This window comes from Ranitomeya variabilis, chromosome 2 (assembly GCF_051348905.1).
Source record: "Ranitomeya variabilis isolate aRanVar5 chromosome 2, aRanVar5.hap1, whole genome shotgun sequence".
Lineage (NCBI taxonomy): Eukaryota > Metazoa > Chordata > Amphibia > Anura > Dendrobatidae > Ranitomeya > Ranitomeya variabilis.
The window spans coordinates 251,270,503-251,342,591 of record NC_135233.1 but is presented as its reverse complement, the minus strand read 5'-3'; the positions used below and the strand labels follow the sequence as shown (position 1 = coordinate 251,342,591).

General features: G+C 46.6%; 1 long non-coding RNA gene across 1 annotated transcript; it reads right to left on the bottom strand.

The window, feature by feature from the left end:
* Positions 1-51,251: 51,251 nt before the first annotated feature.
* On the bottom strand, positions 51,252-68,545 carry LOC143809311 (uncharacterized). Its single transcript, XR_013222210.1, has 3 exons — positions 68,451-68,545; positions 64,467-64,854; positions 51,252-51,615 (listed from the first exon to the last, which is right to left on the bottom strand). It is a non-coding gene; the product is annotated as an uncharacterized LOC143809311 (long non-coding RNA).
* Between the last annotated feature and the right edge of the window lie 3,544 nt (positions 68,546-72,089).

Here is a 72,089-nt window from a genome sequence, read left to right as displayed (position 1 = left end):
GCTAGCTATTTAGGTCTTAGGCCAGAGCTGGGCATCTAGCGATAAATAGGAAATGCTACCTGGCTATTTCTAGTTGCGCGGCAGGCTTAGTTCATGGTCAGTATAGTTCCATCTTCCGAGAGCTTGTCCCTCTATAGGCTTGCTATGATCTCTGCCTGCAGAGATCATGACAGTTTGACCGGCCACTAAAGTGTTAAAGACCCAGGTTGAGAAAGGAGAGTTATAAGAAGTCTGCTGGAATTTTTTTTTTTTTTTTTTTTTTTTTTTTTCCTCCAGTCTGCCTTGCTGCAGTCTTTTTTCTCTCTCTCCTCCTAATCTCTGTATGCTCTGTGTGCACCTGACAATAATGGATCTCCAGAGTGTAACTGCGGGTTTGAATAATCTCATCACGAAAGTACAAAATTTACAAGATTTTGTGGTACATGCTCCGGTATCTGAGCCGAGAATTCCTTTGCCGGAGTTCTTCACAGGGAATAGAGCTAGCTTCCAGAATTTCCGAAATAATTGTAAGCTTTATTTGTCCCTGAAGTCTCGTTCAGCTGGAGACCCTGCTCAGCAGGTTAGGATTGTGATTTCCTTGCTCAGGGGTGACCCTCAAGATTGGGCCTTCTCATTGCCAGCAGGGGATCCTGCGTTACGCGATGTGGATGCGTTTTTTCTGGCCTTGGGCTTGCTTTATGAGGAACCTCATTTGGAACTTCAGGCAGAAAAAACTTTGATGGCACTATCTCAGGGGCAAGACGAAGCTGAAGTTTTCTGCCAAAAATTCCGTAAATGGTCTGTGCTTACTCAGTGGAATGAGTGCGCCTTGGCGGCAACTTTCAGAGAAGGTCTCTCTGATGCCGTTAAGGATGTTATGGTGGGGTTCCCTTTGCCTGCAGGTCTGAATGAGTCCATGACAATGGCTATTCAGATTGATAGGCGTCTGCGGGAGCGCAAACCGGTGCACCATCTGGCGGTGTCTATGGAAAAGACGCCAGAAAGTATGCAGTGTGATAGAATTCTGTCCAGGAGCGAGCGACAGAATTTTAGACGGAAGAATGGATTGTGTTTCTATTGTGGGGATTCTACTCATGTTATATCAGCATGCTCTAGGCGTACAAAGAAGCTTGATAAGTCTGTTTCCATTGGCACCATTCAGTCTAAGTTTATTTTGTCTGTAACCCTGATTTGCTCTTTGTCATCCATTGCCACGGACGCCTATGTTGACTCTGGCGCCGCTCTGAGTCTTATGGATTGGTCCTTTGCCAATCGTTGTGGTTTTGATTTAGAGCCTTTGGAGACTCTTATTCCTCTGAAGGGGATTGACTCCACCCCATTGGCTAATAATAAACCACAATACTGGACACAAGTAACCATGCGTATCAATCCGGATCACCAGGAGATTATTCGTTTCCTGGTGCTGTATAATTTACATGACGATTTGGTACTGGGATTGCCATGGTTGCAGTCTCACAACCCAGTCTTGGACTGGAGAGCAATGTCTGTGTTGAGCTGGGGATGTAAGGGTATTCATGGGGACGTACCTTTGGTTTCTATTTCGTCGTCCATTCCCTCTGAAGTCCCTGAGTTCCTCTCTGATTATCAAGACGTCTTTGACGAACCCAAGCTTGGGTCGTTACCTCCGCACCGTGAGTGCGATTGTGCCATAGATTTGATACCGGGTTGTAAATATCCAAAGGGTCGTTTGTTTAATTTGTCTGTGCCGGAACATGCTGCTATGCGGGAATATATAAAGGAGTCTTTGGAAAAGGGACATATTCGTCCATCTTCTTCTCCCTTGGGAGCTGGGTTTTTCTTTGTCTCAAAAAAAGACGGCTCTTTGAGACCATGTATTGATTATCGGCTTCTGAATAAGATTACTGTTAAGTATCAATACCCATTGCCATTGCTTACTGATTTGTTTGCTCGTATAGAGGGTGCTAAGTGGTTCTCTAAAATTGATCTTCGTGGGGCGTATAATTTGGTGCGGATCAGGCAGGGGGATGAGTGGAAGACCGCATTTAATACGCCCGAGGGCCACTTTGAGTATTTGGTCATGCCTTTTGGTCTTTCTAATGCCCCTTCAGTTTTCCAGTCTTTTATGCATGATATTTTCCGCGATTTTCTGGATAAATTTATGATAATATATCTGGATGATATTCTGATTTTTTCTGATGACTGGGACTCTCATGTCCAGCAGGTCAGGAGAGTTTTTCAGGTTCTGCGGTCTAATTCTTTATGTGTGAAGGGGTCTAAGTGCGTTTTTGGGGTCCAGAAAATTTCCTTTTTGGGGTATATTTTTTCTCCCTCTTCCATTGAGATGGATCCCGTCAAGGTGCAAGCTATTTGTGACTGGACTCAGCCCTCCTCTCTTAAGGGTCTTCAGAGATTTTTGGGCTTTGCCAACTTTTACCGCCGATTTATTGCTGGTTTTTCGGATGTCGTTAAACCACTGACTGATTTGACCAGACAAGGCGCTGATGTTGCTAATTGGTCCCCTCATGCTGTAGAGGCCTTTCAGGAGCTTAAGCGCCGTTTTGCCTCTGCCCCTGTGTTGCGTCAGCCTGATGTGAATCTGCCTTTTCAGGTTGAGGTTGACGCTTCGGAGATCGGAGCTGGGGCAGTGTTGTCGCAGAAAGGTTCCGACTGCTCCGTCATTAGGCCTTGTGCCTTCTTTTCTCGCAAATTTTCGCCCGCAGAGCGGAATTATGATGTTGGGAATCGGGAGCTTTTGGCCATGAAGTGGGCGTTTGAGGAGTGGCGCCATTGGCTCGAGGGGGCTAGGCATCAGGTGGTGGTATTGACTGACCACAAAAATTTGATTTATCTTGAGACTGCCAGACGCCTGAATCCTAGACAGGCGCGCTGGTCTTTATTTTTTTCTCGCTTTAATTTTGTGGTGTCATACCTACCGGGTTCTAAGAATGTTAAGGCAGATGCCCTTTCTAGGAGTTTTGACCCGGACTCTCCTGGTAATTCTGAACCCACAGGTATCCTTAGGGAGGGAGTAATTTTGTCGGCCGTTTCTCCTGATCTGCGGCGGTCCTTGCAAGAGTTTCAGGCGGATAGACCGGATCGTTGTCCGCCTGATAGACTGTTTGTTCCGGATGATTGGACCAGCAGAGTCATCTCTGAGGTACATTCTTCTGCATTGGCAGGTCATCCCGGAATTTTTGGTACCAGGGATTTGGTGGCAAGATCCTTCTGGTGGCCTTCCCTGTCACGAGATGTGCGAGTCTTTGTGCAGTCATGTGACGTTTGTGCTCGGGCCAAGTCTTGTAGTTCTCGGGCTAGCGGACTGCTGTTGCCCTTGCCTATTCCTAAGAGGCCTTGGACACACATCTCGATGGATTTTATTTCAGATCTGCCTGTTTCCCAGAAGATGTCTGTCATCTGGGTGGTCTGTGACCGTTTCTCTAAAATGGTCCATTTGGTTCCTCTGCCCAAGTTGCCTTCTTCTTCTGAGTTGGTTCCTCTGTTTTTTCAGAATGTTGTCCGATTGCACGGTATTCCTGAGAATATTGTTTCTGACAGAGGTACCCAATTTGTGTCTAGATTTTGGCGGGCATTCTGTGCTAGGATGGGCATAGATTTGTCTTTTTCATCTGCTTTTCACCCTCAGACTAATGGCCAGACCGAGCGGACTAATCAGACCCTTGAGACATATCTGAGGTGTTTTGTCTCTGCTGACCAGGATGATTGGGTTGCTTTTTTGCCATTGGCAGAGTTCGCCCTCAATAATCGGGCCAGTTCTTCCACCTTGGTGTCCCCGTTTTTCTGTAATTCGGGGTTTCACCCTCGATTTTCCTCCGGTCAGGTGGAATCCTCGGATTGCCCTGGAGTGGATGCGGTGGTGGAGAGATTGCATCACATCTGGGGGCAGGTTATGGACAATTTGAAGTTGTCCCAGGAGAAGACTCAGCGTTTTGCCAACCGTCATCGTCGTGTTGGTTCTCGGCTTTGTGTTGGAGATTTAGTGTGGTTGTCTTCTCGTTTTGTCCCTATGAGGGTCTCTTCTCCTAAGTTTAAACCTCGGTTCATCGGCCCTTATAGAATATTGGAGATTCTTAATCCTGTTTCTTTCCGTTTGGACCTCCCTGCGTCCTTTTCCATTCATAACGTTTTTCATCGGTCGTTATTGCGCAGGTATGAGGTACCTGTTGTACCTTCAGTTGAGCCTCCTGCTCCGGTGTTGGTTGAGGGTGAGTTGGAGTACGTTGTGGAGAAAATTTTGGACTCTCGTGTTTCCAGACGGAAACTCCAGTATCTGGTCAACTGGAAGGGTTACGGCCAGGAGGATAATTCTTGGGTCAATGCATCTGATGTTCATGCTTCTGATCTTGTTCGTGCCTTCCATAGGGCTCATCCTGGTCGCCCTGGTGGATCTGGTGAGGGTTCGGTGCCCCCTCCTTGAGGGGGGGGTACTGTTGTGAATTTGGATTCTGGGCTCCCCCGGTGGCCGCTTGTGGAATTGGACTTGTCATCCTCTTTCCTGTTTCACCTGGTTCCATCAGTAGTGGGTGTCGCTATTTAAGCTCATTTCTCTGGTGGTTTCTTGCCGGTCAACAATGTTATCTGATGCCTCTCAGTGCTTGTTCCTGCTTCTAGACAACTACTAGATAAGTTGGACTTTTGTCCATGTTTTGTTTTGCCTATTTGTTCCAGTTCACAGCTGAAGTTTTGTTACTGTGTCTGGAAAGCTCTCGTTGATCAGGGATTGCTACTCTGGCGTTATGAGTTAATGCCAGAGTTTAAGGTAATCTCTGGATGGTGTTTTGTTAGTGTTTTTCTGCTGACCATGAAAGTATACTATCTGTCTTCTGCTATCTAGTAAGCGGACCTCAAATTTGCTAAGACTATTTTCCTGCTGCGTTTGTTGTTTCATCTGAACTCACCGTCATTATATGTGGGGGGCTACTGTCTTCTTTGGAATATTTCTCTAGAGGTGAGCCAGGTCTTATATTTCCCTCTGCTAGCTATTTAGGTCTTAGGCCAGAGCTGGGCATCTAGCGATAAATAGGAAATGCTACCTGGCTATTTCTAGTTGCGCGGCAGGCTTAGTTCATGGTCAGTATAGTTCCATCTTCCGAGAGCTTGTCCCTCTATAGGCTTGCTATGATCTCTGCCTGCAGAGATCATGACACCAATCATCCTGATCAGCAGACACAAAGCATCTCAAATAAGTTTCCAAAGTCTGATTAGTTCGCTCGGTCTGGCCATTTGTCTGAGGATGAAATGCGGAAGAAAAAGACAAATCAATGCCCAGCCTAGCACAGAAGGCCCGCCAAAACCTAGAAACAAACTGGGAACCTCTGTCGGACACAATATTCTCCGGAATACTATGCAAACGAACCACATGCTGAAAAAACAACGGAACCAAATCAGAAGAGGAAGGCAATTTAGGCAAAGGCACCAAATGAACCATCTTAGAGAACCGGTCACAAACAACCCAGATAACCGACATCCTCTGGGAAACCGGAAGATCAGAAATAAAATCCATAGAAATATGCGTCCAGGGCCTCTCAGGGACCGGCAAAGGCAAAAGCAACCCACTAGCACGGGAACAACAGGGCTTGGCCCGCGCGCAAGTCCCACAGGACTGCACAAAAGAACGCACATCACGTGACAAAGAAGGCCACCAAAAAGGACCTACCAACCAAATCTCTGGTACCAAAAATACCAGGATGGCCAGCCAACACAGAACAATGAACCTCAGAAATCACTCTACTAGTCCATCTATCAGGAACAAACAGTTTCCCCACTGGACAGCGGTCAGGTTTGTCAGCCTGAAATTTCTGAAGAACCCGTCGTAAATCAGGAGAAATGGCAGAAAGGACCACCCCTTCTTTCAGATTGCCGACTGGTTCAAGGACCTCAGGAGAATCAGGCAAAAAACTCCTAGAGAGGGCATCAGCCTTAATATTCTTAGAACCCGGAAGATACGAGACCACAAAATCAAAACGGGAAAAAAACAAGGACCATCGAGCCTGTCTAGGATTCAGCCGTCTGGCAGACTCGAGGTAAATCAGATTTTTATGATCGGTCAAGACCACAATACGGTGCTTAGCTCCCTCAAGCCAATGTCGCCACTCCTCAAACGCCCACTTCATAGCCAACAACTCCCAATTGCCGACATCATAATTGCGTTCAGCAGGCGAAAACTTACGGGAAAAGAAGGCACACGGTTTCATCAAGGAACCAACAGGATCCCTCTGAGACAAAACGGCCCCTGCCCCAATCTCAGAAGCGTCAACCTCAACCTGAAAGGGAAGAGAAACATCCGGTTGACGCAACACCGGGGCAGAAGTAAATCGGCGTTTAAGCTCCTGAAAGGCAGAGACAGCCGCAGAGGACCAATTCGTCACATCAGCGCCTTTCTTCGTCAAATTGGTCAAGGGTTTAACCACACTGGAGAAGTTAGCAATGAAACGGCGATAAAAATTAGCAAAGCCCAAAAATTTCTGAAGGCTCTTCACGGATGTGGGTTGAATCCAATCATGAATGGCCTGAACCTTAACCGGATCCATCTCCATAGATGAGGGAGAAAAAATGAAGCCCAAAAAAGAAACCTTCTGCACTCCAAAGAGACATTTAGACCCCTTCACAAACAAAGCATTATCACGAAGGATCTGAAATACCATCCTGACCTGTTCCACATGAGACTCCCAATCATCGGAAAAAATTTAAATGTCATCCAAATATACAATCATGAATTTATCAAGATAAGTCCGGAAGATATCGTGCATGAAGGACTGAAAAACAGATGGAGCATTAGAGAGCCCGAATGGCATCACAAGGTATTCAAAATGGCCTTCGGGCGTATTAAACGCAGTTTTCCATTCATCACCCTGCTTAATACGAACAAGATTATATGCCCCCCGAAGGTCAATCTTCGTAAACCAACTAGCCCCCTTAATCCTAGCAAACAAATCGGAAAGCAGAGGTAAAGGGTATTGAAACTTGACCGTGATCTTATTCAAGAGGCGATAATCAATACAGGGTCTCAAGGAGCCATCCTTCTTAGCAACAAAAAAAAATCCCGCTCCCAACGGTGAAGAAGATGGCCGAATATGCCCTTTCTCCAAAGACTCCTTAACATAATTCCGCATGGCGGTATGTTCAGGCACAGACAGGTTGAAAAGTCGGCCCTTAGGAAACTTACAGCCTGGAATCAAGTCAATCGCACAATCACAGTCCCTATGCGGTGGAAGGGAACTGGACTTGGGCTCATCGAATACATCCTGAAAATCAGACAAAAACTCTGGAACTTCAGAAGAGGAAGAAGAGGATTTTGACATCAAAGGAACGTCATTATGAACCCCCTGACAACCCCAGCTAGTCACAGACATAGACTTCCAATCCAACACAGGATTGTGTACCTGCAACCACGGAAAACCCAGCACGATAGCATCATGCATATTATGCAACACCAGAAAACGACAATCTTCCTGATGGGCTGGCGCCATGCACATGGTCACCCGTGTTCAAAACTGGGGCTTATTTTTAGCCAAAGGTGTAGCATCAATGCCCCTTAAAGCAATAGGGTTCTGCAAAGACTGCAAGGGGAAACCACAACGCCTGGCAAACTCAAAGTCCATTAAGTTCAGGGCGGCGCCTGAATCCACAAACGCCATGACAGAAAATGATGACAATGAGCAAATCAAGGACACAGATAACAGAAATTTAGGTTGTACAGTACTGATGGTAAATGAACTAGCGATCCTCTTTGTACGCTTAGGGCAGACTGAAATGACATGAGAAGCATCGCCACAATAAAAACACAACCTATTCTGACGTCTGAATCCTTGTTGTTCCTTTCTAGACAGAATCCTATCACACTGCATTGGCTCAGGCATCTGCTCTGAGGACAACGCCACAGCGCGCACAGTTCTGCGCTCCCGCAAGCGCCGATCAATCTGAATGGCCAGAGACATAGAATCACTCAGACCGAAAGGCGTGGGAAACCCCACCATAACATCTTTTTTTTTTTTAAATTCGTTTATTAATTACAACATCAATCGTACATACATTTGCTTACATTCCCAGCATCCAGAAGGTACATAAAATTATTACATATAACCATATTTGGAATATTGCAAAGGCTACAAGCAATGCATGTCAATCATTTGGTCATGTCTTATACAAACTTTATCTACCTTGTCTTCTAATAAAACCTCCGAAACTAATACGCTGCCATTGAGAGGAAAGTTCTAAATAAATTCCGCCCTGTAAGCCACCACTGTTCCGTGTATTCCGACACCCTTTCCTTGCATGATTATTAAGATATGTTGATCTAAACGGTATGGGAAGAAGAGTTCCATCTCCCCCATATCTTCTCAAATTTAGCTGGATTGCCTCTATTTTGGTACAATGCCCGTTCATATGGAACAATAGAATTCACCAAATCAACCCACGTTCTAAGAGTTGGACCAGAGCCCCCCATCCATCGTAGGGCCAACACCTTACGTGCCAAAAACAAAGTCTCCCTCAGAAAAATTCCTATATAACGATCCCAAGTCTCAGTTTCCCATACTCCAAATAAACATACCAGAGGTTCAAGTGGGACAGGGACAGATATCAGTGAAGTCAGTAATGTCGTTACCTCTTTCCAGAATTGGGAAATAATAGGACATTGCCATATCATGTGGATGAAATCTGCGTTGCTGGAATGGCATCTCAGGCAGTCTGATGAGTGTAAACGACCCATTTTGAAGAGACGAATTGGGGTCAGATAGGACTGATATATGATATATAATTGTGTCATCCTATTGTTAACTGATGGGGAAACTTTAGTTGGGGATTCCAAAATGTCATCCCATTCCTCCTCCAGTGTGTCCGGGAGGAGCCGTCCCCACTTCCCCTTAATGGAGTCTAGGGTGGATCCCTCATTCATGGATAATAGATAGGTATATAGAGAAGAAATAAGTCCCTGGGGACCCTGTGAATTAAGGATACCTATTAACGGTAAATCTGAAATAGCGCGACCTGTATCCGTACTCCGCATATGTGATTGGAAGGCTGACCTTAGTTGCAGGTAACGGAAAAACTGAGATTTCGGTATATTGTATATAGTTTGTAATTGCTCGAAGGAGACAAAAATCCCTTGTTGGTGTAAATTACCCACTGTGAGGACACTATATGATATCCAGAATTTAGTGGATGGGTGACCCAGTAATATCGGGAAATAACCATTATTCCACAATGGCATTTCAGTTGCTATATCAGCAAATCCTATTAATTTTTTAATTTGCCTCCATACTGATCGGGCTAGTCGGAGTATAGGGAGTAAATGAGGAACCGCAGTTCTCTCCATTTCCAAAAAACCCAGTGGACAATCAACTTTAGCTGAGTACAAAATGTGATGTTCAGAGTTGGGAAGAATCCTCCCGGGCATCCACGTATTCAACACTCTGGCCTGGCCCGCTAGGTAATATAAGTAGAAATCTGGCAGAGCCGCCCCACCCCCTTGTTTAGGTCTCTGTAGAGTAGATAATTTAAGCTTAGGTCTAGCCTTTCCCCATATGAAGGATGTAGTAAGGGAATTTAGGGTTGCGAAGAAGGACTTAGGTATAATAGCTGCACTATGTTGAAAACAATAACTCAACTTGGGGAGTAATATCATCTTAATAAGATTGATGCGTCCAGCTACAGATAACGGTAGTTTGTCCCAGGTAGCGAATTTGGATTTAACCACGTCCAGTAACGGGAATATATTAAGATGTAAATCTAGGTGACTACTTTGGGACATATATATTCCTAAATATTTAAACTGGGAGACAATGGGTAGCAATGAGAGGGTTTCAAGGCAGGGCATTGGAGTATGGGAAAGAGGCATCAGAGCAGACTTCCCCCAGTTTATATAGAGGCCAGAAAATTTACTGAATCTATCAATCATCGTTATTACTTTTGGTAGTGTGACTTCCGTTTGATCCAGAAACACCACCATGTCATCAGCATACAGACCAATGACCTCCACCCTATCAGCAATATGTATCCCTCTAATGTCCACAGAAGACCTCATTCGTATTGCCAGAGCCTCTATCGCCAAGGCAAATAGAGCTGGGGAAAGAGGGCACCCCTGCCGAGTACCCCTATGCAAAGAGAACGATGCAGACATTAAGCCGTTCACTACTATACGTGCCTTGGGTTTTGCATATAGCGTATCTATCCCTCTCAAAAATTTATTCCCGAATCCATATTTCCGCAAACATGCAACCAAGAAGGGCCATTCGAGGGAGTCAAAAGCCTTGGCTGCGTCTAGTGAAGCCAATGCCCATTTGTTATCTGTTTCCAGAGAACTATATTGTATGACTGACTGTACCCTCCTGATATTTATGGAAGTGTTTTTCCCTGGCATAAAGCCGGTTTGATCCGGGTGTATGAGATCTAATATGATCTTGTTCAGTCTAGTGGCTAAAATCTTAGTGAAGATTTTATAATTTACATTTACCAAAGAAATTGGTCTATATGATCCACAATCTAAGGGGTCCTTCCCCTCCTTCTTAAGTACTATAATATTAGCATCGTAAAACGTTTCAGGAATAGATTCCCCCTCCCATATTCCTTTGAGTACCTTTAGCAATATGGGGGCTAGCTTGTCCCGGTATTTCCTATAGAATTCTATGGGAAACCCATCAGGTCCTGGGGCCTTCCCAGTTGCCATGTCAGCCATAGCTTGCTCTACCTCTTCCAGAGTAAATTCAGCTTCCATAAGGGCTTGTTGCGATGAATTTAGTGAGGGAAATGTAACATCTGATAAATAATCTAAGCACTCATCAACATCAGAGTTGTTACTAGATTTATATAACAAAGTATAATAGTCATAGAAACACCGAAGTATTTCATCAGAAGAGGATACTAAAGATCCATCAGACACCCGGATCTGCAAAATTGTATTGGAAGTATTGTGTTGACGTACCAAGAAGGCTAGCAGTGTACTGGCCTGATTTCCTAACTCAAAATAAGATTGGCGAGTGAAAAACAATTTACGTTTCGATTTAACCTCTGTATGTTGGGTATAAAGCCTTTGGGAGGTGAGCCATTCAATTCTGTTACTGCTGGACTGATTAGCTATATAGGCAGCCTCTGAATCCTTTAATTTTTGTTCTATCTCCTCATCCTCTTTCGCTGTTGCCCTCTTTATATAGGAGATAGTGGAGGACAGACATCCCCTTAAATATGCCTTCAGGGTGTCCCAAAGTAAACCAAGATTTTGAAGTTCCGAGTGTATCAGAATGAAAGTATCTAACTGAGCAACCGTCCTGTCACTCGAGTCTATTAATTTTAACCAGAAGGGGCTCAATTTCCAGGACCCGTTGTGAGAGTCGGACCGTCCATATTTAAGTTTAAGGATAATTGGTGAATGATCCGAGATCCCTCGGCTACCATGCTCAATACTATCCACCCATAGTGCCAATCCACTGGACCCAAATATATAATCTATCCGAGATAATGACTGTCTAGTGGATGAGTGGCAGGTATACCCCTTGATCCCCGGGTGATTTATTCTCCACAAATCTAGCCAACCACTACCATCCATAAATAATGCTAGTTGAGAGGGAGGCTGAGGTATAGTGTCTCCTGACGTTGCGTCATCTAATCTCAGTCTATCTATGGATGGATTCATAGTCAAATTGAAGTCTCCCATGCAGATAACATTGGCTTCCGGGTACTTTAAAGAGAAGCCTAGGGCCAGACGGAGAACTGATATATTGGCAGGGGGGGGGTTATAGATACATAGCAGTACGTATTCTCGTGAGTTAATGAGTGCATGTACAAAAACAAAACGACCCTCTGGATCACGTCTCGCCTCCTTCGCCTCCCATCTGACCTCTTTGTGCACTAGTAAAGAGACCCCTCTTGAATAACTGGTGTGGAAGGCATGTAAGGACCACTGCACCCACGACTTTTGCATACATCGAACTGTATCTCTTGTCAAATGTGTTTCTACCAGTGCTACAATGTGGGGATGGCATCTTTTTATCTGTGAAAATACTTTGATTTTCTTTTTAGGGGTCTTTATACCTCGGATATTCCAGGTCATGCATATAAGTTCAGTTCCCATATTTACTCTTAAGGGAATAATTAATACATATCATTAGTATTTGGGTGTATTTCAACAGCAGCATACTGGGCATAAAGTTAGTATCAGCGGCAGCTTTACCTAATAAACAACCAAAACAAAACCATAAAACCAAATTGAACAAGAAAACCTGAACGATAGGGGAGAGTATTTCCATCCTCCCACAGTCAGATTGAAAAGGGGATACCCTCACTGAGTTCAGTGTCCGGTATTGTTGATTTCCCCGCACCTATACGGAAAGCTCAATTCTTATTGCCAACTTCCAAGGAACCCAGGTTAGGGGACTTCCACAGTTGATCCTCCGCTAGATCGCAGCCATTCAAACGCCTCCGCTGGGTCCGTAAAGAATAATGAGGAGCCATTGTGGACGATACGGAGCCGAGCTGGGTAAAGCATAGAATAAACAATGTTCTTTTCTCTAAGTTGCTTCTTAACATCCACAAACCTTGCACGTTGTTTTTGAAGATCCGCGGAAAAGTCTGGAAAGATTGATATGGTGGCATTGCCAAGTTTGATGAGGCCCTTCTGTCGCGCCAAACGAAGAATAGTATCCCTGTCTCTGCAATTAAGAAGACGTGCCAGGAGAGGCCTCGGCGGAGCTCCAGGAGGCAGAGGCCTTGTTGGTACTCTATGGGCTCTTTCCACCGAGAATGTTGAGGAGAATTCATCTCCCAGTGTGGATTTCAGCCAGCCCTCCAAAAATTGCTCAGGCTGCTGACCCTCTGAACGTTCCGGGAGACCTATGATTCGGACATTGTTCCGGCGCAGTCTATTTTCCAGGTCATCTGCTTTTTGTCTCCAAGCATTTACAGATCCAGTGGCTTTGGTCAATTTGGCTTCCATAGGAGTAATAGTGTCTTCTATAGTAGATACCCTCGTTTCAACCTCTGATATACGCCCCCTCATAGTTTGCATATCATGTCGCAGGCGGCCCACCTCAGTATGCACATCCTCTATTTTCTCCGTAAGAGATGCCCTAGTGAGGGATATGGCCTGCATTAACTGCTCCGATGCCTGTTTGAGAGTCAGTTCTTCCTCCTCTCCTTCCCCAGTGCCATCAGAGGGGCGACCTCTGCGTTGAGAGGATGTGGGGTTATTTCTAAGATTGCGCAAATTTTCGTGGGGGTCATCCTTAGCAAATTTTTTAAGTTTTTCAGCAGCCGTTGCTCCTCTAGGATGCTGCATGGCGGGTATACACAAAAGGACCTCACAAATTAATGCTGAAAGTAGTTATAGGCAGACCGTGCTCCAATTCTATGGATATAAATGAAACAAGTTCTATATAGTATTAGATGATGTTCCAAGGTTCCATAAATTTTGTGTTAGCAAGTGGTGATAGGGAGGACCGCAGGGGAGTAGTCCAAATGTTGATTCATGTAGTTAGGCCTTATATGTTGGACAGGCGCCCAGCTCTTGCTGACAGGGAGGGCAGCAGGGAGGGGGTTAATTCCCACTATTATAATGCCACAAGTGCAGCGATAGATTAACAGAGGAGGTGCAGGGCCCAATATCTCAGGGCATACATACACCGCACCACCTCACTAGTTTCTCAAGCACAGGAATGTTTCACCTGCAGCACTGTAAATGTATAAAGCGACACTGCCTGTGCTGTTAGACAGCGTGCTACAGTAATGGCCGCCTCTCCCCCTGAGCCTCTCCGTCTCCCTCAGGCCCCGCAGCTGTCGTATATTAAAGTGAGTCTCACCGCTGCGTTCCTGCCCCTCTCAGCTCCGTTATACAGAAGGTCCGGTACCAGCTGGAGATGATGACGCCCTGTGTCCCAGGGCGCGCATGCAGAAGATGGCCGCTGCTCCACGTGTGTCCATCCAGCACCCTCGACTCCCGCAGGCACCGCCGCCCACCCAGACCCTCCGGCTTCTGTGCGCCGGTGTCCCCAGCGATCTCCGCCGATGTCTGCCGAGCCGCCGGGCCCAGCAAGGAGAACCCGACACTAAAGGGAGCCGGCACTTGCGCTCTGCCCAGCCAGGGCGCGCGCAGGTAATATGGCCGCCGCCACACAAGAAGTCCTCACCAGCCCGGTCCACCGCAGTTTTCGGCACTCCAGGACCTCACTGCGTCAATCCGGGGGGGTCCTCAGATTCCTGGGGGTCCCAGGACATCAGCGCCAGACTGAGTTTTGTATGAATGGTGAGTTGTAATGGCAGAATAGAATCAGGATGATAGGAGCTTACACAGGCACGTCTTCCTTCCTCTGCTACATAGCCACGCCCCACCATAACATCTTTAACGGATTCAGAAAGACCCTTTCTGAAAATTGCCGCCAAAGCATCATCATTCCATTTAGTCAACATAGACCATTTTCTAAATTTCTGACAATACAATTCTGCCGCTTCTTGACCCTGAGACAGGGCCAACAAGGTCTTCTCCGCTTGATCCACAGAATTTGGTTCATCAAATAATAATCCTAAAGCCTGAAAAAAGGCGTCTACATTAAGCAAGGCCGGATTCCCAGATTCCAGGGAAAATGCCCAATCCTGAGGATCGCCACGCAGCAGGGAGATGACAATTTTAACCTGCTGAATGGAATCACCAGAGGATCGAGGTTTCAGAGAAAAAAACAGTTTACAGTTGTTTTTAAAACTCAAAAATTTGGACCTGTCCCCAAAAAACAAATCAGGAGTAGGAATTTTAGGCTCTAAAACTGGAGTCTGAACAATATAATCAGAAATATCCTGTACCCTAGCAGCAAGCTGGTCTACACGAGAAGCTAATCCCTGAACATCCATGCTAGCACAAGACTCCTCAGCCACCCAGAGAAAAAGAGGGAAGGAAAGACAAAACAGGCTACAGAAAAAAAAAAATGGCTCAACACCTTTCTTCCCTTCTTCTGAGATGCATTTAACTCATTATTGGCCAGTTGTACTGTTATGATCCGGTGACCTTGGAGCCGCATGAGACTTTCTCTGGAGTAGGTGGAACCTGTACTGACCGCAAACCCTAAACTGACACTGCAACTAGAAGTAGCCGTGGGGTGTACCTAACACATCCTAGACACCTCGACACAGCCGGAGAACTAAATACCCCTATAGATGGAAATGGGAATTCTATCTTGCCTCAGAGCAGAACCCCAAAGGATAGGTAGCCCCCCACAAATATTGACTGTGAGTATTAGAGGAAAGACACACGCAGGCAGAAAACAGGATTTAGCAAAAGAGGCCACTCTAGCTAAATAGAAAAAGATAGGATAGGATACTAAGCGGTCAGTATTAAAACCCTAAAAATATCCACAGCAGATAATACAAAAATTCCACATCTAACTAAAGACATGGAATGTATATCTGCATCTCCTGAGAATCCAACATGACTGAAAAAATCCAAACACAGTCTAAGCCTGACAAGAAAAAACAATGAATAGTACTGAATAGTAAAGCACACAGCATGTGTGCTGCAGAAACAAAACCCAGACACTTATCTTGGCTGATTTGGCAGCAGGGCAGGAGGAACCAGACAGAGATGTAAGACCTCCAAGAACAATGGACAACTGGCAAGGGCTAATGGATCCTGCAAACCTAAATACCCAGAGAGAGCTGCAATCAGCAGGAACACCTGCTCAGGATTGCAACCCAGGGACAACTGTATTACCGCCAACAACCACCGGAGGGAACCCAAGAGCAGAATTCACAACAGCAGGCACAGCCCGATGGGACTTGTAGTCAGACCCACGGCAGCCCCGCAGACCCCCGACAGCTCCACTGACAGCCCGCAGACCCCCGCACAGCCACACAGACACAACAGCAGACCCACTGATGGCCCGCAGACCCCGCCAGCACACACGCACAGTCACCGCCCACACACTCCCCCTCCCGATCAGCAGCGTTTCATCCACAGCTAAACCGCCGATCTTTTTTACATCTGCGGTTTTGCTGCGGATGTGCCCGACTCAATACAAGTCAATGGGTGCAGAAACGCTGCAGATCCGCACAAAGAATTGACATGCTGCGGAAAAAACGCTGCGTTTTAGCGAATTTTTTTCCGCAGCATGTGCACAGCGGATTGGGTTTTCTATAGGTTAACATGGTACTGTAAACCGCATGGGAAACTGCTGCAGATCAGTAGCGTCCAGAACGCTGCGGATCCGAGGTAAAATCCGCAACGTGTGAACATGGCCTTACAGTTCTCTCTGATGCTCCAGATCACAGACATGCCCCATGCACACTACAAGCCCCAGCATGGCCGCCCTGTCACTGCCCGTGCTGCTGACTTACCTGTCCCCGCTGCTATGAGGACAATCACCGAGGAGACTGACAGGAGCCTGGTGCCGCTGCAGGACATGGTACCGGCAGTGCTGACAAGAACACACTGTATTATTCAGAGGTGGCTCAATGACGTCATTCAGATTCGCCCCCACAGAAGTCATCGGTGACAATGACAACTGCAGACAGGTGAGCGCCACCGCTCGGTGATCGCTCACTCACACAGTGCCGGAAGCTGGCTGAGGCCCGGGTCATGTGACTTCCAATCCCAGGCAGCATGGGGGAAGAGAAGATACCGTCTAACAACTGTGAACTCATCAGCTGTTATAAAACTACAACTCCCAAGACAAGGAGCCCCAGGCATGCTGGGAGCTGCAGTGTCTCAATAGCCGGACGTAGCACATATTGGGGACCGCTGCTCTACATGACCCTGAGGCGCGCAGTGCTGTGTCACTACAGCTCCCAGCAGGCCCTGTCCGCCTGCAGCTAGAGAGCCCCAGGGACCCTCACAGATCCTGCCGACATCTCCCCCTGCATCAGTTTCCTTCCACACTGCAGTCACTGTTGCATACCTCAGCTGCTGCAGAACCTCTCCCCGTGCTGTAGGGTGTGTGTGTGTGTGTGTATACCGTACAGTTGCTAAGGTGGGGCCCCGATATGGGATACTCACCACACACGGGGATATGAACACACACAAAACGCGCCACAGGGAGTATATGGTTTGTTTAATATTTTAATATTTTTTACAGGTGAGCAATGGCTTCGGGGATCAAGGTGATGGTGAGTATGTACTGTATGTTGTACTGTATGTCATATGTTGTATCTACTGTATGTTGTATGTCATATGTTGTATCTACTGTATGTTGTATGCTGTATGTACTGTATGTTGTATGTACTGTATGTGTTTGGGTTTTTTTTACATTCAACACATTAGCCGGATGATGGGACTACTACTGTCCCATCACTGGCTAATGTGTCAATCACTGTCACTGTAGCAGGCATAGCCCGATGGGACTTGTAGTCAGACCCACGACAGCCCTGCAGACCCCCAACAGCCCCACTGACAGCCCGCAGACCCCCGCACAGCCACGCAGACACAACGGCAGACCCACTGACGGCCCGCAGACCCCGCCAGCACACACGCACAGTCACCGCCCAAACACTCCCCCTCCCGATCTGCAGCGTTTCATCCACAGCTAAACGGACGATCTTTTTTACATCTGCGGTTTTGCTGCGGATGTGCCCGACTCAATACAAGTCAATGGGTGCAGAAACGCTGCAGATCCGCACAAAGAATTGACATGCTGCGGAAAAAACGCTGCGTTTTAGCAAATTTTTTTCCGCAGCATGTGCACAGCGGATTGGGTTTTCTATAGGTTTACATGGTACTGTAAACCGCATGGGAAACTGCTGCAGATCAGTAGCGTCCAGAACGCTGCGGATCCGAGGTAAAATCCGCAACGTGTGAACATGGCCTTACAGTTCTCTCTGATGCTCCAGAACACAGACATGCCCCATGCACACTACAAGCCCCAGCATGGCCGCCCTGTCACTGCCCATGCTGCTGACTTACCTGTCCCCACAGCTATGAGGACAATCACCGAAGAGACTGACAGGAGCCTGGCGCCGCTGCAGGACATGGTACCGGCAGTGCTGACAAGAACACGCTGTATTATTCAGAGGCGGCTCAATGACGTCATTCAGATTCGCCCCCACAGAAGTCATTGGTGACGATGACAACTGCAGACAGGTGAGCGCCGCCGCTCGGTGATCGCTCACTCACACAGTGCCGGAAGCTGGCTGAGGCCCGGGTCATGTGACTTCCAATCCCAGGCAGCATGGGGGAAGAGAAGATACCGTCTAACAACTGTGAACTCATCAGCTGTTATAAAACTACAACTCCCAAGACAAGGAGCCCCAGGCATGCTGGGAGCTGCAGTATCTCAATAGCCGGACGTAGCACATATTGGGGACCGCTGCTCTACATGACCCTGAGGCGCGCAGTGCTTTGTCACTACAGCTCCCAGCAGGCCCTGTCCACCTGCAGCTGGAGAGCCCCAGGGACCCTCACAGATCCTGCCGACATCTCCCCCTGCATCAGTTTCCTTCCACACTGCAGTCACTGTTGCACACCTCAGCTGCTGCAGAACCTCTCCCCGTGCTGTAGGGTGTGTGTGTGTGTGTGTACCGTACAGTTGCTAAGGTGGGGCCCCGATATGGGATACTCACCACACACGGGGATATGAACACACACACAAAACGCTCCACACACTACCACGTGCTTGAACACATATACCACCCTCAGCACACATTTCACCACACATACACCAACCTCGCCACATAAAAGTTGAAACACAAAAGTCGCCACTCAAAACTCGCCACGCGCAAAATTCACCACATGCAAAACTAGGCTCACGCAAAACTAGCCACACGTGCAAAATTCACCTCATGGAAAACATGCCACATGCAAAACTTGCACACGTGGAAAAATTGCCACATGCACAAAAGTTGCAACACATGCAAAAGTTGCCTCACACAAAACTTGCACCTACTCAAAACGCACTACACATAAAACTCGCCATGCGCAAAACTCGCCATGCGCAAAACTTGCTGCACACAACTTGCTAGACTAACCTGTCACATGCAACTCGACACACAAAAAGTTGCTACACGCATGTCGCCACACAAAACTCATCTCACAAAAGTCGCTACATGCATGTCGCCACACGCAACTCAACACACACAACGTGACACATGAAATTCGCCCTAAAACACACACAAGTCTGGTATTATCCTTCAAAAATAAAAATCTGATTAATAGCAGACAAACTACAAGAGCAACAAATGTACCATATAGGAAATACAGCAGCTGTCAGGTCAGTCACATGACCTGTCTATTATGTGTATGTGTGAGCTAATATATACTGCCGGGGGGAGGGCTTCCTGTTATGACCCCAATGGCGAGGGTCTCAGAGGAACGTGGAAGTCTGCAGAATACAAAAATCCAGCTCATAGGGCAGTGGTAACTGGGTTGACCATATATCTACTCCTAACGCCAACACTAGAAGTAGCCGGGGATCATTCCTACGTTGATTCTAGATGACACGCGCCAGCCGGAGAATCTAGCTACCCCTAGTAGAGGAAAACATAGACCTTTCTTGCCTCCAGAGAAGGGGACCCCAAAGCTGGATAGAAGCCCCCCACAAATAATGACGGTGAGGTAAGAGGAAATGACAAACACAGAAATGAACCAGGTTTAGCACAGAGAGGCCTGCTTACTGATAGCAGAATAAAGAAAGGTAACTTATATGGTCAACAAAAACCCTATCAAAATCCACACTGGAAATTCAAGAACCCCCGAACCGTCTAACGGTCCGGGGGGAGAACACCAGCCCCCTTAGAGCTTCCAGCAAAGGTCAGGATATAGATTTGGAACAAGCTGGACAAAAATACAAAACCAAAACAAATAGCAAAAAGCAAAAGGCAGACTTAGCTGATATAACTGGAACCAGGATCAGTAGACAAGAGCACAGCAGACTAGCTCTGATAACTACGTTGCCAGGCATTGAACTGAAGGTCCAGGGAGCTTATATAGCAACACCCCTAACTAACGACCCAGGTGCGGATAAAAGGAATGACAGAAAAACCAGAGTCAAAAAACTAGTAACCACTAGAGGGAGCAAAAAGCAAATTCACAACAGTACCCCCCCCTTAGTGAGGGGTCACCGAACCCTCACCACGACCACCAGGGCGATCAGGACGAGCGGCATGAAAGGCATGAACTAAATCGGCCGCATGAACATCAGAGGCGACCACCCAGGAATTATCCTCCTGACCATAGCCCTTCCACTTGACCAGGTACTGAAGCCTCCGCCTGGAGAGGCGAGAATCCAAGATCTTCTCCACCACGTACTCCAACTCGCCCTCAACCAACACCGGAGCAGGAGGCTCAGCAGAAGGAACTACAGGCACAATGTACCGCCGCAACAAGGACCTATGAAATACATTGTGAATAGCAAACGACACAGGAAGATCCAGACGAAAAGATACAGGATTAAGGATTTCCAATATCTTGTAAGGCCCAATAAAACGAGGTTTAAATTTGGGAGAGGAGACCTTCATAGGAACAAAGCGGGAAGAAAGCCATACCAAATCCCCAACGCGTAGTCGGGGACCCACACCGCGGCGGCGGTTGGCAAAGCGCTGAGCCTTCTCCTGTGACAACTTCAAATTGTCCACCACATGATTCCAGATCTGCTGCAACCTATCCACCACAGAATCCACCCCAGGACAGTCAGAAGGCTCCACATGACCCGAGGAAAAACGAGGATGGAAACCAGAGTTGCAGAAAAAAGGCGAAACCAAGGTGGCGGAACTAGCCCGATTATTAAGGGCAAACTCAGCCAACGGCAAGAATGTCACCCAATCGTCCTGATCAGCAGAGACAAAACACCTCAAATAAGCCTCCAAAGTCTGATTGGTTCGCTCCGTCTGTCCATTAGTCTGAGGATGGAAAGCAGACGAAAACGACAAATCAATGCCCATCCTACTACAAAAGGATCGCCAGAACCTGGAAACGAACTGGGATCCTCTGTCTGACACAATATTCTCAGGGATGCCGTGCAAACGAACCACGTTCTGGAAAAACACAGGAACCAGATCGGAAGAGGAAGGCAGCTTAGGCAAAGGAACCAAATGGACCATCTTGGAGAAGCGATCACATATCACCCAGATAACGGACATGCCCTGAGATAGCGGAAGATCAGAAATGAAATCCATGGAGATATGTGTCCAAGGTCTCTTCGGGACAGGCAAGGGCAAGAGCAAACCGCTGGCACGAGAACAGCAAGGCTTAGCTCGAGCACAAGTCCCACAGGACTGCACAAATGACCGCACATCCCTTGACAAGGAAGGCCACCAAAAGGACCTGGCCACCAGATCTCTGGTGCCAAAGATTCCCGGGTGACCTGCCAACACCGAGGAATGAACCTCGGAAATTACTCTGCTGGTCCACTTATCCGGGACAAACAGTCTGTCAGGTGGACAAGACTCAGGCCTATCAGCCTGAAATCTCTGCAACACACGTCGCAGATCCGGAGAAATAGCTGACAAGATAACTCCATCTTTAAGAATACCAACAGGATCCGCGACTCCAGGAGCATCAGGCACAAAGCTCCTAGAAAGAGCATCGGCCTTCACATTCTTTGAACCTGGTAAATACGAGACAACAAAATCAAAGCGGGAGAAAAACAATGACCAGCGGGCCTGTCTCGGATTAAGGCGTTTAGCAGACTCGAGATACATCAGATTTTTGTGATCAGTCAAGACCACCACACGATGCTTAGCACCCTCGAGCCAATGACGCCACTCCTCAAATGCCCATTTCATGGCCAACAACTCCCGATTGCCCACATCATAATTTCGCTCGGCAGGCGAAAACTTCCTAGAGAAAAAGGCACAAGGTTTCATAACAGAGCAACCAGGGCCTCTCTGCGACAAAACGGCCCCTGCCCCAATCTCCGAAGCATCCACCTCAACCTGAAAGGGAAGTGAGACGTCAGGCTGGCACAAAACAGGCGCCGAAGTAAACCGGCGTTTCAACTCCTGGAAAGCCTCCACGGCAGCAGGAGCCCAGTTAGCTACATCGGAGCCCTTCTTGGTCATATCCGTCAAAGGTTTCACAATGCTAGAAAAATTAGCGATAAAACGACGGTAGAAGTTAGCGAAGCCCAAGAACTTCTGAAGACTCTTAACTGACGAGGGCTGAGTCCAATCAAGAATAGCTCGGACCTTGACTGGGTCCATCTCCACAGCAGAAGGGGAAAAAATGAACCCCAAAAAGGGAACCTTCTGTACACCAAAGAGACACTTTGAGCCCTTGACAAACAAAGAATTTTCACGCAAAATTTTAAAGACCAACCTGACCTGCTCCACATGCGAATCCCAATCATCAGAAAAAACCAAAATATCATCCAGATAAACAATCAAAAATTTATCCAGATACTTCCGGAAAATGTCATGCATAAAGGACTGAAAAACTGAAGGCGCATTGGAGAGCCCAAAAGGCATCACCAAGTACTCAAAATGACCTTCGGGCGTATTGAATGCGGTTTTCCATTCATCACCTTGCTTAATGCGCACAAGGTTGTACGCACCACGAAGGTCTATCTTGGTGAACCACTTGGCACCCTTAATCCGGGCAAACAAGTCAGACAACAGCGGTAAAGGATACTGAAATTTGACAGTGATCTTATTTAAAAGCCGATAATCAATACAAGGTCTCAAAGATCCGTCCTTTTTTGCCACAAAAAAGAATCCCGCACCAAGAGGGGAAGAAGACGGACGAATATGTCCTTTCTCCAGAGACTCCTTGATATATGAACGCATAGCGGTATGTTCAGGTACCGACAGATTAAACAGTCTTCCCTTAGGAAATTTACTGCCTGGGATCAAATCTATAGCACAGTCACAGTCCCTATGAGGAGGCAGTGCACTGGACTCAGACTCACTGAAGACATCCTGATAATCAGACAAATACTCCGGAACTTCCGAAGGCGTAGAAGAAGCAATAGACACAGGCAGGGAATCCCCATGAATACCACGACAGCCCCAACTTGAGACTGACATAGCCTTCCAGTCCAGGACTGGATTATGGGTCTGTAACCATGGCAGCCCTAAAACAACCAAATCATGCATTTTATGTAAAACCAGGAAACGTATCACCTCGCGGTGTTCAGGAGTCATGCACATGGTAACCTGTGTCCAATACTGCGGTTTATTTGCTGCCAATGGTGTAGCATCAATACCCCTAAGAGGAATAGGATTTTCTAATGGTTCAAGAGTAAAACCACAGCGCTTAGCAAATGAGAGATCCATGAGACTCAGGGCAGCACCTGAATCTACAAACGCCATGACAGGATAAGATGACAGTGAGCAAATCAAAGTTACAGACAGAATAAATTTAGGTTGCAAATTACCAACGGTGACAGGACTAACAACCTTAGCTATACGTTTAGAGCATGCTGAGATAACATGTGTAGAATCACCACAGTAGTAGCACAAGCCATTCCGGCGTCTATGAATTTTCCGCTCATTTCTAGTCAGGATTCTATCACATTGCATTAAATCAGGTGTCTGTTCAGACAACACCATGAGGGAATTTGCGGTTTTTCTATCACATTGCACCGAATTAGGTGTCTGTTCAGACAACACCATGAGGGAATTTGCGGTTTTGCGCTCCCGCAACCGCCGGTCAATTTGAATAGCCAGTGCCATGGTATCATTCAGACCTGTGGGAATGGGAAAACCCACCATAACATTCTTAATGGCTTCAGAAAGGCCATTTCTAAAATTAGCGGCCAGTGCACACTCGTTCCAATGTGTCAGCACGGACCATTTCCGAAATTTTTGGCAATACACTTCAGCCTCGTCCTGCCCCTGAGACATAGCCAGCAAGGCCTTTTCTGCCTGAATCTCAAGATTGGGTTCCTCATAAAGTAAACCGAGCGCCAGAAAAAACGCATCAAGATCAGCCAATGCCGGATCTCCTGGCGCCAGCGAAAAAGCCCAATCCTGAGGGTCGCCCCGTAAGAACGAAATAACAATTTTTACTTGCTGAGCAGAATCTCCAGATGAACAGGGTCTCAGGGACAAAAACAATTTACAATTATTCACGAAATTCCTAAACTTAAACCTGTCTCCGGAAAACAGTTCAGGAATCGGTATTTTAGGTTCTGACCTAGGATTTCTGATAACATAGTCTTGTATGCCCTGCACACGAGTAGGCAGCTGGTCCACACTTGTAATCAAGGTCTGGACATTCATGTCTGCAGCAAGTATAGCCACTCTGAGGTAAAGGGGAAAAAGAAAAAAAAAAAAAAAAAACTCAGAATCTTCTTTCTTATAATCCCTCTTCTGCAATGCATTAAACATTTAATACTGGCCTGGCAAACTGTTATGACCCCAATGGCGAGGGTCTCAGAGGAACGTGGAAGTCTGCAGAATACAAAAATCCAGCTCATAGGGCAGTGGTAACTGGGTTGACCATATATCTACTCCTAACGCCAACACTAGAAGTAGCCGGGGATCATTCCTACGTTGATTCTAGATGACACGCGCCAGCCGGAGAATCTAGCTACCCCTAGTAGAGGAAAACATAGACCTTTCTTGCCTCCAGAGAAGGGGACCCCAAAGCTGGATAGAAGCCCCCCACAAATAATGACGGTGAGGTAAGAGGAAATGACAAACACAGAAATGAACCAGGTTTAGCACAGAGAGGCCCGCTTACTGATAGCAGAATAAAGAAAGGTAACTTATATGGTCAACAAAAACCCTATCAAAATCCACACTGGAAATTCAAGAACCCCCGAACCGTCTAACGGTCCGGGGGGAGAACACCAGCCCCCTTAGAGCTTCCAGCAAAGGTCAGGATATAGATTTGGAACAAGCTGGACAAAAATACAAAACCAAAACAAATAGCAAAAAGCAAAAGGCAGACTTAGCTGATATAACTGGAACCAGGATCAGTAGACAAGAGCACAGCAGACTAGCTCTGATAACTACGTTGCCAGGCATTGAACTGAAGGTCCAGGGAGCTTATATAGCAACACCCCTAACTAACGACCCAGGTGCGGATAAAAGGAATGACAGAAAAACCAGAGTCAAAAAACTAGTAACCACTAGAGGGAGCAAAAAGCAAATTCACAACAGCTTCCTGTGGGCTGGGGATTTATCAGGCTGCTAATTTAGCTTAATACTGAGGTAAAAATACTGACCAAATAACGTGTGAACGAGGTCTTATACAGGAGGAGATGACATACAGGTACATACTATATACAGGGGAGATGACACACAGGTATATACTATATACAGGACCAGATGACACACAGGTACATACTATATACAGGAGGAGATGACTTACAGGTATATCTATATATATAAATGTCTAAGGGTTTTTCCGTCTGTCTGTCTGTCTGACCTGGAAATCCCGCGTATCTGATTGGTCGAGGCCGCCAGGCCTCGACCAATCAGCGACGGGCACAGCATGGCGATGATGATGTCATAAAGGTTGCCTCGACCAATCAGCGACGGGCACAGTCTGCCGCAAATTCGCCTCGACCAATCAGCGACGGGCACAGTATCGACGTAGATGTCATAATGGTTGCCATGGCGACAATGATGTCATAAAGGTTGACTCGACCAATCAGCGACGGTCACAGTCTGCCGCGAATTCTGGAATCATCATTGTCCATATACTATGGGGACATGCATATTCTAGAATCCCCGATGCGTTAGAATCGGGCCACAATCTAGTACTATATAAAAGAGATGACACATAGGTATATACAGGAGGAGATGACATACAGCAGGTATATACTATATACAGGGGAGATGACATACAGGTATATACTATATACAGGAGATGACATACAGGTATATACTATATATAGGAGGAGATGACATACAGGTATATACTATATACAGGAGGAGATGACACACAGGTATATACTATATAAAAGAGATGACACATAGGTATATACAGGAGGAGATGACATACAGCAGGTATATACTATATACAGGGTAGATGACATACAGGTATATACTATATACAGGAGATGACATACAGGTATATACTATATATAGGAGATGACATACAGGTACTGTATATACTATATACAGAAGAGATGACATACAGGTATATACTATATACAGGAGGAGATGACACAGGTATATACAATATACAGGAGATGACATACAGGTGTATACTATATATAAGGGAGATGATAAACATGTATATACTGAGGTGAAAATGAGAGGTGTGAGGTGAAAATGAAAAGGTGTGAGTGCAAAATGAGAGGAGTGAGGAAAATAGTGGAGTGATCAGAAAATGAGAGATGTGAGGTCGAAATGACAAGTGTTAGGGGTGAATGAGAGGAGTGAGGGGGGAATGAGAGGAGTGAGGGGGAAAATAAGAGGAGCGAGGGGGAAAATGAGAGGTGTGAGGGAGAAAATGAGAGAAGTGAGGTGCTAAATGAGAGGGATGATGGGAAAATAGAAGTGAGGTGCTATAACCACAGATATTTACTATGCCCAGGCAACGCCGGGCTCTTCAGCTAGTACATTTATATTGATGACATTTCTGTTTCAGAGTCTAATGTCTCTGTCATTGTGCTGTCTTGAAAGATGCAACGTGTGTCAGTATCCGCTGGTGCACAGAGTCACATAGTGGATCTCATCCCCTATGCCGTAACATCCGGACACTGCACAAGTACGCGGCGTCAAACCCGCAGCAACTCCGGATCGTGGGCACCTACCTGTACAGTAGCCAACATTTTTTATTTAGGAGAACTAATGAAAATAACAAATTAAATACAAAAACAAAGTGTTATCTTGAACCAGGAGGCCGAGGTCCAAGTGGAGGATGATGGGGAAGAGGAGGTGGACGCTGCCGAGGAGGAGGTAGTCAACCCTTTTTTTTTAAAAAAAATTTCTTTATTTTTTTGTGGGGGAGGCCCCAAAATGAAATGAATGGCAAATAGTGTTACCAGGGCTGAGTGCGGCTGGTATACTGACCCGTCCTTTGTGAGCCACGCCTGGCTCATTTTAGTGAATGTTGCCTGGTCCTCCAGCTCCTCTTCCTTCTGTGCCACCACCTTATCCATCATCTCCTGAAGGGTTTTTTCAAGCAGACATAGAAGTAGGATATTAACGCTATTGATGGTGTCATCAAGAGTCCGATATGAAACCCGAACATGTTTTGATATCCATAAAAGGGGTTGTCACCTTTCTCAAGATTCGGGGTTCAGTTGTTAAAAAATATGCATTACCCACTGTTCCTGGGTCCAGCACTGACATCACACTGACAGCACTGCAGCCAATTAGTGAGCTCATCAGCTCGGAGCGGAGTGTTCTGTCTGGTAAAGACGCTGAGCTCACTGATTGGCTGCAGCGCTGTTGGTGTGGTGTCAGCACTGCAGACAATAACACACCAGAGCAACAGCAGAGACTCGGCGCTGGACCTGATAGAACAGGGGAGGGGGAGGTTTGTTTTTTTCTTTTGTAATATCAAATTGTGCCTAAGTGACGAAATTTTCTGAAAGAAGACCGTCCCTTTAAGTAGCTAATTAAGAAATGTGAGCTTTTTTAAGCAAAAAAATCTTGTACGTCTTTCCATTGATTGTTACGCAGAAAAAATGCCTAAGGCCGGCGTCACACTCAGCGTATGAAAATATGGTCCGTTTTTTACGGCCGTAATATGCAGAAATGTTCCCAAAATAGTGATCCGTATGTCATCCGTAGGCAGGGTGTGGCAGCGTATTTTGCGCATGGCATCCTCCGTATGTAATCCGTATGGCATTCGTACTGCGATATTTTCTTGCAGGCTTGCAAAACCGACATCTAATGGATTTATGGGCTCAAATGTTCGTTAAAACATATATACAGTATCTATCTATCTATCTATCTATCTATCTATATATATATATAATGTCATTGAGACACATATATATTTATTTATATTTAATTCAGCGCTAGATAGCATATAAGCCGGTAATTCAATTGCCGGCTTTTACTATCTCCTTCCCAAACCAGACATGATATGAGGCATGGTTTACATACAGTAAACCATCTCATATCCCTTTTTTTTGCATATTCCACACTACTAATGTTAGTAGTGTGTATGTGCAAAATTTGGGCACACTAGCTATTAAATTAAAGGGTTAAATCGCGGAAAAAATTGGCGTGGGCTCCCGTGCAATTTTCTCTGCCAGAGTGGTAAAGCCAGTGACTGAGGGCAGATATTAATAGCCAGGAGAGGGTCCATGGTTATTGCCCCCCCCTGGCTAAAAACATCTGCCCCCAGCCACCCCAGCGTGGGAAAAATTCCCAGGCTCGAGTTCATATGAGGACATCCAGCAGAGGGCACATCACCGCGACTCAAGGTAACTACAGGACATTCCCCTGCACTCCACTCATTCCCCATATTTTTACAACCACGATCACAGCTGCTTTAGCAGAGCTCCTGGGTGTAAAATGATTTAACCCCTTTAGATGCATTTACATCGTGGGACGTGACAGAATGACGGAAGGTATGGGATATTGTTGATTTTTTATTTTTCCTTTTTTACAGAGGGTCTTCAGGTGGATTAAGAGAATAATAAAATATTACAACACCCTGTGTCTTTATTTCATTAAAGTACTTTGTAATAATGTGTGTGTGTTTTATTAACCATTTCATACTATTGGATTAATAATGGATAGGTGTCATAATTGACACCTCTCCATTATTAATCTGGCTTAATTTCACCTTACAATAGCAAGGTGACATTAACCCTTCATTACCCCATATCCCACCGCTACACGGGAGTGGGAAGAGAGTGGCCAAGTGCCAGAATAGGTGCATCTTCCAGATGTGCCTTTTCTGGGGTGGCTGGGGGCAGATGTTTTTAGCCAGGGGGGCCAATAACCATGGACCCTCTCCTGGCTATTAATATCTGCCCTCAGTCACTGGCTTTACCACTCTGGTGGAGAAAATTGTGCGGGAGCCCACGCCAATTTTTCCCGCGATTTAACCCTTTAATTTAATAGCTAGAGCGCACAAATTTTGCACATACACACTACTAACAGTAGTAGTGTAGAATATGCAAAAAAAAAGGGATATGAGATGGTTTACTGCATGTAAACCATGTCTCATATCATGTCGGGTTTGTGAAGGAGATAGCAAAAGCCGGCAATTGAATTACCGGCTTTTATTATATCTAGTGCTGTATGAAATATAAATATCTATATATATAATTGTCTAAGGGTTTTTCCGTCTGTCTGTCTGTCTGTCTGTCTGTCTTTCTGTCTGTCTGTTCTGGAAATCCCGCGTCTCTGATTGGTCGAGGCCGCCAGGCCTCGACCAATCAGCGACGGGCACAGTATCGACGTAGATGTCATAATGGTTGCCATGGCGACGATGATGTCATAAAGGTTGCCTCGACCAATCAGCGACGGGCACAGTCTGCCGCGAATTCTGGAATCATCATTGTCCATATACTACGGGGACATGCATATTCTAGAATACCCGATGCATTAGAATCGGGCCACAGTCTAGTCTATATATATAATTGTCTAAGGGTTTTTCTGTCTGTCTGTCTGTCCTGGAAATCCCGCGTCTCTGATTGGTCGAGGCCGCCAGGCCTCGACCAATCAGCGACGGGCACAGCATGGCGACGATGATGTCATAAAGGTTGCCTCGACCAATCAGCGACGGGCACAGTTTGCCGCGAATTCGCCTCGACCAATCAGCGACGGGCACAGTATCGACGTAGATGTCAATGGTTGCCATGGCGACGATGATGTCATAAAGGTTGCCTCGACCAATCAGCGACGGGCACAGTCTGCCGCGAATTCTGGAATCATCATTGTCCATATACTACGGGGACATGCATATTCTAGAATCCCCGATGCGTTAGAATCGGGCCACAATATAGTATATATATATATATGTGTCTCACTGACATATATATATACCTATTCTATGTGTAGACATTTATTCTACCTATTCTATTCTATTCTGTCAGTGTGATTTTACTGTACACCGCACTGAATTGCCGGCTTTTCTAGACAACACCGGTGCGTATTTCTCGCAAGTCAGATGCATGGTCCGTGTGTAATCCGTATTTTTCTCTCCCCATAGACTTTCATTGGCGATTTTTTTGCGCAATACGCTGACAAACGCAGCATGCTGCGATTTTCTACGGCCGTACAAGACAGTATAATACGGATCAGTAAAATACGGCAGATAGGAGCTGGGCCATAGAGAATCATTGTACTGTATGCAATCCGTATTTTCTGCGCCTCTCATATGTCCATAAAACTCGCTAGTGTGACGCCGGCCTAAGGAGTGGTCTGCTCACTTTTTATAACTGCTTGACATTTTTGTAAACCAGCGGAACTACCAAATTAGTCTTTTGATATTTGTAAACCAGCGAGTAATTTTTACATAGGAATGAATAGGAAGAGTATTTCAAGCATTTTTCTGAGCGATTCAATTCCGAAAGACACCAGAAGAGAGTGGGAACGTTCCCTTAGCTCACTCGCTTCAACTCCGTTGCTCCATATTTCTCACATGTCGCAGATTTGGCGCCAATTAAGACCATTTATACAGTTTCCAGTGTTAGATAAGAGCTGAAGACCGATGTGTCGCAAGTGCTGTATTTTTATGTTTTTCACAAATTGTGACTTTATCTGAAAGTTACAAATGTTTAAAAATAAATGTTTGTTCCTTGATTTCTTTTAAAGACTTTATAACAACTTTTATGCAGAAATCCCTTTTATAAATTTGTCGTACTTCACGCTTTCCGTGTTCCTTTTTCTCACCGTTTTTTACGTTTTGGCGTAGGTATGAATGGTATCTAGTTTAATAAATTGTGCCAAATGCTGATAAATTTGTTTTAGGTGTTCATGGCAATGAAATGTTGCAAATTTAGGCGCAATCGCAATGGTCAATGTCCCACAAAATGACAGAACTCTGGAGGTCCTTATTGTATTGTAGAACCCAGGTGGTCAATATAATGGATCAAGAACGCGGCACAGATATAATAAAACAGATAAATGATAAATTGTCATTGATATGGAAAGATCTGGTATATAAAAGATATTAAAACATAGTGTAATTTCACTTGGATATATTGTAATTACTATGTGGAAACTATATTGTACAAAATATATAGAATCAGGCTCGGACTGGCCCCCTGGGTAACAGGGGACTCCCCCAGTGGGCCCCTGTGTAGATTTGGGCCCCCAACCCCACTGTAACGGCAGTACTTGGCATAATTCACTTGATTCACTCTGTACAGAAAAAGCAGCATCTCTTCACTCATTATAGTGCTTTGGAACAAAGCACTATACTGTTATTCCACCGTGGTAAACTTCTTCTTATTCTTATTATTCAGTCCGCACGTAATGCGGCCCGAACCGCTAAACTCACAGACTCCAGTGAGGTGTCATTTCGAAGCCAGCGTTCCTGAGAGGTGTGCTAAGTATTTTTTGTGTCGATCGGATTTGTAGTTTTTGCGCAATTTGTGTTTGAAAAAAGTCTTTCAATGCGTTTCAATGGAGAAATTTTCCTATACGTTTATAATGGGCTGGTTTCTGAGGCAATTTCTAAAAATAACTGCCACCTGGCCGATTAGCTCATTGATATGCGCAGTCAGACACAGTTACTATGCCAACTCCTATGAAATCTACATCAGCTCACCAGGTCACAAGTTTTGTCAGATAATATCAGCTCTTAAAGTGACAGTACAGCACAATTCCAAACCACTATCCGTAGTCTTATGATTATTAGACTGTGGCCCGATTCTAACTCATCGGGTATTCTAGAATATGCATGTCCACGTAGTATATTGCACAGCCACGCAGTATACAGTGCAGAGCCGTGCAGTACACAGCGCAGAGCCGCGCAGTACACAGCGCAGAGCCGCGCAGTATAAAGCGCAGAGCCACGCAGTACACAGCGCAGAGCCGCGCAGTACACAGCGCAGAGCCGTGCAGTACACAGCGCAGAGCCGCGCAGTATAAAGCGCAGAGCCGTGCAGTACACAGCGCAGAGCCGCGCAGTACACAGCGCAGAGCCGTGCAGTACACAGCGCAGAGCCGCGCAGTATAAAGCGCAGAGCCGTGCAGTACACAGCGCAGAGCCGCGCAGTACACAGCGCAGAGCCGTGCAGTACACAGCGCAGAGCCGCGCAGTATAAAGCGCAGAGCCGTGCAGTACACAGCGCAGAGCCGCGCAGTACACAGCGCAGAGCCGCGCAGTACACAGCGCAGAGCCGCGCAGTATAAAGCGCAGAGCCGTGCAGTATAAAGCGCAGAGCCGCGCAGTACACAGCGCAGAGCCGCGCAGTACACAGCGCAGAGCCGTGCAGTACACAGCGCAGAGCCGCGCAGTATAAAGCGCAGAGCCGTGCAGTACACAGCGCAGAGCCGTGCAGTACACAGCGCAGAGCCGCGCAGTACACAGCGCAGAGCCATGCAGTACACAGCGCAAAGCCGCGCAGTATAAAGCGCAGAGCCGCGCAGTATAAAGCGGAGAGCCGCGCAGTACACAGCGCAGAGCCGAGCAGTACACAGCGCAGAGCCGCGCAGTAGACAGCGCAGAGCCGTGCAGTACAGAGCGCAGAGCCGCACAGTATAAAGCGCAGAGCCGCGCAGTATACCGCGCAGAGCCGTGCAGTACACAGCGCAGAGCCGCGCAGTACACAGCGCAGAGCCGCGCAGTACACAGCGCAGAGCCGCGCAGTACACAGCGCAGAGCCGCGCAGTACACAGCGCAGAGCCGAGCAGTACACAGCGCAGAGCCGCGCAGTACACAGCGCAGAGCCGCGCAGTACACAGCGCAGAGCCGCGCAGTATACAGCGCAGAGCTGCGCAGTACACAGCGCAGAGCCGCGCAGTACAGAGCGCAGAGCCGCACAGTATAAAGCGCAGAGCCGCGCAGTACACAGCGCAGAGCCGCGCAGTACACAGCGCAGAGCCGCGCAGTACACAGTGCAGAGCCGCACAGTACACAGCACAGAGCCGCGCAGTACACAGCACAGAGCCACCCAGTATACAGCGCAGAGCCGCGCAGTACGCAGCGTAGAGCCACGCAGTATGCAGCGCAGAGCCGCGCAGTATACAGCGCTGAGCCGCGTAGTATACAGCGCAGAGCCCCGCAGTATACAGTGCAGAGCCCCGCAGTATACAGCGCAGACACGCGCAGTACACAGCACGGACACGCGCAGTACACAGCGCAGAGCCGCGCAGTACACAGCGCAGAGCCGCGTAGTATACAGCGAAGAGCCACGCAGTATATAGCGCAGAGCTGCGCAGTACAAAGCGCAGAGCTGCGCAGAGCTGCGCAGTATACAGCGCAGAGCCGCGCAGTATACAGCGCAGAACGCGCAGTACACAGTGCAGAGCCGCGCAGTACACAGCGCAGAGCCGTGCAGTACACAGCGCAGAGCCGCGCAGTACACAGCGCAGAGCCACGCAGTATACAGCGCAGAGCCGCGTAGTATACAGCGCAGAGCCGCGTAGTATACAGCGCAGAGCCACGCAGTATACAGCACAGAGCCACGCAGTATACAGCGCAGAGCCACGTAGTTATACTGCCCAGTCACGTAGTATATTGTCCAGTCACATAGTATACTGCATATCCCTGTTAAAAAAAAAAAGAATTAAAATAAAAAAGTTACATACTCACCTCCTGGAGCGGCCGGTATCTGATGGTTGTTGCACCTCCTAGAGCGGCCGGTACACGATGCTTGTTGCACCTGGAGTGGCCGGTACCCGATGCTTGTTGCGCGCTCCGGTCCCAAGAGTGCATTGCGGTCTCACGAGATGATGACGTAGCGGTGTTGTGAGACAGAAAGACGGAAGTGCCCTTAGATAATTAGATAGTAGATTACCCCGCTCACCAATTCGGAACCCGAGAGGCCCGGCCCACCAAATCGGACCCCGAGGGGCCCGGCCCACCAAATCGGACCCAGAGTGACCCCGCCCCCTAAATCAGACCCAGAGTGACCCCGCCCACCAAATCGGACCCAGAGTGGCTCCGCCCACCAAATCGGACCCAGAGTGACCCCTTCCACCAAATCAGACCCAGAGTGACCCCTTCCACCAAATCGGACCCAGAGTGACCCCTTCCACCAAATCGGGCCCAGAGTGACCCCGCCCACCAAATCGGACCCAGAGTGACCCCACCCACTAAATCGGACCCTGAGGTGCCCAGCCCACCAAATCAGACCCTGAGGTGCCCAGCCCACCAAATCGGACCGAGTGACCCCACCCACCAAATTGGTCCCTAAGGTGCCCCGCCCACCAAATCGGACCCAGAGTGGCTCCGCCCACCGAATCGGACCCAGAGTGGCCGCGCCCACAGAATCGGACCAAAAGTGACCCCGCCCACCGAATCGGACCTAGATTTACCCCGCCCACAAAATCAGACCCAGATTGACCCAACCCACCAAATCGGACCGCCTGAGGGGCACCCAAGTGTGAAAGTCTTGCAGGGGCAGCCCGGGCACCATTCCAAAGCACTATCTGTAGTTCCTTCAGGAAATACCCATCTAGTTAACCATGCTACCCAGTTTATTATTATACTACATTGTGGCCCGATTCTAAGAGATTCTCAGAGACGCGGGATTTCTACGTTGATACTGTGCCCGTCGCCTGGCGGCCTCGACCAATCAGAGATGCGGGATTTCCAGGACAGACAGACAGACAGACAGAAACACTCTTAGACAATTATATATATACAGTAGATAGAGATATACAGTACGTAAATTTGTTGACGAAGGTAGTATAATATTTGCATGCAGGTGAAAAGTGAGCCCCCCAAAGTCAATGTTACTGGTGGGTCCTTGTCACCCCATATATACAGATATGTAATGAATGAAATATATATATATTCCATTAGAAAAATGTGCACCACACGCTGTTGCAATTCATTATTATGCAGCCACATAGAGTAACTGCAGTCTTTTCATTTCAGCTCGGACAACACCTTTAACCCCTTTCTGACATATGACGTACTACCCCGTCGAGGTGGGGTGGGCCCGTATGACCACCGACGGGATAGTACGCCATATGTGATCGGCCGCGCTCACGGGGGGGAGCGCGGCCGATCGCGGCCGGGTGTCAGCTGACTATCGCAGCTGACATCCGGCACTGTGTGCCAGGAGCGGTCACGGACCGCCCCCGGCACATTAACCCCCGGCACACTGCGATCAAACATGATCGCAATGTTCCGGCGGTATAGGGAAGCATCGCGCAGGGAGGGAGCTCCCTGCGTGCTTCCCTGAGACCCCCGGAGCAACGCGATGTGATCGCATTGCTCCGAGGGTCTCCTACCTCTTCCTTCCTGCAGGCCCCGGATCTAAAATGGCCACAGGGCTGCATCCGGGTCCTGCAGGGAGGTGGCTTACCAAGCGCCTGCTCAGTGCAGGTGCTGGTAAGCCTGCATGTTGTGAATTTGGATTCTGGGCTCCCCCGGTGGCCGCTTGTGGAATTGGACTTGTCATCCTCTTTCCTGTTTCACCTGATTCCATCAGTAGTGGGTGTCGCTATTTAAGCTCATTTCTCTGGTGGTTTCTTGCCGGTCAACAATGTTATCTGATGCCTCTCAGTGCTTGTTCCTGCTTCTAGACTACTACTAGATAAGTTGGACTTTTGTCCATGTTTTGTTTTGCCTATTTGTTCCAGTTCACAGCTGAAGTTTTGTTACTGTGTCTGGAAAGCTCTCGTTGATCAGGGATTGCTACTCTGGCGTTATGAGTTAATGCCAGAGTTTAAGGTAATCTCTGGATGGTGTTTTGTTAGTGTTTTTCTGCTGACCATGAAAGTATACTATCTGTCTTCTGCTATCTAGTAAGCGGACCTCAAATTTGCTAAGACTATTTTCCTGCTGCGTTTGTTGTTTCATCTGAACTCACCGTCATTATATGTGGGGGGCTACTGTCTTCTTTGGAATATTTCTCTAGAGGTGAGCCAGGTCTTATATTTCCCTCTGCTAGCTATTTAGGTCTTAGGCCAGAGCTGGGCATCTAGCGATAAATAGGAAATGCTACCTGGCTATTTCTAGTTGCGCGGCAGGCTTAGTTCATGGTCAGTATAGTTCCATCTTCCGAGAGCTTGTCCCTCTATAGGCTTGCTATGATCTCTGCCTGCAGAGATCATGACAGTTTGACCGGCCAATAAAGTGTTAAAGACCCAGGTTGAGAAAGGAGAGTTATAAGAAGTCTGCTGAAATTTTTTTTTTTTTTTTTTTTCCCTCCAGTCTGCCTTGCTGCAGTCTTTTCTCTCTCTCTCCTCCTAATCTCTGTATGCTCTGTGTGCACCTGACAATAATGGATCTCCAGAGTGTAACTGCGGGTTTGAATAATCTCATCACGAAAGTACAAAATTTACAAGATTTTGTGGTACATGCTCCGGTATCTGAGCCGAGAATTCCTTTGCCGGAGTTCTTCACAGGGAATAGAGCTAGCTTCCAGAATTTCCGAAATAATTGTAAGCTTTATTTGTCCCTGAAGTCTCGTTCAGCTGGAGACCCTGCTCAGCAGGTTAGGATTGTGATTTCCTTGCTCAGGGGTGACCCTCAAGATTGGGCCTTCTCATTGCCAGCAGGGGATCCTGCGTTACGCGATGTGGATGCGTTTTTTCTGGCCTTGGGCTTGCTTTATGAGGAACCTCATTTGGAACTTCAGGCAGAAAAAACTTTGATGGCACTATCTCAGGGGCAAGACGAAGCTGAAGTTTTCTGCCAAAAATTCCGTAAATGGTCTGTGCTTACTCAGTGGAATGAGTGCGCCTTGGCGGCAACTTTCAGAGAAGGTCTCTCTGATGCCGTTAAGGATGTTATGGTGGGGTTCCCTTTGCCTGCAGGTCTGAATGAGTCCATGACAATGGCTATTCAGATTGATAGGCGTCTGCGGGAGCGCAAACCGGTGCACCATCTGGCGGTGTCTATGGAAAAGACGCCAGAAAGTATGCAGTGTGATAGAATTCTGTCCAGGAGCGAGCGACAGAATTTTAGACGGAAGAATGGATTGTGTTTCTATTGTGGGGATTCTACTCATGTTATATCGGCATGCTCTAGGCGTACAAAGAAGCTTGATAAGTCTGTTTCCATTAGCACCATTCAGTCTAAGTTTATTTTGTCTGTAACCCTGATTTGCTCTTTGTCATCCATTGCCACGGACGCCTATGTTGACTCTGGCGCCGCTCTGAGTCTTATGGATTGGTCCTTTGCCAATCGTTGTGGTTTTGATTTAGAGCCTTTGGAGACTCTTATTCCTCTGAAGGGGATTGACTCCACCCCATTGGCTAATAATAAACCACAATACTGGACACAAGTAACCATGCGTATCAATCCGGATCACCAGGAGATTATTCGTTTCCTGGTGCTGTATAATTTACATGACGATTTGGTACTGGGATTGCCATGGTTGCAGTCTCACAACCCAGTCTTGGACTGGAGAGCAATGTCTGTGTTGAGCTGGGGATGTAAGGGTATTCATGGGGACGTACCTTTGGTTTCTATTTCGTCGTCCATTCCCTCTGAAGTCCCTGAGTTCCTCTCTGATTATCAAGACGTCTTTGACGAACCCAAGCTTGGGTCGTTACCTCCGCACCGTGAGTGCGATTGTGCCATAGATTTGATACCGGGTTGTAAATATCCAAAGGGTCGTTTGTTTAATTTGTCTGTGCCGGAACATGCTGCTATGCGGGAATATATAAAGGAGTCTTTGGAAAAGGGACATATTCGTCCATCTTCTTCTCCCTTGGGAGCTGGGTTTTTCTTTGTCTCAAAAAAAGACGGCTCTTTGAGACCATGTATTGATTATCGGCTTCTGAATAAGATCACTGTTAAGTATCAATACCCATTGCCATTGCTTACTGATTTGTTTGCTCGTATAGAGGGTGCTAAGTGGTTCTCTAAAATTGATCTTCGTGGGGCGTATAATTTGGTGCGGATCAGGCAGGGGGATGAGTGGAAGACCGCATTTAATACGCCCGAGGGCCACTTTGAGTATTTGGTCATGCCTTTTGGTCTTTCTAATGCCCCTTCAGTTTTCCAGTCTTTTATGCATGATATTTTCCGCGATTTTCTGGATAAATTTATGATAATATATCTGGATGATATTCTGATTTTTTCTGATGACTGGGACTCTCATGTCCAGCAGGTCAGGAGAGTTTTTCAGGTTCTGCGGTCTAATTCTTTATGTGTGAAGGGGTCTAAGTGCGTTTTTGGGGTCCAGAAAATTTCCTTTTTGGGGTATATTTTTTCTCCCTCTTCCATTGAGATGGATCCCGTCAAGGTGCAAGCTATTTGTGACTGGACTCAGCCCTCCTCTCTTAAGGGTCTTCAGAGATTTTTGGGCTTTGCCAACTTTTACCGCCGATTTATTGCTGGTTTTTCGGATGTCGTTAAACCACTGACTGATTTGACCAGACAAGGCGCTGATGTTGCTAATTGGTCCCCTCATGCTGTAGAGGCCTTTCAGGAGCTTAAGCGCCGTTTTGCCTCTGCCCCTGTGTTGCGTCAGCCTGATGTGAATCTGCCTTTTCAGGTTGAGGTTGACGCTTCGGAGATCGGAGCTGGGGCAGTGTTGTCGCAGAAAGGTTCCGACTGCTCCGTCATTAGGCCTTGTGCCTTCTTTTCTCGCAAATTTTCGCCCGCAGAGCGGAATTATGATGTTGGGAATCGGGAGCTTTTGGCCATGAAGTGGGCGTTTGAGGAGTGGCGCCATTGGCTCGAGGGGGCTAGACATCAGGTGGTGGTATTGACTGACCACAAAAATTTGATTTATCTTGAGACTGCCAGACGCCTGAATCCTAGACAGGCGCGCTGGTCTTTATTTTTTTCTCGCTTTAATTTTGTGGTGTCATACCTACCGGGTTCTAAGAATGTTAAGGCAGATGCCCTTTCTAGGAGTTTTGACCCGGACTCTCCTGGTAATCCTGAACCCACAGGTATCCTTAGGGAGGGAGTAATTTTGTCGGCCGTTTCTCCTGATCTGCGGCGGTCCTTGCAAGAGTTTCAGGCGGATAGACCGGATCGTTGTCCGCCTGATAGACTGTTTGTTCCGGATGATTGGACCAGCAGAGTCATCTCTGAGGTACATTCTTCTGCATTGGCAGGTCATCCCGGAATTTTTGGTACCAGGGATTTGGTGGCAAGATCCTTCTGGTGGCCTTCTCTGTCACGAGATGTGCGAGTCTTTGTGCAGTCATGTGACGTTTGTGCTCGGGCCAAGTCTTGTAGTTCTCGGGCTAGCGGACTGCTGTTGCCCTTGCCTATTCCTAAGAGGCCTTGGACACACATCTCGATGGATTTTATTTCAGATCTGCCTGTTTCCCAGAAGATGTCTGTCATCTGGGTGGTCTGTGACCGTTTCTCTAAAATGGTCCATTTGGTTCCTCTGCCCAAGTTGCCTTCTTCTTCTGAGTTGGTTCCTCTGTTTTTTCAGAATGTTGTCCGATTGCACGGTATTCCTGAGAATATTGTTTCTGACAGAGGTACCCAATTTGTGTCTAGATTTTGGCGGGCATTCTGTGCTAGGATGGGCATAGATTTGTCTTTTTCGTCTGCTTTTCACCCTCAGACTAATGGCCAGACCGAGCGGACTAATCAGACCCTTGAGACATATCTGAGGTGTTTTGTCTCTGCTGACCAGGATGATTGGGTTGCTTTTTTGCCATTGGCAGAGTTCGCCCTCAATAATCGGGCCAGTTCTTCCACCTTGGTGTCCCCGTTTTTCTGTAATTCGGGGTTTCACCCTCGATTTTCCTCCGGTCAGGTGGAATCCTCGGATTGTCCTGGAGTGGATGCGGTGGTAGAGAGATTGCATCACATTTGGGGGCAGGTTATGGACAATTTGAAGTTGTCCCAGGAGAAGACTCAGCGTTTTGCCAACCGTCATCGTCGTGTTGGTTCTCGGCTTTGTGTTGGAGATTTAGTGTGGTTGTCTTCTCGTTTTGTCCCTATGAGGGTCTCTTCTCCTAAGTTTAAACCTCGGTTCATCGGCCCTTATAGAATATTGGAGATTCTTAATCCTGTTTCTTTCCGTTTGGACCTCCCTGCGTCCTTTTCCATTCATAACGTTTTTCATCGGTCGTTATTGCGCAGGTATGAGGTACCTGTTGTACCTTCAGTTGAGCCTCCTGCTCCGGTGTTGGTTGAGGGTGAGTTGGAGTACGTTGTGGAGAAAATTTTGGACTCTCGTGTTTCCAGACGGAAACTCCAGTATCTGGTCAACTGGAAGGGTTACGGCCAGGAGGATAATTCTTGGGTCAATGCATCTGATGTTCATGCTTCTGATCTTGTTCGTGCCTTCCATAGGGCTCATCCTGGTCGCCCTGGTGGATCTGGTGAGGGTTCGGTGCCCCCTCCTTGAGGGGGGGGTACTGTTGTGAATTTGGATTCTGGGCTCCCCCGGTGGCCGCTTGTGGAATTGGACTTGTCATCCTCTTTCCTGTTTCACCTGATTCCATCAGTAGTGGGTGTCGCTATTTAAGCTCATTTCTCTGGTGGTTTCTTGCCGGTCAACAATGTTATCTGATGCCTCTCAGTGCTTGTTCCTGCTTCTAGACTACTACTAGATAAGTTGGACTTTTGTCCATGTTTTGTTTTGCCTATTTGTTCCAGTTCACAGCTGAAGTTTTGTTACTGTGTCTGGAAAGCTCTCGTTGATCAGGGATTGCTACTCTGGCGTTATGAGTTAATGCCAGAGTTTAAGGTAATCTCTGGATGGTGTTTTGTTAGTGTTTTTCTGCTGACCATGAAAGTATACTATCTGTCTTCTGCTATCTAGTAAGCGGACCTCAAATTTGCTAAGACTATTTTCCTGCTGCGTTTGTTGTTTCATCTGAACTCACCGTCATTATATGTGGGGGGCTACTGTCTTCTTTGGAATATTTCTCTAGAGGTGAGCCAGGTCTTATATTTCCCTCTGCTAGCTATTTAGGTCTTAGGCCAGAGCTGGGCATCTAGCGATAAATAGGAAATGCTACCTGGCTATTTCTAGTTGCGCGGCAGGCTTAGTTCATGGTCAGTATAGTTCCATCTTCCGAGAGCTTGTCCCTCTATAGGCTTGCTATGATCTCTGCCTGCAGAGATCATGACACCTGCAGCACTGTAAGTCAGATCGCTGTTAACAGCAGTTAACAGCAAAGTGTCAGATCAGCGATCTTACACTATAATATGATGCCCCCCACTGGGGCAATGTTATAGTGTAAAATAAAAATATTCACATGTGTAAAAAAAATAAAAAAAAAAATCCTAAGAAAAAAAATATATATATATATATTGTTCCCATAAATACATTTCTTTATCTAAATTAAAAAAACAATAAAAGTACACATATTTAGTTTCGCCGCGTCCATAACGACCAGACCTATAAAACTGTCCCACTAGTTAACCCCTTCAGTGAACACCGTTTAAAAGAAACAAAAAAAAAAAACGAGGCAAAAAACAACGCTTTATTATCTTACCGCCAAACAAAAAGTGGAATAACACGTGATCAAAAAGACGGATATAAATAACCATGGTACCGCTGAAAATGTCATCTTGTCCCTCAAAAAATGAGCCACCATACAGCATCATCAACGAAAAAATAAAAAAGTTATAGTCCTCAGAATAAAGCGATGGAAAAATAATTATTTTTTCTCTAAAATAGTTTTTATCGCATAAAAGCGCCAAAACATAAAAAAAAGATATAAATGAGGTATCGCTGTAATCGTACTGACCCGAAGAATAAAACTGCTTTATCCATTTTACCAAACACGGAACGGTATAAACACCCCCCCAAAAGAAATTCATGAATAGCTGGTTTTTGGTAATTCTGCCTCACAAAAATCGGAATAAAAAACGATCAAAAAATGTCACATGCCCGAAAATGTTACCAATAAAAACGTCAACTCGTCCAGCAAAAAACAAGAACTCACATGACTCTGTGGACCAAAATATGGAAAAATTATAGCTCTCAAAATGTGGTAACGCAAAAAATATTTTTTACAATAAAAAGCGTTTTTTAGTGTGTGACGGCTGCCAATCATAAAAATCCTCTAAAAAACCCGCTATAAATAGTAAATCAAACCCCCTTTCATCACCCCCTTAGTTAGTGAAAAATAAAAAAAATAAAAAAAGTATTTATTTCCATTTTCCCATTAGGGCTATGGCTAGGGTTAGGGCTAGGGTTAGGGTTAGGGTTAGGGTTAGGGTTGGGGCTAGGGTTAAGGCTACAGTTAGGATTGAGGCTAAAGTTAGGGTTGGGGCTAAAGTTAGGGTTAGGGTTTGGATTACATTTACGGTTGGGAGTAGGGTTGGGCAGTAGCGTAGCTACCGGGGGGGCAGAGGGGGCCATCGCCCCGGGCCCCGCGCTCTGAGGGGGCCCACCCGGAGCTACGCTACAGTAACTGCATCGTGCTCGCAGCACGCCGATGCAGTTACATTCTGCGGCAGAGCAGGGAGAATCGATCTCCCTGCTTTGCCGCTATGGGGCCCCTGAGCAGGTGGCGGGGGCCCGGTGCCAGCAGTGGGCCCCCCGCCTGTCATTGCACGGTGAGCTGTATCGGCATCTAGCCGATACAGCTCACCGCAGTGATGAGGGAAGGAGCGCTGCGCTCCTCCCATCATCCCCCACCCACACTGTCTGACAGCGGGCGCGATGACGTCACCGCCCAGCGCCCACTGTCAGATGAGCGGGAGTAGGGAGCGCCGCTGGAACAAGGAGGAAGAGAGGTGAGTATTTCTTTACTGTGTTTTATATGGGGGCTGCTTGATCTGCCGGGGGGGGAGGGGTGGCTGCTTGATCTGCCTGGGGGGCTGCCTTATTCTACAGGATCTGCCTATGGGGGGGAGTGCTGCCTTATATATACAGGATCTGCCTATAGGAGGGGAGTGCTGCCTTATACACAGGATCTGCCTATAGGGGGGGGGAGTGCTGCCTTATATACAGGATCTGCCTATGGGGGGGAGTGCTGCCTTATATACAGGATCTGCCTATAGGGAGGGGGTGCTGCCTTATACACAAGATCTGCCTATAGGGAGGGGGTGCTGCCTTATACACAGGATCTGCCTATAAGGGGGGAGTGCTGCCTTATACACAGGATCTGCCTATAGGGGGGGGGGCTGCCTTATACACAGGATCTGCCTATAAGGGGGGAGTGCTGCCTTATACACAGGATCTGCCTATAAGGGGGGAGTGCTGCCTTATACACAGGATCTGCCTATAGGGGGGGTGCTGCCTTATACACAGGATCTGCCTATAAGGGGGGAGTGCTGCCTTATACACAGGATCTGCCTATAAGGGGGGAGTGCTGCCTTATACACAGGATCTGCCTATAAGGGGGGAGTGCTGCCTTATACACAGGATCTGCCTATAGGGGGGGAGTGCTGCCTTATATACAGGATCTGCCTATAGGGGGGAGTGCTGCCCTATATACAGGATCTGCCTATAGGAGGGGAGTGCTGCCTTATACACAGGATCTGCCTATAGGGGGGGAGTGCTGCCTTATACACATGATCTCCCTATAAGGGGGGAGTGCTGCCTTATACACAGGATCTGCCTATAGGGGGGAGTGCTGCCTTATATACAGGATCTGCCTATAGGGGGGAGTGCTGCCTTATATACAGGATCTGCCTATAAGGGGGGAGTGCTGCCTTATACACAGGATCTGCCTATAGGGGGGGAGTGCTGCCTTATATACAGGATCTGCCTATAGGGGGGAGTGCTGCCTTATACACATGATCTGCCTATAGGGGGGGAGTGCTGCCTTATATACAGGATCTGCCTATAAGGGGGGAGTGCTGCCTTATTCTACAGGATCTGCCTATGCACGGGAGTGCTGCCTTATACACAGGATCTGCCTATGGGGGGGTGCTGCCTTATTCTACAGGATCTGCCTATAGGGGGGAGTGCTGCCTTATACACAGGATCTGCCTATAGGGGGGAGTGCTGCCTTATACACAGGATCTGCCTATAGGGGGGGAGTGCAGCCTTATTCTACAGTATCTGTCTATAGGGGGGAGTGCTGCCTTATATACAGGATATCCAACACGAGAACCAAATGGAGTAGACAAAAACTCTCAAAAATCATTATAAAAACATTCAATTTATTATATCAATATCAAAAGACAATTCAATCATATAAGTATAATATACAAAATACAGAGACAATCCAGGAGTAAACTAGTGGCAGTTTACAGGAAGTTCATGGGAACACAGATTCATATCATTTTATCATGGCACGAGTCTAGCATGTGAGCCAGTGTATACCATATGAGGCACAACATGTTCTCAAATATATTCACACACAGTGCTGATTACAATGTCGCCCCTATACATTGCGCCAGTATAACTAAGTAATGCTTACCCATGTGTAGCAGTCAGTCCCACGAACTCCCTGGCACCCCTGACGCGCGTTTCGCGGTCCAGCTTTTTCGAAGGGGAGACCCACAGGATCTGCCTATGGGGTGGGAGGGCTGCCTTATTCTACAGGATCTGCCTATAGGGGGGAGTGCTGCCTTATACACAGGATCTGCCTATAGGGGGAGTGCTGCCTTATACACAGGATCTGCCTATAGGGGGGGAGTGCTGCCTTATACACAGGATCTGCCTATAGGGGGGGAGTGCTGCCTTATATACAGGATATGCCTATGGGGGGGAGTGCTGCCTTATTCTACAGTATCTGCCTATAGGGGGGAGTGCTGCCTTATACACAGGATCTGCCTATAGGGGGGGAGTGCAGCCTTATTCTACAGTATCTGTCTATAAGGGGGAGTGCTGCCTTATATACAGGATATGCCTATGGGGGGGGAGTGCTGCCTTATTCTACAGTATCTGCCTATAGGGGGGAGTGCTGCCTTATTCTGCTGTATCTGCCTATGGAGAGGGAGTGCTGCCTTATACACACGATCTGCCTATAGGGGGGAGTGCTGCCTTATTCTACAGGATCTGCCTATGGGGTGGGAGGGCTGCCTTATTCTACAGGATCTGCCTATAGGGGGGAGTGCTGCCTTATACACAGGATCTGCCTATAGGGGGAGTGCTGCCTTATACACAGGATCTGCCTATAGGGGGGGAGTGCTGCCTTATACACAGGATCTGCCTATAGGGGGGGAGTGCTGCCTTATATACAGGATATGCCTATGGGGGGAGTGCTGCCTTATTCTACAGTATCTGCCTATAGGGGGGAGTGCTGCCTTATACACAAGAGCTGCCTATAGGGGGGAGTGCTGCCTTATACACAGGATCTGCCTATAGGGGGGGAGTGCTGCCTTATATACATGATTTGCCTATAGGGGGGGGAGTGCAGCCTTATTCTACAGTATCTGTCTATAGGGGGGAGTGCTGCCTTATATACAGGATATGCCTATGGGGGGGAGTGCTGCCTTATTCTACAGTATCTGCCTATAGGGGGGAGTGCTGCCTTATTCTGCTGTATCTGCCTATGGGGAGGGAGTGCTGCCTTATACACACGATCTGCCTATAGGGGGGAGTGCTGCCTTATTCTACAGGATCTGCCTATGGGGTGGGAGGGCTGCCTTATTCTACAGGATCTGCCTATGGGGGGAGTGCTGCCTTATTCTGCTGTATCTGCCTATGGGGAGGGAGTGCTGCCTTATACACACGATCTGCCTATAGGGGGGAGTGCTGCCTTATTCTACAGGATCTGCCTATGGGGTGGGAGGGCTGCCTTATTCTACAGTATCTGCCTATAGGGGGGAGTGCTGCCTTATTCTGCTGTATCTGCCTATGGGGAGGGAGTGCTGCCTTATACACACGATCTGCCTATAGGGGGGAGTGCTGCCTTATTCTACAGGATCTGCCTATGGGGTGGGAGGGCTGCCTTATTCTACAGGATCTGCCTATGGGGGGAGTGCTGCCTTATTCTACAGGATCTGCCTATGGGGGGAGTGCTGCCTTATTCTACAGGATCTGCCTTTGGGGGGTGCTGCCTTATACTACAGGGTCTGCCTATAGGGGTGCTGTCTTGTGCTATATTGAGGACTATCTGGCACATTATACTATATGGAGGTTATCTATGGGGCCATCATACAGTGTGGGGATTACAGTGTTGGAGCCATCAAACAGTTTGAAGGCTACTAACAGGTCAGTATACTGTGTGGGTGGTACTATACAGTTAGGGGGCATTATACTGTGTATAGGTGAGCTGTACAGGGGGGAGACTCAGGTCATTATTAAATGTAAAGTGGGCACTTATTGTAATAGGGGAACTCAGGTTACTGTGACTATCAAAGGGGCACACAGAGGGCATTATTATTTTCTAGGGGGCAAAATGTGGGCTCTGTTTTCTACGGCACTTGCACCCGGTATTACTATATTATAGAGGGGTGCTTTAGATTTTAGAGGGTACAGAGAACCACAGAGTAGGTGCAATAATAGGGTCACATAGGGCAGCAGCGGCTCAGTATTGGGGTATCAGGTGCAGTAATAAGGACACATACGGCAGCAGCGGCTCAGTATTGGGGTATCAGGGGCAGTAATAGGGACACATACAGCAGCAGAGGCTCAGTATTGGGGTATCAGGTGCAGTAATAGGGACACATACAGCAGCAGAGGCTCAGTATTGGGGTATCAGGGGCAGTAATAGGGACACATACGGCAGCAGTGGCTCAGTATTGGGGTATCAGGAGCAGTAATAGGGACACATACGGCAGCAGCGGCTCAGTATTGGGGTATCAGGTGCAGTAATAGGGACACACACAGCAGCAGCGGCTCAGTATTGGGGTATCAGGAGCAGTAATAGGGACACATACGGCAGCAGCGGCTCAGTATTGGGGTATCAGGTGCAGTAATAGGGACACATACGGCAGCAGTGGCTCAGTATTGGGGTATCAGGTGCAGTAATAGGGACACATATGGCAGCAGCGGCTCAGTATTGGGGTATCAGGTGCAGTAATAGGGACACATACGGCAGCAGCGGCTCAGTGTTGGGGTATCAGCAGGATGAGGAGTTTGTGCAGGTTGGGAATAGATGGTGATGGCTGGAATGTGAGAAGAGAAATGTGTCTTTGTTGTATTCCCTGCAGCTGAGTCCTTGCCGGAAGAAGTTGTCATGTAGGTCTGGGCCAGATGGAAAAGACGGGAAAAGTGACGATTCCATCATAAAGAACGTCAACGGTAAGTCACCATCTGTAACTGTGCTGTGATCTCTTATATGTTCTGAAGGGCTGGTATTTACCACTGACCATATGGCGGTAATATCCATGTTGGTCGTTATATAGAGATTTATCTTCAGTAATAGCGTGGTCATCTGCTGAGGTCTCCTCCACTATTAGGGTGCGTCATCGAGTTGTAATCAAGGTTACCTGGTTAGGGGCCCACTCAGAAGCTTCGCCCCCCCTGGACCAAAACCCTAGCTACGCCTCTGGGGTTGGGATTAGGGTTAGGGGTGTGTCAGGGCTAGGGGTGTGGTTAGGGTTACCGTTGGGATTAGGGTTAGGGGTGTGTTTGGATTAGGGTTTCAGTTATAATTGGGGGGTTTCCACTGTTTAGGCACATCAGGTGCTCTCCAAATGCAACATGGCGTCCCATCTCAATTCCAGTCAATTTTGCATTGAAAAGTCAAATGGCGCTCCTTCGCTTCCGAGCTCTGCCATGCACCCAAACAGTGGTTTACCCCCACATATGGGGTATCCGCGTACTCAGGACAAATTGTACAACAACTTTTTGGGTCCATTTTCTCCTGTTACCCTTGGTAAAATAAAACAAATTGGAGCTGAAGTAAATTTTTTGTGAAAAAAAAGTTAAATGTTCATTTTTATTTAAACATTCCAAAAATTCCTGTGAAACACCCGAAGGGTCAATAAATTTCTTGAATGTGGTTTTGAGCACCTTGAGGGATGAAGTTTTTAGAATGGTGTCACACTTGGTTATTTTCTATCATATAGATCAGGGGTGTCAAACTGCATTCCTCAAGGGCTGCAAACAGGTCATGTTTTCAGGATTTCCTTGTATTGCACGGGTGATCATTTAATCACCTGCACAGAATGATTCCAGCACCTTGTGCAATGAGAAGGAAATCTTGAAAACACGCATGGTTTGAGGCCCTCGAGGAATGCAGTTTGACACCCCTGATATAGACCCCTTAAAATGACTTCAAATGAGATGTGGTCCCTAAAAAAAAATGGTGTTGTAAAAATGAGAAATTGCTGGTCAGCTTTTAACCCTTATAACTCCCTAACAAAAAAAAATTTTGGTTCCAAAATTGTGCTGATGTAAAGTAGACATGTGGGAAATGTTACTTATTAAGTATTTTGTGTGACATATCTCTGTGATTTAATTGCATAAAAATTCAAAGTTGGAAAATTGTGAAATTTTCAACATTTTCGCCAAATTTCCGTATTTTTCACAAATAAACGCAGGTAATATCAAAGAAATTTTACCGCTATCATGAAGTACAATATGTCTCGAGAAAATGATGAAAGAATCACCGGGATCCGTTGAAGCGTTCCAGGGTTATAACCTCAAAAAGGGGCAGTGGTCAGAATTGTAAAAATTGGCCTGGTCATTAACGTGCAAACCATCCTTGGGGGTAAAGGGGTTAAAGGGAACCTGTCACACTCCCCCACAGCCACAGGCATTTGTAACTAAAAGAGCCACCTTGTGCCGCACTAAGGCTGCATTCTGACAAGGAGGCTCTTTTATTTCTGGTCCCTGGCACTGCTTAAATAATCGTTTTTGAAATTTGTCCCTCATACCTCGAAATCGCCACGGAGGCAGGTCTTTCCCCCCTAATCCAGACGCCTCACAGCCGTCACTCATGGCCTCCACCTCCTCTTCCTTCATTAGCGTTCCCGGCGCCTGCGCTGTTATTTTTTTTTTCGGGCATGCACAGTTGCGCTGCCCTTCGAACTTACAGCGCAGGCGCCATATTATTATTATTATTATTATTATTATTTATTGTTATAGCACCATTTATTCCATGGCGCTTTACATGTGAGGAGGGGTATACATAATAAAAACAAGTACAATATTCTTAGACAATACAAGTCATAACTGGTACAGGAGGAGAGAGGGCCCTGCCCGCGAAGGCTCACAATCTACAGGGGATGGGTGAGAATACAGTAGGTGAGGATAGAGCTGGTCATTCAGCGGTTTGGTTGATCGGTGGTTACTGCAGGTTGTAGGCTTGTCGGAAGAGGTGGGTCTTCAGGCTCTTTTTGAAGGTTTCGATGGTAGGCGAGAGTCTGATGTGTTGTGGTCGAGGGTTCCAGAGTAGGGGTGATACGCGAGAGAAATCTTGTATACGATTGTGGGAAGAGGAGATAAGAGGGGAGTAGAGAAGGAGATCTTGCAAGGATCGGAGGTTGCGTGTAGGTAAGTACCGGGAGACGAGGTCACAGATGTATGGAGGAGACAGGTTGTGGATGGCTTTGTATGTCATGGTTAGGGTTTTGTACTGGAGTCTCTAGGCGATGGGGAGCCAGTGAAGGGATTGACAGAGGGGAGAGGCCGGGGAATAGCGGGGGGACAGGTGGATTAGTCGGGCAGCAGAGCCATATGTGTTGTCTTACCTGACTAATCTGCTGTTATCTTTATACTACATATTCCCTTCCAGCTATAGACTGGTGATTAGTGTGGACCACTATTGGGGACCCCATAATTGATGTGGTGTGCTAGTTGTTAAGCACCACCAAGTCTAGGACCACCTATCTACTCCCATAAGGACTTGTAAGCCGTTTCATTTGGCATCCATAAGGTTATTCATAAAAAAACGTGTCCTCTATCCATAGGCTAGGCTATAACTTGAACTGTCCATCTTGAACTGTCCTCCCACCTCTCTTCCTGTTCCCTCTTCAATCGCTCACAATCAGGCTCCCGGTCACGCCACTCCACTGAAATTGCCCTAACTATGGTCACCAATGACCTATTAACCGCCAAGGCCAAGCAACACTACTCTGTCCTCCTCCTCCTGGACCTGTCCTCTGCCTTTGACACTGTGGACCATTCCCTATTATTACAGACCCTCTCATCCCTTGGCATCACAGACTTGGCCCTATCTTTGATCTCTTCATACCTAACAGACCGGTCATTCAGCGTCTCTCACTCACATACCACCTCCTCTCCTCGTCCCCTATCTGATGGTCCCCCCCCCCAAGGTTCAGTCCTAGGGCCCCTGCTCTTCTCCATTTTCACCTTCGGCCTGGGACAGCTCATAGAATCTCACAGCTTTTAGTATCACCTCTATGCTGACAACACACAGATCTACATCTCTGGACCAGATATCACCACCCTACTAACCAGAATCCCACAATGTCTGTCCGCTATTTCATCCTTATTCTCGGCTAGATTTCTAAAACTTAATATGGACAAAACAGAATTCATCATCTTTCTCCCATCTCACGTGACCCCCCCAACAGACCTATCCATTACAGTAAACAGCTGCCCACTCTCCCCAGACCCACAAGCTCGCTGCCTCAGTGTAATCCTTGACACTGATCTCTCCTTCAAACCACATATCCAAGCCCTTTCCACTTCCTGCCGACTTCAACTCAAAAATATTTCCCGGATCCATACATTCCTGAATCTGCAAAAACTCTAGTCCATGCCCTCATCATCTCCTGCCTTGACTACTGCAACCTCCTGCTCTGTGGCCACCCCTTTAACACTCTCGCACCCCTCCAATCTAAACTCTGCTGCTGACTAATCCACCTGTCCCCCTGCTATATCCCGGCCTCTCCCCTCTGTCAATCTCTGCACTGGCTCCCCATTACCCAAAGACTCCAGTTCAAAACCCTAACCATGACATACAAAGCCATCCACAACCAGTCTCCTCCATAGATCTGTGACCTCGTCTCCCGGTACTTACCGATCCTCACAAGATCTCCTTCTCTACTCCCTTCTCATCTCCTCTTCTCACAATCGCATACAAAATTTCTCCTGCGCATCCCCTATACTCTGGAACTCTCTGCCACAACATATCAGACTCTCGCCTACCGTGGAAACCTTCAAAAAGAACCTGAAGACCTACCTCTTCCGACAAGCCTACAGCCTGCAGTAACCACCGATCCACCAAACCGTTGCATGGCCAGCTCTACCCTCACCTACTGTATCCTCGCCCATCCTTTGTAGATTGTGAGCCCTCGCGGGCAGGGTCCTCTCTCCTCATGTACCAGTCGTGACTTGTATTGATTAAGATTATTGTACTTGTTTTTTATTATATATACCCCTTCTCACATGTAAAGCGCTATGGAATAAATGGTGCTATAATAATTAATAATAATAATAACAACTTACTGATTGCTGTGAATCCGACTGCTGGGACCCCCAGAGATCCTGAAACTGGGGCTTTGCAGCCCCATCTTGACTGACGTCACAATGTTTGTCCTCGGTCTCCGCTTCATTCTTTGTCTATAGGACAGCACTCTGCTATTTCCATCAATCCCATAGACAGTGAATTGAGCGGAGGCTGAGCATGTACACTTTTCCAGTTGTCAGGAGAGAGCTGCAGAGCCCTGATTTTGGGATCTCTGGGGTCCCAGTTGGTCGGATCCCCAGCAATCTGCATCCTATGACTACGTGATAACTTAATGAGCATGTAATCACAGTGTTCCCATTGGCAGCAACACACTGCTGTTGTCTCTGTATGGGGGTCCCCACATTATACAACCCCTTTAAGTGAAACTAGTCCGTCCAGTATATGGATTTTCCAGAAATGAAGCACGTGGGATCTCTCATCCTCTAATATAGATGATGATCATTAGGGCAGCGAGTGGGAAGAAGCACAGAACTTTTCCGAAAATTAATATCCAGGGTTTCCATATTCTCGCTGCAGCTGAATCTGAAAAACATCAAAAAGGTTTATTTAATTATTTTTAATAATTTATTTTTCACATTGCTTCCCTATAGAAAACTCAACATGTCTCACATTGCAGAAAAATACTGAGATTTTAACTTTTTTTTTCTGGCCATCGATCTCTATCCAGGGTTTGTGTGTTTTGTTTTTTGTTTTTTTTTCCGTGTGTGTGCTTGTTGTGAGCTGCAGCTTTTATTTTACTATTTTCGAGTACGTACGACATTGTGATTGCTTTTTACTCTATTTTTTTTTTTTTTTGAGGGGAGGGGGCTAGAATTTTATTTTCCTGTGTTTACCTTCTGGGCAAAAATTAGTTTTATATTTTGACCAGATTTTCATGGACAAGATGCTGCCAAATATGTTCTTTTTCCCCCTAAGGGCTGTCCCACACGTCCAGATAATTCCGGTACCGGAATAAATCGGTACCGGAGTTATCCGTGTCCGTGTGCCTGGGAACTCACGGAGGCCATACCTGCGGCACACGTGTGCCGCCCGTATGGCGAGTGGGTACCACACGGAGCGTGTGGTACCCACTCTGCATGGTGCTGAAGCTGCGATTCATATCATCCCTGCAGCAACGTTTGCTGCAGGGAAAATATGAAGAATAGTGTTTAAAATAAAGATCCATGTGTCCGCCGCCCCCCCACCCCCTGTGCGCCCCCCCCGCTGGTCAGAAAATACTCACCCGGATCCCCCGTCGGCAGTCGCTCCTTCCTGGTCTGGCCGTGGCTTACTGTATGCGGTCACGTGGGGCCGCTCATTTACACTCATGAATAGGCGGCTCCGCCCCTATTGGAGGTGGAGCCACATATTCATGAGTGTAATCGGCCGCATACAGTAGGAGGCGCGGCCAGACCAGGAAGGAGCGACTGCCGACGGGGGATCCGGGTGAGTATTTTCTGACCAGCGGGGGGGGCGCACAGGGGGTGGGGGGGCGGCGGACACATGGATCTTTATTTTAAACACTATCATTCATATTTTCTCTGTAGCAAACGGTGCTACAGGGAAGATATGAATACCGGCTTCAGCACCATGTGGGAGGGACAGCGCTTACTGTAGCGCTGTCTCCGGCACGCCACACGGACCCCAGACGGAGAATGTCCGTGTGAGGTGCGTGTTTTACACGGACCCATTGACTCTATTGGGTCCGTGTAATCCGTGCGCTCCCACGAACACTGACATGTCTCCGTGTTTGGCACACGGAGACACGGTCCGCACACGGTCCGCACAAAATCAATGACATCTGCACAGATGCATTGATTTTTATGGGTCTACGTGTGTCAGTGTCTCCGGTACGGGAGGAAACTGTCACCTCACGTACCGGAGCCACTGACGTGTGAAACCGGCCTAAGGGACATGAACGTGTGCTTGTTTGATTAGGGTGGGAGAAGGTGGCGATGGGCACCTGAACAGATGCCCCACCTGAATCTCACCACTGAAATGTTGCTGTTGGGGACCCATGTATTAGTGCATCTTGAGCTGCAAGGGGTTAAAGTGGAAACTAGTAGAAAGTCTAAAGTACAAATGCCTCATATAGTGGACGCCCTGGAGAAGATTTATTAGAACTGGCATCAGGGAAACATGTAGAAATATCTATAATCTGATCCTTAGGGTCCCTTTCCACTTGCGAGAGAAAAAACGGTCCGTAATCTGGACCGAAAAAACGGATGTAACGTATGCGATTGTCATGCGAGTGTCATGCGAGTGTCATGCGAGTGCAATGCGATTTTTAATCGCATCATCCGTTTTTTGTAATCGCATCATCCGTATGACATCCGTATTACTGTCCGATTTGTACGCACCGGTGTCCTTTGAAAAGCCGGCAAATCAGTGCTGTGTACAGTAAAATCACACTGACAGGTTAGAATAGAATAGATATATACACATAGAATGTGTATATATACATATATATGTCAGTGAGACACCTATATATGTATATTTATATTTAATGCAGCGCTAGATAGCATTAAAGCCGCTAATTCAATTGCCGGCTTTTGCCCTCTCCTTCCCAAACCCGACAGGATATGAGACATGGTTTACATACAGTAAACCATCTCATATCCCTTCTTTTAGTACATATTCCTCTTCACTAATGTAAGAAGTGTCTGTGGGTCAAATTTGGGGGCTCTAGCTATTAAATTAAAGGGTTAAATCGCGGAAAAAATTGGCGTGGGCTCCCGCGCAATTTTCTCCGCCAGAGCGGTAAAGCCAGTGACTTAGGGCAGATATTAATAGCCTAGAGAGGGACCATGGTTATTGGCCCCCTCCTGGCTACAAACATCTGCCCCCAGCCACCCCAGAAAAGGCACATCTGGAAGATGCGCCTATTCTGGCACTTGGCCACTCTCTTCCCACTCCCGTGTAGCGGTGGGATATGGGGTAATGAAGGGTTAATGCCACCTTGCTATTGTAAGGTGACATTAAGCCAGATTAATAATGGAGAGGCGTCAATTATGAAAGGGTTAAAAAAACACACACACATGATTAAAAAGTATTTTAATGAAATAAACACACCGGTTGTTTTAATATTTTATTGCTCTCTCAATCCAGCTGAAGACCCTCGCTTGACAAAATAATAAACCCACAATATACATACCTTCTGATGAACTGTCACGTCCCACGAGGTAATCCATCTGAAGGGGTTAAAATATTTTACAGGCAGGAGCCCTGCTAATGCAGCTGTGCTCGTGTCTGTAAGCCCCGGCGAATGAAGGAAATGTAGGTCAATGACCTATAGTTACCTTCAGTCGCGGTGATGTGCCCCCTGCTGGATGTCCTTATATGACCTCGAGCGTGGGAAAAAGTTCCCAGGCTGCAGTTCATGAGGACATATCCTGTCGGGTTTGGGAAGGAGAGGGCAAAAGCCGGCAATTGAATTAGCGGCTTTAATGCTATCTAGCGCTGCATTAAATATAAATATACATATATAGGTGTCTCACTGACATACATATATGTATATATACACATTCTATGTGTATATATCTATTCTATTCTAACCTGTCAGTGTGATTTTACTGTACACAGCACTGATTTGCCGGCTTTTCAAAGGACACCGGTGCGTACAAATCGGACAGTAATACGGATGTCATACGGATGTCATACGGATGATGCGATTACAAAAAACGGATGATGCGATTAAAAATCGCATTGCACTCGCATTGCACTCGCATGACACTCGTATGACAATCGCATACGTTACATCCGTTTTTTCGGTCCAGATTACGGACCGTTTTTTCTCTCGCAAGTGGAAAGGGACCCTTACTTTCATTTCTTGAACAGTCTTTGAGAAACAAGATCGGGATTTGGTTGCTATGGCCAGCTCCACTTTTCCCTCAGCCATTTTGCCCATAGCAAACAATCAATGCACAGCTTTAATTTCCCCAGAGATGTATAAGAAATTAAAGCTGAGCTCTGATTGGTTTCTGTGGGCAACAAGACAGATTTAGTCAGATGGTAATGTCTGTCAGCCTAATAATTTACATAGGATGCGGCCTATACTGATCAGTCACAGCAGAACTTCAGGGATGGAAATTCACTGCTGACGGCAGTCTTGTGGCAGACTCATCCTGTCAGCATATTACACGGGCAGTACCATGCCCTCCCATAATACTAGCAGGTAGCCAAGTTTCCAAGATCACTGCTGAATGTCAATGAACGGAAATATTTACTGTTTTCCACCAGATAATGTACAGCTCACATAGCTGCAGAGCTTGTGACAGTGTGCAAGAGCTAAAGAGCCCTACTTCAATGTCTGGAGCCTGTGATCAACATTCCAGCAAGCAGGGATCTTATTAATGTTACTAGATGGTAGCCTGATTCTAACGCATCGGGTATTCTAGAATATATATGTAGTTTATTTATGAAGATTTTAGAATAATACATTGAATACACAGGATTCGGCCGGCCGGGCGCGACCAATTAGCGAAGCGTGGTTCAAATCCCGCGCCAATTCGTGGCCGGACTGCGCCTGTCGCTGATTGTTCGCGGCCGGTCATGTAGTGTATAGCACAGCCATGTAGTATATAGCACAGCCACATACTATATAGCACAGCCACATAGTATATAACAGCCCACGTAGTATATAGCACAGCCACGTAGTATATAACAGCCCACGTAGTATATAGCACAGCCATGTAGTACATAGCACAGCCACGTAGTATATTGCACAGCCACGTAGTATATTGCAAAGCCACGTAGTATATTGCACAGCCCACGTGGTATATTGCCCAGCCACATAGTATATTGCACAGCCCATGTAGTATATTGCACAGCCATGTAGTATATTGCCCAGCCCACGTAGTATATTGCCCAGCCCACGTAGTATATTGCACAGCCCACGTAGTATATTGCATAGCCCACATAGTATATTGCACAGCCCACGTAGTATATTGCCCAGCCCACGTAGTATATTGCACAGCCCAAGTAGTATATTGCATAGCCCACATAGTATATTGCACAGCCACGTAGTATATTGCACAGCCCACATAGTATATTGCACAGCCACGTAGTATATTGCACAGCCCACGTAGTATATTGCACAGCCCACGTAGTATATTGCACAGCCCACGTAATATATTGCACAGCCCTTGTAGTATACTGCCCAGCCCATGTAGTATATTGCACAGCCCACGTAGTATATTGCACAGCCCACGTAGTATATTGCCCAGCTCACGTAGTATATTGCAGAGCCCACGTAGTATGTTGCACAGCCCACGTAGTATATTGCACAGCCCACGTAGTTTGTTGCACAGCCACGTAGGATATAGCACAGCCACATAGTATATAGCGCAGCCACGCAGTATATTGTGCAGCCACATAGTATATTGCACAGCCACGTAGTATATTGCACAGCCACGTAGTATATTGCACAGCGATGTAGTATATTGCACAGCCCACGTAGTATATTGCACAGCCACGTAGTATATTGCACAGCCCACATAGTATATTGCACAGCCACGTAGTATATTGCACAGCCACGCAGTATATTGCACAGCCACGCAGTATATTGCACAGCCATGCAGTATATTGCACAGCCATGTAGTATATTGCAAAGCCCACATAGTATATTGCACAGCCACGTAGTATATTGCACAGCCCACATAGTATATTGCTCAGCCACGTAGTATACTGCGCAGCCACATAGTATATTGCACAGCCCACATAGTATATTCCACAGCCCACGTAGTATATTGAACAGCCACGCAGTATATTGCACAGCCACACAGTATATTGCACAGCCACATAGTATATAGCACAGTCACGCAGTATATAACAGCCCACGTAGTATATTGCACAGCCATGTAGTATATTGCACAGCCACGTAGTATATTGCACAGCCCACGTAGTATATTGCACAACCCACGTAGTATATTGCACAGCCACGTAGTATATTGCACAGCCCACGTAGAATATTGCACAGCCCACGTAGTATATAGCAATGTGGGCATCATATACCTGTTAAAAAAAGAATTAAAATAAAAAATAGTTCTATACTCACCCTCCGTTGGCCCCCGGATCCAAGCGAGGCGTTTACCGATGCTCCTCGGGCGCTCCGGTCCCAAGAGTGCATTGCGGTCTCGGGAGATGATGACGTAGCGGTCTCGCGACACTGGTACGTCATCATCTCGCGAGATCGCAATGCATGGAGCGGTCACCGGAGAATCGAGAGGAGCCAGGAAAGGCCTGTTCCTGATCCAGGGGGCCGACGGACGGTGAGTATATAACTATTTTTTATTTTTTTATTATTTTTAACATTAGATCTTTTTACTATTGATGCTGCATAGGCTGCATAGTAAAAAGTTGGTCACACAGGGTTAATAGCAGCGTTAACGGACTGCGTTACACCGCGGCATAACACGGTCCGTTAACGCTGCCATTAACCCTGTGTGAGCGCTGAGTGGAGGGGAGTATGGAGCGGGCACTGAATGTGGGGAGTAAGGAGCGGCCATTTTGCCGCCGGACTGTGCCCGTCGCTGATTGGTCATGGATGTTTTGCCACGACCAATCAGTGACTTGGGATTTCCGTGACAGACAGACAGACAGAAAGACAGACAGAAAGACAGAAGTGACCCTTAGACAATTATATAGTAGATTAGCAGCATGAGAGCTTGTATTTTACGGGACTAGTTGTATTGCTGTATGATGCCATTCACTTTACCACATAATGTGCTGAAAAAAAACAGAAAAAAATCCAGGGCGCTGATTCGGTGGGAAAAAAAAAACAATTCTGCAATTTTTGGGGGGTGGAGAGGGTGGATTGTCTTCATGCCCATACTTATGCATTAAAAATTACTTGGAAGCAGGATTCTTCAGGTTGGTACAATTACAGCAATATCAAACGTTTATTTAATTTTGGTGAGAAATATTTTTTTCTGCCAAAAGCCATTTGGATATTTATTCCATAATTCACAGACCTATAAAATCAACTTAAAAATTATCCTGCGATGTATGGCATTTACTGAACTTGTCCCTAGTGTAGTGTGTTGGCTGGAGCTGCTCCTCTTTGGTGAGGAGTGATATTAGGTGGTAGTGATGATGTTGCTACTTGCAGTCTTTAGCACAGTTGATTCTTTGCAATAAGTTTTGTAATGAACTGATCGCAGCAGTAAGTGGTCCTGAACACATGTATATTACACTGCAGGTCTCCTCAAAGAGGGAAATTCATCACTGCTCACATAACATAGAACTCAAGCAGTGGGAGGTCTTCAGTGCACATAACATAGGAGACGCCGAGACTGCTGTATATACATCACGTAGGGAGACATTGAGACTGCTGTGCATACATCACACAGGAGATGCACAGAGACTGTTGTATATACAGTGGCTTATGAAAATATATACCCCTTGGCATTTTTTGTCTTTACCTACCTCACAGCCTGGAATTTCAGTTTTGTTTTGTTTTTTTAGCTTTTCCATCAGTTCATGTAAAGAACATGCCTACAACTGTGAAAACTTGGTTTTCTTTTTTTTTTGTAAAGCAAACAAGAAATAAGACAAAACAACTGAAAACGTCATTATGTATAACTATTCACAACCCTAAAGTCAGTACTTTGTAGAGCCTCCTTTTGCAGCAATTTTAGATACAAGTCACTTTGGATAAGTCTCTATGAGCTTTCCACATCTGCCCACTGGAATTGTTGCTCATTACTCAAGGCAAGGCGAATCTGCTCCAGCTTCTTCAACTTAGATGGTGAACAGCAATCTTCAAGTCTGACCACAGATTGGATGAAGGTCTGGACTTTACTAGGCCACACCAAAACATTTACACATTTTCCGTTAAACCACTCAAGTGTTGCTTTAGCAGTATGCTTTGGGTCATTGTCTTGTTGAAAGGTGAACCTCTGTCCCAGTCTCAAATCACTGACAGACTGAAACAGGTTTTGCTGAAGAATATCCCTGTATTTCGCACCATGCATCTTCCCCTTGACTCGGACCATTTTCCCTGTACCTGCTGCTGAAAAACATTCCAACAGCATGATATTGCAACCACAATGTTTCACTGTGGGAATTGTGTTTTTCGGGTGATGAGCTGTGTTGGTTTGGTGCTAGACATAGCGTTTACCTTAGTGACCAAAAAGTTCAATTTTGGTCTCATCTGACCACATCACCTTCTTTCATACTTTTGGGGAGTCTCTCACATGTCTTAAGTTAAATTTAAAATGAACCTTACAAATTTTCTGTGTAAGTATCCCTATAAACAAGCCTCAGGCCATTAGTCATACGGGTTTGTCCTATCCATACCATCTGGGGGACAGAGAGGAAGAAATAACATCTAGAACATCTACAACAGTTGTGAGGACCTTACCGAGAAGCTCAGCCAGTGGCGTATCCGGGGGGGGGCAGCCGGGGCATGTGCCCCGGGCGCAGCCGACAGGGGGGAGCCAGCAGGCCACCTGATGCGGCGGTCCAAGGAGGAGGCTCCCCGTCGGCGGAATTCTGCCTCCCCCACACTGAGATTCTTCCGTTCTCTGAGGCGGCTGTCAAATTGACAGCCGACTCAGAGAAAGTGCTGCGCGTCGGTTCCCAAGGATGTACTAGCGTCTTTAGACGCTAGTACCCTTGATCTATGCCCTGACCACCGTCGGCACTTCCGCATCAGTGAAGCAACAGCAGCGTGATCAGGTCACATGATCACGCTTCTGAAGTCACTCGCCGGCTCTTCACAGGCGGTCTTGCGGTTTGTGGTAAGTGCTCCAGCTCCAGATGGCTGGGTAATGGGAGGCTGGAGCTGAAGACACCGAACTGCCAGAAGGAGAGATGCAGGCGGTGCTGTATACTACTGTGTGGGCGGTGCTGTATACTACTATGCGGGCTGTGCTATATACTACTATGTGGACAGTGCTATATACTGCTATGTGGGCAGTGCTGTAGACTACTGTGTAGGCTGTGCTATATACTACTATGTGGGCTGTGCTACATACTACAATGTGGGATGTGCTGTATACTACTATGCGGGCTGTGCTATATACTACTATGCGGGCAGTGCTGTATACTACTGTGTGGGCTGTGCTATATACTGCTATGTGGGCTGTGCTATATACTACTGTGTGGGCTGTGCTGTATACTACTATGCGGGCTGTGCTATATACTACTATGTGGGCTTTGCTATATACTACTATGTGGGCTGTGCTATATACTACTGTGTGGGCGGTGCTGTATACTACTATGCGGGCTGTGCTATATACTACTATTTGGGCTGTGCTATATACTACTATGTGGGCTGTGCTATATACTACTGTGTGGGCGGTGCTGTATACTTCTATGCGGGCTGTGCTGTATACTACTGTGTGGGCGGTGCTGTATACTACTATGCGGGCTGTGCTATAAACTACTATGTGGGCAGTGCTGTATACTACTGTGTGGGTTGTGCTATATACTACTATGTGGGCTGTGCTGTATACTACTTTGTGGGCTGTGCTGTATACTACTATGTGGGCTGTGCTGTATACTGCTATGTGGGCTGTGCTGTATACTACTGTGTGGGCTGTGCTGTATACTACTATGTGGGCAGTGCTGTATACTGCTATGTGGGCTGTGCTGTATACTACTGTGTGGGCGGTGCTGTATACTACTATGCGGGCTATGCTATATACTACTAAGCGGGCTGTGCTGTATACTACTATGTGGGAAGTGCTGTATACTACTGTGTTCCTCAGATTTCTCCACCACATGCAACTGCACTCGGAAAGGAAGGGGATGGGGGCAGAAATCAGGACATTATGGGGGCAGAAATCTGAGGACATTATAGGGGCAGAAATCTGAGGACATTATAGGGGCAGAAATCTGAGGGCAACCTCGGCAACCCTCCAATGTGACTGAATTACAACAATTCTTTAAAGATGACGGGCGAAAATTCCACTAGAGCTTTGTAAAAGACTCATTGCCAGTTATCACTAATGCTTGATTGCAGTTGTTGCTGTTAAGGGATGCCTAACCAGTAGTGATGAACGAATATACTCCTTACTCGAGATTTTCTGAGCACAGTCTGGTGACCTCTGAGTATTTTTTAGTGCTCGGAGTTTTAGTTTTTAGCGCCGCAGCTGAATGATCTACATCTGTTAGCCAGCATAAGTACATGTGGGGGTTCCCTAGCAACCAGGCAACCCCCACATGTACTTATGCTGGCTTAACAGATGTAAATAATTCAGCTGCGGCGCTAAAAACTAAAACTCCGAGCACTAAAAAATACTTGGAGGAGCGTGCTCGGGAAATCTCGAGTAAGGCTATGTGCACACGTCAGGATTTTCCGCAGAATTTTCCTGAACAAAACCGGACTTTTTCTGCAGGAAATCCACATGCATTTTTTTCTGCTATTTTTTTCGCGTTTTTCTCACGTTTTCTGAGTGTTTTTTTGTGAGTTTTTTTTGCGTTTTTTTTTCCGGAGCTTTCCAATGCATTAAATAGCGGTAAAAACGCGAAAAATCCTCAAAATTAATGAACATGCTGCATTTTTTAACCATGATGTGTTTTTTTTTTGCGGAAAAAAAGCATCATGTGCACAAAAATTGCAGAATGCATTAAAAATTATGGGATGCTTATGTATGCATTTTTTAAGCTTTTTTTTTCAGCGGAAAACGGCCGAAAAAACGCAAAAAATCCTGAACGTGTGCACATAGCCTAACGAGTATATTCGCTCATCACTAATAACCAGTTAAGTTTAGGGGGCAATTACTTTTTCACACAGGGCCCTGTAGGTTTGGATTTCTACTTTCCTTAATAATAAGGACCTTCATTTAAAAACTGCCTTTTGTGATTACATGTGTTATCTTTGACTAATATTTACATTTGTTTGGTGATCTGAAACATTTAAGTGTGACAAACATGCAAAAGAATAGGAAATCAGGAAGGGGGCGAACACTTATTCACAACACTGCAAATGAGGCCGGCGTCACACTCGGCGTAAGACAATACGCCACGTATTTTACGGCCGTAATACGGTGAAATGTTCCCAAAATAGTGATCCGTAGTCAGGGTGTGTCAGCGTATTTTGCGCATGGCATCCTCCGTATGTAATCCGTATGGCATCCGTACTGCGAGATTTTTGCGCAGGCTTGCAAAACCGACATCTAATGGATTTATGTGCTCAAATGTTCATTAAAACATATATACAGTATATATATATATATATGTCATTGAGACACATATATATATATATTCTGTATTTAGATTTCATTCAGCGCGATATCTGTGAACAGCCGGTAATTCAATTGCCGGCTTCTCATTTCTCCTGCACAAACCCGACATGATATGAGACATGGTTTACATATAGTAAACCATCTCATATCCCCTTTTTTTTTGCATATTCCACACTACTAATGTTAGTAGTGTGCATGTGCAAAATTTCAGCGCTGTAGCTGCTAAAATAAAGGGTTAAATGGCGGAAAAAATTGGCGTGGGCTCCCGCGCAATTTTCTCCGCCAGAGCGGTAAAGCCAGTGACTGAGGGCAGATATTAATAGCCAGGAGAGGGTCCATGGTTATTGGCCCCCCCGTGGCTAAAAACATCTGCCCCCAGCCACCCCAGAAAAGGCACATCTGGAAGATGCGCCTATTCTGGCACTTGGCCACTCTCTTCCCACTCCCTGTAGCGGTGGGATATGGGGTAATGAAGGGTTAATGCCACCTTGCTATTGGAAGGTGACATTAAGCCAGATTAATGATGGAGAGGCGTCAATTATGACACCTATCCATTATTAATCCAATTGTAGGAAAGGGTTAAAAAACACACACACACATGATTGAAAAGTATTTTAATGAAATAAACACAGCGGTTGTTGTAATAATTTATTGTTCTCTCAAATCCATTTGCAGTCCCTCGCTTGGCAACATAATAAACGCACAAGATACATACCTTCTGCTGTCAGATCAGGTCCCACGATGTAATCCATCTGAAGGGGTTAACTAATATTACAAGCAGGAGCCCTGCTAAATGCAGCTGTGCTCCGTGCTTGTAATTCCCCTGCGAATGAATGAAATGTAGGTCATTGACCTACATTTCATTCATTCGCGGTGAGGCGCCCTCTGGTGGATGTTCTCATGAACTGCAGCCTGGGAACTTTTTCCCACGCTCCAGGTCATATGAGGACATCCACCAGGGGGCGCATCACCGCGAATGAATGAAATGTAGGTCAATGACCTACATTTCATTCATTCGCAGGGGAATTACAAGCACGGAGCACAGCTGCATTTGCAGGGCTCCTGCTTGTAATATTAGTTAACCCCTTCAGATGGATTACATCGTGGGACGTGATCTGACAGCAGAAGGTATGTATCTTGTGCGTTTATTATGTTGCCAAGCGAGGGACTGCAAATGGATTTGAGAGAACAATAAATTATTACAACAACCGCTGTGTTTATTTCATTAAAATACTTTTCAATCATGTGTGTGTGTGTTTTTTAACCCTTTCCTACAATTGGATTAATAATGGATAGGTGACATAATTGACGCCTCTCCATCATTAATCTGGCTTAATGTCACCTTCCAATAGCAAGGTGGCATTAACCCTTCATTACCCCATATCCCACCGCTACAGGGAGTGGGAAGAGAGTGGCCAAGTGCCAGAATAGGCGCATCTTCCAGATGTGCCTTTTCTGGGGTGGCTGGGGGCAGATGTTTTTAGCCACGGGGGGGCCAATAACCATGGACCCTCTCCTGGCTATTAATATCTGCCCTCAGTCACTGGCTTTACCGCTCTGGCGGAGAAAATTGCGCGGGAGCCCACGCCAATTTTTTCCGCCATTTAACCCTTTATTTTAGCAGCTACAGCGCTGAAATTTTGCACATACACACTACTAACATTAGTAGTGTGGAATATGCAAAAAAAAGGGGGATATGAGATGGTTTACTGTATGTAAACCATGTCTCATATCCTGTCGGGTTTGGGAAGGAGAAATGAAAAGCCGGCAATTGAATTACCGACTTTTCACTAACAGCGCTGCGTATTTCTCGCAAGTCACACTGCAGGTCCGTGTGGAATCCGTATTTTTCTCGCCCCCATAGACTTTCATTGGCGATTTTTTTGCGCAGTACGCTGACAAACGCAGCATGCTGCGATTTTGTACGGCCGTAGAAAGCCGTATAATACTGAACCGTAATATACGGCTGATAGGAGCAGCCCCATTGAGAATAATTGTGCCGTATGTTATGCGAGTTTTACGGACGTAGTTTCTGCGCTCTTACGTCCGTAAAACTCGCCAGTGTGACGCCGGCCTGAGAGGTTGGCCCCATGACTATACATAAATTGGGGGTTATGTACCAGAAAAGTGACAGATCTCCTGATGACACTTGCATCCATTGCCAAGTAACTGAGTGACACTATAATATACAGTAGTTTATACCGGACAGTTGTTTCGTTAGGACTCTGACGTCGATGGTTTCGCTTGCTGTGTGATGGTTCATGTAGAAGCTGATTTTGTAGGTGCCGCTGTCATTCTCCTGGACGTTGTATATCAGGAGCGACGAGTTCTCTTTGTAGAATTCCACTCTGCCGCTGTATGTGGGATACACCAGAAAATGATCATCTAAGATCAAGACAGGGGTTCCCCGAGAATCCAGGGTGCAGTTCAGAACCGTGTGATACAGGATTGAATGGTTCTCGAATTCCCATTCCACTGTGTATTTGGAGAACTGATGGGTCAAGGTGACAGACGGGCAGGAGAAGGGGGTGGCCGATGGTGGCATTAATGGTATTTCTGGCCACTGTCAGGTGCTTCCCGGCTGTGATACCTATCCAGACAAAATACCCACAAGTGATAACAGAAAAAAAAAAACCGACGTACTACTTCTCACAGCTGAGGATATGTTACAATGTATCCGGTACAGACAGATCTCGGGCAACTCATTCTGCAGTGAGCAATAGACAGTGCAACACAAAGAGGCTAGAGAAGGCAGACAGTGCAAAGTTTGTAATGAAACCCTAATACAAAAGTGATTTTTAGGGCTCATTTCCACTGGCGAGGAAAACGGACGAGTGCAATCCGATAAAAAATCGGATTGCACTCGGACCAATGTTATTCAATAGTTGTCTTTTCATTTGCGATTTTTTTCTCGGCCGAAATCGGACTAAGAAAAAAATCGCAGCATGCTGCGATTTGGGGCTCATTTCCACATGCGAGGCACACGTCCGTGTCTCGCATGTAGAAACCAAGCTCTGGCGCCGGCACTTTGGAGCGGAGCTGTGCAGCTCCATGTGTTCCTATGCGGCCGCACGCTCCGCTCTGGAGTGCCGGCTCCACAGCTTGGTTTCCACATGCGAGATACGGACGTGTGCCTCGCATGTGGAAATGAGCCCTTGCTGCGAGTCTCGGACGAGACTCGCCAATGCAAGTCAATGGGTGCGAGAAAAAAATCGCACAGCACTCGCACCATGCGAGTTCTGTCCGATTTTTACGCACCGGTGTCCTTTGAAAAGCCGGCAATTCAGCGCGGTGTACAGTAAAATCACACTGACAGGTTAGAATAGACTAGATATATACACATAGAATGTGTATATATACATATATATATGTCAGTGAGACACCTATATATGTATATTTATATTTAATGCAGCGCAAGAGAGCATAAAAGCCGCTAATTCAATTGCCGGCTTTTGCTCTCTCCTTCACAAACCCGACAGGATATGAGACATGGTTTACATACAGTAAACCATCTCATATCCCCCTTTTTTTTGCATATTCCACACTACTAATGTTAGTAGTGTGTATGTGCAAAATTTCGGCGCTGTAGCTATAACATTTAAGGGTTAAATCGCGGAAAAAAATGGCGTAGGCTCCCGCGCAATTTTCTCCGCCAGAGTAGTAAAGCCAGTGACTGAGGGCAGATATTAATAGCCTAGAGAGGGACCATGGTTATTGGCCCCCCCCGTGGCTAAAAACATCTGCCCCCAGCCACCCCAGAAAAGGCACATCTGGAAGATGCGCCAATTCTGGCACTTGGCCACTCTCTTCCCACTCCCTGTAGCAGTGGGATATGGGGTAATGAAGGGTTAATGTCACCTTGCTATTGTAAGGTGACATTAAGCCAGATTAATAATGGAGAGGCGTCAATTATGTCACCTATCCATTATTAATCCAATTGTATGAAAGGGTTAAAAAACACACACACACATGATTAAAAAGTATTTTAATGAAAGAAACAAACAGGTTGTTTTAATAATTTATTGCTCTCTCAATCCATCAGCAACACCCTCGCTTGGCAAAATAATAAACACACAATATACATACCCTCCGATAAACTGTCACGTCCCACGAGGTAATCCATCTGAAGGGGTTAACTAATATTACAGGCAGGAGCTGTGCTAAGGCACTCGCTCATGTATGTAATCCCCGGGTGCTGAAAGGAAAGCAGAGTGATCTATACTTACATTCAGTCGCGGTGATGCGCCCCTGCTGGATGTTCTCATGAACTGCAGCCTGGGAACTTTTTCCCACGCTCCAGGTCATATGAGGACATCCACCAGGGGGCGCATCACCGCGACTGAAGGTAACTATAGGTAATTGACCTACATTTCCTTCATTCCCCGGGGCTTACAAGCACGAGCACAGCTGCATTATAGCAGGGCTCCTGCTTGTAAAATATTTTAACACCTTCAGATGGATTTACATCGTGGGACGTGACAGTTCATCAGAGAGGGTATGTATATTGTTGGTTTATTATTTTTCCAAGCGAGGGTCATCACATGGATTGAGAGAGCAATAAAATATTAAATCAACCTGTGTGTTTATTTCATTAAAATACTTTTTAATCATGTGTGTGTGTTTTTAACCCTTTCATACTATTGGATTAATAATGGATAGGTGTCATAATTGACGCCTCTCCATTATTAATCTGGCTTAATGTCACCTTACAATAGCAAGGTGGCATTAACCCTTCATTACCCCATATCCCACCGCTACACGGGAGTGGGAAGAGAGTGGCCAAGTGCCAGAATAGGCGCATCTTACAGATGTGCCTTTTCTGGGGTGGCTAGGGGCAGATGTTTTTAGCCACGGGGGGGCCAATAACCATGGACCCTCTCCTGGCTATTAATATCTGCCCTCAGTCACTGGCTTTACTACTCTGGCGGAGAAAATTGCGCGGGAGCCCACGCCAATTTTTTCCGCCATTTAACCCTTAAATTTAATAGCTACAGCGCCGAAATTTTGCACATACACACTACTAAAATTAGTAGTATGGAATATGCAAAAAAAATGGGGATATGAGATGGTTTACTGTATGTAAACCATGTCTCATATCCTGTCGGGTTTGGGAAGGAGAAATGAAAAGCCGGCAATTGAATTAGAGGCTTTTATGCTATCTTGCGCTGCATTAAATATAAATATACATATATAGGTGTCTCACTGACATATATATATATGTATATATACCTATTCTATGTGTATATATCTACTCTATTCTAACCTGTCAGTGTGATTTTACTGTACACAGCACTGATTTGCCGGCTTTTCAAAGGACACCGGTGCGTACAAATCGGACAGTAATACGGATGTCATACGGATGTAAAATGGATGGTGCGATTAAAAATCGCATTGCACTCGCATTGCACTTGCATGACACTCGCATGACAATCGCATACGCTACATCCCTTTTTTCGGTCCAGATTACGGACCGATTTGTCTCTCGCCAGTGGAAATGAGCCCTTAGACCAAAATACATGCATTTAACCACTTAGTGACCAGGCCAAATTTTTCTAAGCTGATGTGTCACTTTATGTGCCAATAACTCTGGAACGCTTCAACATATCCCAGTGATTATGAGATTATTTTTTCATGGCTCTATTATTTTATGGTAATTGTAAATTTAGGACAATATGCTTTGCGTTTATTTATAAAAATATCAGAAATGTGACAAATTTCTAAAAATTAGCAATTTTCAAACTTTGATTATCCCTTTAATCCAAATAGTCATACCCCACAAAAAAGTGAATAAATAAAATCTGCACTATAATATGGCCCTCCTTTCTTTTTGAGCTTCACACTGTGCCCCAGAAATAGTTTTCAACCACATATGGATAATTTGTGTACTCAGGAGAAATTGTGTAACATAATTTGTGGTCCATTTTCTTCTATTAGCCCTTTTGAAAATTAAAATCTTGGAGCCAAAGCAACATTTTAGTGGGAAGAAACTTGTAATTCATGATATAATGACCCCACAGAGCTGAAGGTTTGTTACTAAAGCATCTGGCCGAGCTTTCCTAATAATTCATTACTTGATATTAGGAACATCTGCTCTTTTTTTTAGAGCAGCCCCTCCTCCCTCCATTCAGAAATGTCTTAATTCACAGAATTAGAAAGTGTAAGAAGAGGTGGTTAGAAGATACTCACCGAGCATCAGCACCCGAGCACATAGCACCAGGCACGCCGCCCTCCTGCCTCCATTCATGTTTCAGGGGAGGCTACCCAAAATTCCTATTAGGGGGGATTGCACTCACTAGTCCCAGTCCTGATGTGATAATGTGTGGGTGGTTTTATTTGTATGTGATGTGTATGGTGACTTGTAGCTCTGCAGGACAGGAAGTGAGACGTGGTGCAGCACCCAGAGCGGAAAATATATTATCAGGTACTTTTTAATTTTAAAGGGCCAATTCAGCAAAATCATGTACTGCTTATAGATTGTATAGGTGGCAATTCTAGACAAGAATACCTCTGTGCGTTTCAATAGCAGTCCATTTATGGTGATGGTGCTTGGGGGCCTTCACCTGTCGTTCTAAAGACCATGCAGAAAATAAACTTGGGACTGTTGTCATTTTACATGCTAATTTTGGGATGGTGACATCACTGCTGTATGTGGTAGCTACATTTTTGAAACTGGGCCTGGTGACCTCACTCTTATACAGGAGGCTGGGCCTGGTGACCTCACTCATACATGAGACTGGGACTGGTGACCTCACTCATACAGGAGGTTGGGAGTGGTGACCGCACTTTTATACAGGAGGCTGGGACTGGTGACCACACTCTTATACAGAATGTTGGGCCTGGTGACCTCACTATTACACCGGAGGCTGGGCCTGGTGACCTCACTATTATACAGAAGGCTGGGCCTGGTGACCTCAGTATTATAGAGAAGGCTGGGCCTGGTGACCTCACTCTTATACAGGAGGTTGGAAGTGGTGACCGCATTTTTATACAGGAGGCTGGGACTGGTGACCACACTCTTATACAGAAGGCTGGGCTGGCTGGGACTGGTGACCTCACTCGTATACAGAAGGCTGGGCCTGGTGACCTCACTCATACAGAAGGCTGGGCCTGGTGACCTCACTCTTATAGAGAAGGCTGGGCCAGCTGGGACTGGTTACCTCACTCTTATACAGAAGTCTGGGCCTAGTGACCTCACTCTTATACAGGACGCTGGGCCTGGTGACCTCACTCTTATACAGGACACTGGGCCTGGTGACCTCACTCTTATACAGGAGGCTTGGCCTGGTGACCTCACTCTTATACAGGAGGCTGGGCCTGGTGACCTCACTCTTATACAGGAGGCTGGGCCTGGTGACCTCACTCACTCTTATAGAGAAGGCTGGGCCTGGTGACCTCACTCTTATAGAGAAGGCTGGGCTGGCTGGGACTGGTGACCTCTTATACAGGAGGCTGGGCCTGGTGACCTCACTCTTATAGAGAAGGCTGGGCCTGGTGACCTCATTCTTATACAGGAGGCTGGGCCTGGTGACCTCACTCTTACACAGGAGGCTGGGCATGGTGACCTCACTCTTATACAGGAGGCTGGACCTGGAGACCTCACTATTTTACAGAAGCTGGGCCTGGTGACCTAACTTTTTTACAGGAGGCTGGGACTGGTGATCTTACTATTATACAGGAGGTTTGGACTGGTGAAATCACTATCATACAGGAGGCTTGGACTAGTGACCTCACTCTTATACAGGAGGCTGGGACTGGTGACCTCACTCTTATACAGGAGGCTGGGACTGGTGACCTCACTCTTATACAGGAGGCTAGGCCTGGTGACCTCACTCTTATACAGGAGGCTGGGCCTGGTGACCTCACTTTTATTCAAAAGGTGTTTCCTGGTGAACTAACTCTTATACAGAAGGCTGGGCCTGGTGACCTCACTCTTATACAGGAGGCTGGGTCTGGTGACCTCACTCTTATACAGGAGGCTGGGCCTGGTGACCTCACTCTTATACAGGAGGCTGGGCCTGGCGACCTCACTCATATACAGGAGGCTGGGCCTGGTGAGATCACTTATACAGGAGGCTGAGACTGGTGACCTCACTCATACAGGAGGCTGGGACCGGTGACCTCACTCTTATACAGAAGGCTGGGCCTGGAGACCTCACTCTTATACAGGAGGCTGGGCCTGGTGACCTCACTCTTATATAGGAGGCTGGGCCTGGTGACCTCACTCATACAGGAGGCTGGGCCTGGTGACCTCACTCTTATACAGAAGGCTGGGACTGGCGACCACACTCTTATACAGGAGGCTGGGACTGGTGACCTCACCATTATACAGGAAGCTGGGACTGGTGACATCACTATTTTACAGGAAGCTGGGACTGGTAAAATCACTATTATACAGGAGGCTGGGTCTGGTGACCTCACCATTATACAGGAAGCTGGGACTGGTTACCTCACCATTATGCAGGAGGTGGGGACTGGTGATCTTAGTATTACAGTGGGAAAAAAGTATTTAGTCAGCCACCAATTGTGCAAGCTCTCCCACATAAAAAGATAAGAGAGGGCCTGCAATTGACATCATAGGTAGACCACAACTATGGGAGTCAAAATGAGAAAACAAATCCAGAAAATCACCTTGTCTGATTTGGCAAGATTTATTTAGCAAAATATGGTGTAAAATAAGTATTTGGTCATTAGCAAAAGTTCATCTTAATATTTTGTTATATAACCTTTGTTGGCAATGACAGTGGTGAAACATTTTCTGTAAGTCTTTCCAAGGTTGGCACACACTGTTGGTGGTATGTTGGTCCATTCCTCCAGGCAGATCTCCTCTAGAGCAGTGATGTTTTGGGCCTGTTGCTGGGCAACACAGACTTTCAACTCCCTCCAAAGGTTTTCTATGGGGTTGAGATCTGGAGATTGGCTAGGCCACTCCAGGACCTTCATATGCTTCTTACGAAGCCACTCCTTTCTTGCCCTGGCGGTGTGCTTGAGATCATTATCATGCTGAAAGACCCCTCCACGTTTCATCTTCAATGCCCATGCTGATAGAAGGAGGTTTGCACTCAAAATATCAAAATACACGGCCCCATTCATTCTTTCATGTATACGGATCAGTCTTCCTGGTCCTATTGCAGATAAACAGCCCCAAAGCATGATGTTGCCACCCCCATGCTTCACAGTAGGTTTGGTGTTCTTTGGATGCAACTCAGCACTCTGTCTACTCCAAACACAACGAGTTTTGTTTCTACCAAACAGTTCTACTTTGGTTTCATCAGACCATATGACATTCCCCCAATACTCTTCTGGATAATCCAAATGCTCTCTAGCAAACTTCAGATGGGCTGGCTTAAGCAGGGGACATGTCTGGCACTGCAGAATCTGAGTCCCTGGTGGCGTAGTGTGTTACTGATGGTAGCCTTTGTTACGGTGGTCCCAGCTCTATGCAGGTCATTCACCAGGTCCCTCTGTGTGGTTCTGAAATTTTTGCTCACCGTTCTTGTGATCATTTTGACCCCACGGGGTGAGATCTTGCGTGGAGCCACAGATCGAGGGAGGTTATCAGTGGTCTTGTATGTATGTATTTTCTTATTATTGCTCCAACAGTTGATTTCATCACAGCAAGCTGCTTGCCTATTGCAGATTCAGTCTTCCCAGCCTGGTGCAGGGCTACAATTTTGTTTCTGGTGTCCTTCGACAGCTCTTTGGTCTTCGCCATAGTATAGTTTGGAGTGTGACTGTTTGAGGTTGTGGACAGGTGTCTTTTATACTGATAAGTTCAAACAGGAGCCATCACTACAGGTAATGAGTGGAGGACAGAGGAGCCTTTTA